Consider the following 72,089-nt stretch of genomic DNA (forward strand, 5'->3'; position numbering starts at 1 on the left):
TTCCTTTTTAAGTATCGACGCGCTACTTTCTTATTTTCATTTTTTCGACGCCTTTTACCTATGTATCAATTATCACTCCAATTAGTAATCTCAATTTGCAATTTTAATTTTAAGTTAGTGATAGTAATAAGGTTGGGTTAGTCGAGTGTTTTAAAGTTTTATAGTCACTCTTTTTCTTTCTTATTTTTCGACGCCTTTTATTTTTCAACCCTTTTTCGACGCGCTCTTTTTCTTTCTTATTTCTCGCCATTCTAGTTTTAGGACATAGATTTTTATTCTACTTCTTATCTAAATTTCTTAAAGTTACGAAAATTTATTTTAAGTGGTTAAATTGATAGACATCAAAATTTTCTGGTTTGTAGTAATAGTTGGATTTGTACGTGGACCGGGTTATTGGAGCCAAACAGTACTCAATTATATTGAGACCAAACGAATCCTGCCCCTCTGCTGCATCTTTTGGCTATTCGAAACGTGGGCAAAATCAGAAAAGTCTATTAATTGGATAACTTATATAATTTTTCTTTCCTTTTAAAAACTAATAGGATATTCAGTGAATGCACCGAGCAAGACGTTCACCACCTTTTGTACGTTCACCACCTGTAACTCGATCAAGACATCTAGCAAATATTGTCGCCGTTGATTTTCCTTTAGAATCGTCATCCAGTCGACCAAGTACTCCAATTCAAATTTCCGATAATCCATTTTTTGAACCCGACCTCACAATTGAGAATCCGAAGAATATTCAGGGACGATTCATAGATCCTGAACCATTAATTTTTCCTCCGGAACCACCAATCATTTAAACAGAGATTGTTGAGGAACGAACCATTAAATCAGAATCCTCTAGTGATTCAGATTCAACAAATTCAATTATGGAGAATCTGGAACCTCTAAGTATGGAAGACCGAATGCGAGCTAAACGCACTGGCCAAGGTCACGCAATTACTCATCCTGACATTAATGCGCCAGATTATGAAATCAAAGGACAAATTCTACATATGGTGACTAATCAATGCCAATTTAGTGGTGCACCGAAGGAAGATCCAAATGAACATCTTCGTACCTTTAATAGGATCTGCACACTATTTAAAATAAGAGAAGTTGAAGATGAACAGATATATCTCATGTTATTTCCCTGGACTTTAAAGGGAGAAGCCAAAGATTGGTTGGAATCGTTACCTGAAGGGGCGATTGATACATGGGACGTTTTAGTTGAAAATTTTCTTAAAAAATTCTTTCCGGCATCTAAAGCCGTAAGACTTCAAGGAGAAATTGTTATGTTCACACAAAAGCCAAATGAAACTCTATATGAGGCGTGGACAAGATTTGGAAATTTATTAAGAGGATGTCCGCAACATGGTTTAGACACCTGTCAAATAGTACAAATATTCTACCAAGGATGCGACATCACTACAAGGAAATACATCGATATAGCAGCTGGTGGTTCTATTATGAAGACAACCGAAACTGATGCTTACAAAATTATTGATAACACTACTTCCCACTCACATGAGTGGCACCAAGAAAAAGATATCGTTAGATCATCTAAAGCAGCTAGAGCTGATTCTAGCCATGACTTAGATTCCATTTCCGCAAAGATAGATGCTGTCGAGAGACGAATGGAAAAGATGACTAAGCATATACACTCAATACGAATTAGTTGTGAGCAGTGTGGAGGACCACATTTGACAAAAGATTGTCTCAGTATTGAACTAACAATGGAACAAAGAGAGAATGTTTCATATCTAAACCAAAGGCCTGGAAATAATTATCAGAATAATTATCAACCGCCAAGACCAATTTACAATCAAAACCAGAATTATAACCGAAATGTTCCATACAACAACCAACAAGGTCCAAGTAATTAACAAGTTGTGACAACCCGGAAATTTTCAACCAAATTTAAACTTTAATCTTTATATGTTTCCGACACGATAAGCAATATTTGTTAAGTTAAATTTCAAGAATTTTAAACTATGTTCATACATTCATTCAACCTCGACCAAGTTCCAACGATTCACGAACCATTAAACGAATATGATTATATATGTATATATATTATAACTTGAAATGTAAACAAAATATTAGATTAAATACTTTATATGATTGTATCTGTTTCAAAATGTTTATCAATGGAATTAGAAGATAAGATCAAATGATTGAATTATCAGATATATTGAATTATGATTACAAGTCTCTGTTGAAAGGCCCACGTTGATTTGAGAAATCTTTCCATTTTAACAATATTCGGAAAATGGTAAAGTGATTTATAAATAAGAACAAATTGTCAATCATTGAGAACTAGACAAAGGATAGTGGAAGATTGAATCTCATAAAGACTCGATTGATCTATTTAGTTTCAAACGTACAAAAACGTTTTCAATTTAAAAAGAACTTTATTATTAAAACGTATATAACTTTTATAAATATCTAGAACCACTTTTGATAACTCATTACTTAACTAGTATGATAAAGATAACGATATTTATATTTTATTTTATTAAATATATATAACGATTTAAATTAATATTATATATATTTATACGCGTATTATAAGTACAAAGTTTTATACTTTTACTATACTTAAACTTTACCTTTACTTTATTTTTACTTTACTTTAACTTTAATAATTCACTTTAATAATTCATACTTTAATAATTCACTTTAATAATTCATACTTTAATAATTCACTTTAATAATTCATACTTTAATAATTCACTTTAATAATTTAAAAATCTATTATAAATAGAATTCAATAGGTTTCATTATTTCATAGAAACTTGAAAATATTTTTCTCTAAACTCTCTCAATCGATTTACATATATATATATTTACTCCGTATTATTTCAAGATATTATTAGTATACATAAAATATTACGACGGAGTGCTATCCAAGTGATTTCGAAATTATTTTTCGAGTAGGATAGGATTAAGGAAATTATGGGTTATAGCTATGGAGGTGATTGAGTATGGTTCATGGGTATGCTCATGAGGTCAATATAGTGTTTATCATTTCCGTTGCGTCTACGTACCTTTCCTGCAATATTGAATCTCAATATTGATACGTGAGTACTCATAATCTAACTTTTACATACTAATAGTGTATCCCTGACTAGTGCTCGAGTATTTAGGATTATGCATGCTTGTACTTTTGATATTGCCCTTAGACAGGTTAGGTTGAATCTTGAATTAGTTACACTTATGGTTGAGATAAGGTATAAGATATGCATGTCCTTGGAAAGCTAGCGAAAAATTAAGAACTTTTCCTTTAGATATCGAATAGTTTCGATGAACGGATTAGAAGTTATAATCAATTGAATTTTCGATATTTTTATTAAAAATGATTATTATTATCGTCGTTTTTATCGTCGTTCTAGTTTTATCTTATTATTATCATTATTATTATCTTTATCAATAAAAGGGATTTATCATTAAAAATTATTTTTTTTATTATTATTATCGTTATTATCGTTAAAGTTATAATTAGTATTATTATTATTATTATCCAATTATTATTATTATTATTATTAGTATTATTATTATTATTATCATTATTAATATATATATCATTATTTAAAAATGGTTATTGTTATTGTTATTATTATTATTACTATATTATCATTAAGATAATTATTAGTATTATCGTTAATAATGTTATAGTAACTATCATTATTAATATTAGTGTAATTAAAACAAATATTTGTAACACCTAATTATTTTGTTTACTATTATTATCATTATTATGAACACGATATAAAAGACGATTAAAAGCTATTAAACGAAACGATTAGGAAATAATGAGTAAGAGTATCATGATGAAATTAAAATATTATAAGATATTGATTTAGATAAAATTATCATTCTTATTATTTTTATCATTACTATTATTATTAAAAGTATCGTTAGTATTAAAACTATTATTTTAACAAAAATTATCATTTTAATAGAAATGTCATTGTTACTATAAAATATCATTATTATTATTATTTTAAATAGAATTATTATTATTATTTTAAAGATAATATTAAAAATTATCGTAAATATTAAAGTTATCATAATTAGAATTATCGTTTTATCATAATGTCATCTTAGTAATTATAAATATTGATATTTTTATAATAATTATTATTATTACAAAATAATACAACTTTTACTTACTATCATTATAGATATTATTTTATCAAATAAATATGTGATACAAACATATTTTACTACGTGTAATAACTTACTTTAATAATACCTATCATATTATCTTTATGATATTAAAGGAACCCTATAAATTTTATTACTTAATATATATAAAAGTATATTTTATTATATAAATTTAATATAAAATTTTATTTATTAATAAATAAATTATATTATTTACTCTAATAAATCTTTTAAAAATATTTAAAAATATAAAACGACGATATTTAAACTATATATTAATCATGTATAGATTTTTGGAAATTATTTTGAGTCAAATTTACTTTTGTTGACTTTTGCATATTAGTCTCGAGCATTAGGATTGTGGTACACTATGCCTTGACCTAATTTGTTAGACAAATATTGACCAACACATAAATATATATAATTAATTTAGGTTCGTGAATTCGAGGCCAACCTTGCACTTGTTCAATGACGTTATATGTATTTTTACTACGAAATACAGTATGGTGAGTTTCATTTGCCTTTTTACCCTTTATATTTTTGGGACTGAGAATACATGCGCTTTTATAAATGTTTGACGAAATAGACACAAGTAATTGAAACTACATTCTATGGTTGAATTATCAAAATCGAATATGCCCCTTTTTATTAAAGTCTGGTAATCTAAGAATTAGGGAACAGACACCCTAATTGACGCGAATCCTAAAGATAGATCTATTGGGCCTAACAAACCCCATCCAAAGTACCGGATGCTTTAGTACTTCGAAATTTATATCATGTCCGAAGGAGGATCCCGGAATGATAAGGGATATTCTTATATGTATCTAGTTAATGTCAGTTACCAGGTGTTCACCATATGAATGATTATTTTTGTCTCTATGCATGGGACGTATATTTATGAGAACTGGAAATGAAATTCTTGTGGTCTATTAAAATGATGGAAATAAATGATTATGATAAACTAATGAACTCACCAACCTTTTGGTTGACACTTTAAAGCATGTTTATTCTCAGGTGTTAAAGAAATCTTTCGCTGTGCATTTGCTCATTTTAAAGATATTACTTGGAGTCTTTCATAGCATATTTCGAAGAACGTTGCATTCGAGTCATTGAGTTCATCAAAGATTATTATTAAATCAATTTATAGTTGGATAGTGGATATTATGAAATGGTATGCATGCCTATCAATTTTCGATGTAAAGAAAGTTTGTCTTTTAAAAACGAATGCAATGTTTGTAAAATGTATCATATAGAGGTCAAATACCTCGCAATGTAATCAACTATTGTGAATCGTTTATAATATATATGAACGGGTCCTTTCAGTTGGTATCAGAGCGGTGGTCTTAGTGAACCAGGTCTGCATTAGTGTGTCTAACTGATAAGTCGATAGGATGCATTAGTGAGTCTGGACTTCGACCGTGTCTGCATGTCAAAAGTTTTGCTTATCATTTTGTGTCAAAAATTAACTACTTATCATCCTCAGGAAATTACCTACTTATCATTTTTAGTCTAAGACACGTCTTGCTGCATTGATTGCATGAATAGTGTATAGACAAAAATTCATATCTTAGCATATCTGCTAAATCATATCTTATCGTATCTTTTACTTTAAACTTTGCCTGACATATCCCGCAAAGTCCTCCGTAATCTACGAAATCTTTTGATCTATATATATATATATATATATATATATATATATATATATATATATATATATATATATATATATATATATATATATATATATATATATTCTATGTAATTATAATACCATCCGTTAGCCAAAATCATTTCATATCGAAAAAAAAATCCTTTATCCAATCGTACGAAATGAAATTCGTCATCAGTTCAAGTCACTCAGATTCCGAAATGGAATCCCATTCAAGCTCCGAAAGCAGTGTGACCGGAATAGATCAACCAATCAGTCATCACCTATTCTGGATGAATTGGGGATGAGTTCGTAGCCTCCTCAATCATTGGAGACAAGAAGAAGGTGATCCCTTCCATCCACCACATTGCCCTCTTGACGAAGAACCTGAAGCACTTACCGGCGAACCTGTCCGAAACACCATTTTCTCGCTCATTTCCAGAGTATCTCGTCACGATTATATATTACATCAAATTTTAGATTTTATTTATCCGCTCATCCGAACCGACAATCACCCCGGTGTAATTGAAGAAGTCAACGAGCTTCGCGCTCGGGTAGTGGCTTTGGAGAATATGGTACAGAGATTACAAACACCAGCAGCAGCATCAGCAGCATAACCAGTACCACCATCATCAATGCCAACAGTACCATTACCATCTCCAACCACAACCGCGTCGTAAACCTCAGCTTCACAATCTGTCCCACGAGCATCAACGTCATACGCACCATAGATACCAAGGAGTACCAACAACAATAACTGACGAAGTATTAATTCATAACTTCATTGGAGAAACATTCCGCGGCAATTATGTAATCTCTAAAGTCTTAAAGATTATCTGATCTAGCCCTAACCATAAATCAGTTAAGCGAACCAAAATGATAGAAGGAAGAGTAGAAATCCTGACAAAAATGGTGTGTGATTAACAAGCTAAACTTGCTTTACCAACAGCATCCACAGTACCGTCAGCATTACCAGCATAGTCAGTACAGTCAACATCCGAATCAACAACACCGATAACATCACAAACTCCGTTAGTTCAAGAATCACTGTGGACATCATTACGAATCAATAACCTGTATATTGTATCAACGAGTTATGAAGAATTAACTCATTCCCTCTGAAGAAATTATATGTATATTATATATATATATATATATATATATATATATATATATATATATATATATATATATACATATATATATATATATATATATATATGTATGTATATATATATATATGTATATATATATATATGTATATATATATATATATATATATATTTTGAAATAAATCTTTTCGTGCTAAGCTATTGTGTGTGAATCTTAACTATTCGGTTAATTCATATTACAAATATGCAATAATGTACGTCCTTCGGCCGCAACTTAACCAGCGTTAACTACAATCTCTGTCGCAACTCAACAAATTCCAATTCATAATAAATCAAGTATATATTTAATTTTACACTTTCATCATCGATGTACCCGAAAATTTTCAGATAACATCATTCGTACTTTGTGAAATTCACAAGAATTCCACGAACCGAACATCATACATCAACAAATAACGAAGTATTGATTCATAATTTCAATGTCATTAAAGAAATACTGCGTAAAAGTTATGTATTTTTTAAAGCCTTTAGGGATTATTCAATTCTAGTTTCAACCGTAAATCAAATGAGTTTAATTTAACATTAACTCATTAAATCTATGTTACATGTGAAAAAAATATACATATATATATTTTCATAAAGACTGTAATAAAATTCTTTTGTACAAAATATTAATTGTGAAATTTTTTTAACGGGTAGGTAATACACGAGAGATATATAAATTCACAATTAATATGTTACATTCTTCGAATCTAATTCAGCAAATCATCCATTATACTCCCTACTTTCACAACAATATACATTCTTTTATAGAAATCAAAACAACCATACTCATTCAAAATTTAATTACATATTCTGATTTTGAAATCTCAAAATTCAACTTGAGATATGACCAAAATCATCACTCTTAGATCCTTACATCTTTCACAAGCTATATTTTGACTTCAAAACTGTGTTAGAATATCAAATGTATGTTAACGATTACAATCTGTGTTCAAACCCTTCGAAAATTTCTGAAGACACTTCAAATGATGAGCAATCGAGATGATAATCCAACCACATGTTACCCACAGTTACGTGCCCGAAAAACTCTTGAAACCAAAGTAAAAGTTTAAACAACATATCCGCGTCAGATTCTTTGGCATTTATTAGCAAAAATAACTTTGCGACTCCTATTCAAAGTAGCCAGTTTTGTCACAGCTCCAGCAAGTCAACTTCGACTTTTCAGTCAGACTAACCTTATTATAACCTTGAGATATACACCATCGTTACCAGAGAACCTTTTACATTCCACCACATTATTAGCAGATGTACCAACAACTTCACTACCCTTTGACTTTAGCCTCTCCAAAAAGTCATTATAATTATTCATTGAAACCCCATCATTTACTCATTCGCATCTTGTAATGAGAATTGCCATACGAATCATTGGGAATTAGCAATCAGTATTTTGAAATCTCGCAGCATGTCTACGCCAACAGTTATATGTGTATATATAACGTCTATCTTCTGGACTTAATTTGAATGTGAAGTTTTTGAAAAACACTCCGAACTACGAATTGGTTCTCTGAAAATGGAAAAAATACTGATGAAGCAGCAAAAACTATAAACGACTTTAAATGGTAAAAGCTGGATGATAATGATGAAGTGTGCTGGCAAAGCGCAGAAAAAGAGAAGTTTTGGAACTGGAAAACGGATTGAGCAAAGTAGGAAGGAGGCTGTGGACAAATTACAAAGACTGAACCTGACTTCAAAGGATAAATATTGATTCAGTACCTGCTGAAGTCATTAATGAATACCTTGCTCCTGACTCTAAACCCCCGCGGACAATATTCTTTATCATCCTCTGATATTAGAAATTCCAAAATATCATCATATCTTTCATTATAAATATCCTCCATATTTCTGAAGATATTTTCTTAATTTTTCTTATTTGAAATCATTTACCTCTTCGCGCTATCTGTATTACATCATAAAAGAAACTATTTTAGTTTCTAAATTCTGAAACATTCAAGTTTAAAATAGGAATATTTTGAAGTAGTGTTGGGAACTGAAGCATGAATTAGTATAATATAATGACACTTGATCAATGTGATTATATTACAGTAAGTCATGCTGATTTTCTAAATGGAACGTGATGATTCACAGATCATAACATCATCATGTGCCAAGTTATACGACTCTTGTATTCTATTTAACCTCTAAAATATCAAGAAAATATTTCTTGATGATTCGGCCTTTTCTAAGGTATTCTAGTAATTTGACAAGTCAAGATCGTGCCATCACAATTTTCTTCCTAGAATATTAACAATGTTCATTCCGAAATTCATATCTGTGAATTCTGGACCATTACAAGCGGTGCTTAATCGCAAGAAGAAGAAACGAAAGGATAAAACTCCGAAATAGAAATTGGGGTATAAATTGCAGTAAAGAAAACAGAGCATTAACTGTGAATGATAATGATTATAGAAGACAGAAGCAGAGACTTTGAAATATAAGGGAACATATAAAGCCCAATGACAAACCAGAAATTATAAACCATATATATCGATGCATATAGCAATATAAAGACTTGGGAGAACTAGAAACACTATAAACCCAAGAGTATAGTATAAGTAAATAGATTCTTCCGGCGGTAGATGAAAAAGAAGAATGACTTATATGAAAGTTAGAAGTATATCGAGAATCAGAACTGGATGGAGCATATTGATGAATACTTTAAAATATGAGTTGAGGGGGAAAGAATAGAAGGTGATGAAACATGACTAGGAACTTAGAGATCAATAGATTTAACTCACACAATGGCGGAATAAGTGAATCAAACCCTCTAGTGAATAGGTTAAGTTTTTTTTTGATTAATTTAGTCAAACCACAACTAAATCAAGTGTGATTAGATCAACACCTAGAGCTATTATTCACCACCTGGGTGATTTGGACTGAGAGAGAATCGGAGGAGCTCACTAGATCTAAGTGTGTGTAACAAATGAGAGGCTTAACCTAAAATGAAGAACATAAGACTTTATATACCCCTGCTGTTAACTCACCCATACGATTCATTCATCACACGTACGAGTTGGCTTCATCAGCCGTACGGGTGATCACTCACTCGTGTCTTCTCATTTAGGTTGTAATTGTGACTTAGCTCAGCATCAACCGTACGTATAAGCCTGTCAGCCGTACTAGTGAGGCTTCACTCGTACGTCTGACTAAGTCTAACATAGTCAAACATCTAAATCTCGTTCCTGCAGTTCCTGTAACCACATACAAACACGGATAGGATAATAACGAGCAATCATGGTGGCCTGTAAACTGTTGTACCTGTAATGGACGTGGGTAGATGTCTAGGGACTTGCATAAAATGCATCAACAGAAGGTGCGAGTTGTAAGGAAACGAAGGAGGTGAATTTATAAGAAAATCTCCGACAGAACAATTAAAATGGACGATCGCATTAAAAGCGGATCCTAATTCCCTTGATTACCGGAGAGTCAAGTCTTATTAAGAAGATTTTCTTCAAATCCCTTGAAATCTGGGAATCAATCATATCTACGTCAAATGATAAGATGAATCTACACTTACTCATTTCACTCTTCTATGTTAGCTTCATTCGTACTCTTCATATAAATGGATTGTTTATCCAAATTATTCACTGATGATAAAACTCTAATTTTCAGCCCGTATGCATCATGAAAACATACTTATTATCATTCACGACCTTTCCACTCAAATTTCGGGACGAAATTTCTTTAACGGGTAGGTACTGTGACAACCCGGAAATTTTTAACCAAATTTAAACTTTAATCTTTATATGTTTCCGACACGATAAGCAATATTTGTTAAGTTAAATTTCAAGAATTTTAAACTATGTTCATACATTCATTCAACCTCGACCAAGTTCCAACGATTCACGAACCATTAAACGAATATGATTATATATGTATATATATTATAACTTGAAATGTAAACAAAATATTAGATTAAATACTTTATATGATTGTATCTGTTTCAAAATGTTTATCAATGGAATTAGAAGATAAGATCAAATGATTGAATTATCAGATATATTGAATTATGATTACAAGTCTCTGTTGAAAGGCCCACGTTGATTTGAGAAATCTTTCCATTTAACAATATTCGGAAAATGGTAAAGTGATTTATAAATAAGAACAAATTGTCAATCACTGAGAACTAGACAAAGGATAGTGGAAGATTGAATCTCATAAAGACTCGATTGATCTATTTAGTTTCAAACGTACAAAAACGTTTTCAGTTTAAAAAGAATTTTATTATTAAAACGTATATAACTTTTATAAATATCTAGAACCACTTTTGACAACTCATTACTTAACTAGTATGATAAAGATAACGATATTTATATTTTATTTTATTAAATATATATAACGATTTAAATTAATATTATATATATTTATACGCGTATTATACGTACAAAGTTTTATACTTTTACTATACTTAAACCTTACCTTTACTTTATTTTTACTTTACTTTAACTTTAATAATTCACTTTAATAATTCATACTTTAATAATTCACTTTAATAATTCATACTTTAATAATTCACTTTAATAATTCATACTTTAATAATTCACTTTAATAATTTAAAAATCTATTATAAATAGAATTCAATAGGTTTCATTATTTCATAGAAACTTGAAAATATTTTTCTCTAAACTCTCTCAATCGATTTACATATATATATTTACTCCGTATTATTTCAAGATATTATTAGTATACATAAAATATTACGACGGAGTGCTATCCAAGTGATTTCGAAATTGTTTTTCGAGTAGGATAGGATTAAGGAAATTATGGGTTATAGCTATGGAGGTGATTGAGTATGGTTCATGGGTATGCTCGTGAGGTCAATATAGTGTTTATCATTTCCGTTGTGTCTACGTACCTTTCCTGCAATATTGAATCTCAATATTGATACGTGAGTACTCATAATCTAACTTTTACATACTAATAGTGTATCCCTGACTAGTGCTCGAGTATTTAGGATTATGCATGCTTGTACTTTTGATATTGCCCTTAGACAGGTTAGGTTGAAACTTGAATTAGTTACACTTGCGGTTGAGATAAGGTATAAGATATGCATGTCCTTGGAAAGCTAGCGAAAAATTAAGAACTTTTCCTTTAGATATCGAATAGTTTCGATGAACGAATTAGAAGTTATAATCAATTGAATTTTCTATATTTTTATTAAAAATGATTATTATTATTATCGTCGTTTTTATCGTCGTTCTAGTTTTATCTTATTATTATCATTATTATTATCTTTATCAATAAAAGGGATTTATCATTAAAAATTGTTATTTTTTTATTATTATTATCGTTATTATCGTTAAAGTTATAATTAGTATTATTATTATTATTATTATCCAATTATTATTATTATTATTAGTATTATTATTATTATCATTATCATTATTAATATATATATCATTATTTAAAAATGGTTATTGTTATTGTTATTATTATTATTACTATATTATCATTAAGATAATTATTAGTATTATCGTTAATAATATTATAGTAACTATCATTATTAATATTAGTGTAATTAAAACAAATATTTGTAACACCTAATTATTTTGTTTACTATTATTATCATTATTATGAACACGATATAAAAAGACGATTAAAAGCTATTAAACGAAATGATTAGGAAATAATGAGTAAGAGTATCATGATGAAATTAAAATATTATAAGATATTGATTTAGATAAAATTATCATTCTTATTATTTTTATCATTACTATTATTATTAAAAGTATCGTTAGTATTAAAACTATCATTTTAACAAAAATTATCATTTTAATAGAAATGTCATTGTTACTATAAAATATCATTATTATTATTATTTTAAATAGAATTATTATTATTATTTTAAAGATAATATTAAAAATTATCGTAAATATTAAAGTTATCATAATTAGAATTATCGTTTTATCATAATGTCATCTTAGTAATTATAAATATTGATATTTTTATAATAATAATTATTATTACAAAATAATACAACTTTTACTTACTATCATTATAGATATTATTTTATCAAATAAATATGTGATACAAACATATTTTACTACGTGTAATAACTTACTTTAATAATACCTATCATATTATCTTTATGATATTAAAGGAACCCTATAAATTTTATTACTTAATATATATAAAAGTATATTTTATTATATAAATTTAATATAAAATTTTATTTATTAATAAATAAATTATATTATTTACTCTAATAAATCTTTTAAAAATATTTAAAAATATAAAACAATGATATTTAAACTATATATTAATCATGTATAGATTTTTGGAAATTATTTTGAGTCAAATTTACTTTTGTTGACTTTTGCATATTAGTCTCGAGCATTAGGATTGTGGTACACTATGACTTGACCTAATTTGTTAGACAAATATTGACCAACACATAAATATATATAATTAATTTAGGTTTGTGAATCCGAGGCCAACCTTGCACTTGTTCAATGACGTTATATGTATTTTTACTACGAAATACAGTATGGTGAGTTTCATTTGCCTTTTTACCCTTTATATTTTTGGGACTGAGAATACATGCACTTTTATAAATGTTTGACGAAATAGACACAAGTAATTGAAACTACATTCTATGGCTGAATTATCGAAATCGAATATGCCCCTTTTTATTAAAGTCTGGTAATCTAAAAATTAGGGAACAGACACCCTAATTGACGCGAATCCTAAAGATAGATCTATTGGGCCTAACAAACCCCATCCAAAGTACCGGATGCTTTAGTACTTCGAAATTTATATCATGTCCGAAGGAGGATCCCGGAATGATAGGGGATATTCTTATATGTATCTAGTTAATGTCGGTTACCAGGTGTTCAACATATGAATGATTATTTTTGTCTCTATGCATGGAACGTATATTTATGAGAACTGGAAATGAAATTCTTGTGGTCTGTTAAAATGATGGAAATAAATGATTATGATAAACTAATGAACTCACCAACCTTTTGGTTGACACTTTAAAGCATGTTTATTCTCAGGTGTTAAAGAAATCTTCCGCTGTGCATTTGCTCATTTTAAAGATATTACTTGGAGTCTTTCATAGCATATTTCGGAGAACGTTGCATTCGAGTCATTTAGTTCATCAAAGATTATTATTAAATCAATTTATAGTTGGATAGTGGATATTATGAAATGGTATGCATGCCTATCAATTTTCGATGTAAAGAAAGTTTGTATTTTAAAAACGAATGCAATGTTTGTAAAATGTATCATATAGAGGTCAAATACCTCGCAATGTAATCAACTATTGTGAATCGTTTATAATGTATATGAACGGGTCCTTTCACAAGTATCCAATAATACTTACAATCAGCAAAGACCTAATTTTCAAAACAAACCACCACAAACTGATGATAAAAAGCCGAATTTAGAAGATATGATGACGAAGCTAGTTGAAACTCAAACGCAGTTTTTCACATCTCAGAAACAAACTAATGAACAAAATGCTCAAGCATTTAGAAATCAACAAGCTTCTATTCAAAATTTGGAACAAGAAGTAAGTAACCTAGCAAGGTTAATAGGTGAAAGAAAACCGGGAAGTCTACCTAGTGATACAAATGCTAACCCCCGGAATGAAACAGCTAAAGCCATTACCACAAGAAGTGGTATAACACTTAAACCACCTGAAATACCTGTAATTTTTGATGAAGCTATTCCTACTCCACAAGAACCACAACCTGAACAAGATAAGGAAAAAGAACCGGTAGTTGAAAAGGTTAATAAAGATAACACAGTTAAGGCTAAACCTTATGTTAAACCATACCAACCACCACTTCCTTACCCAAGTAAATTGAGAAAAGAAAGACTTGAAGCTGAGCAATCCAAATTTTTGGATATGTTTAACAGATAAATGTAAATCTTTCTTTCATTGATGTGATTTCAGGAATGCCTAGATATGCTAAATTTCTGAAAGATCTGATCACAAATAGAAAGAAAATGGAAGAACTCTCGGCCGTTACTATGAATGCTAATTGTTCAGCAGTGCTGTTGAATAAGATACCAGAAAAATTATCAGATCCAGGAAGTTTCACAATTCCATGTTTTCTGGGTAGTCTTAGTTCAATAGAAGCATTGGCAGACTTAGGTGCTAGTATAAATTTAATGCCATATTCACTATACACTAAACTAGACCTTGGAGAATTGAAATCAACAAGAATAAGCATACAACTAGCCGATCGATCAATAAAATATCCTAGAGGGATGATGGAGAACATGCTAGTTAAAGTTGGTACTTTAGTATTTCCAGTAGATTTTGTTGTTCTGGATATGGAAGAAGATTCTCAAGTTCCTCTCATATTAGGAAGACCATTCTTAAACACGGCTAAAGCAATGATAGACGTGTTTGGTAAAAAAAATTGACCCTAAGTATAGAGGACGAGAGTGTTACCTTTTCAGTTGATAGAGCTATGCAACAACCGCAATCTGCAGATGATACATGCTATTATATTCAAACTATAGATTCACATGCAGAATTGTTAAAAGAATTTCCAGAATTACAAGAAACAGGAGAATGTTCTTTAGGAGAAGGAACTGAACCAATTGATGAAACTGAAATGTTAGCTACACTAATAGCTAATGGATATGAACCAACAACAGAAGAAATTCAAATGCTAAAAGAAGAAGACAGATATCGATATAAATCATCGATAGAAGAACCTCCGACATTAGAGTTAAAGCCACTTCCAAACCATTTGGAATACGCTTATTTACATGGTGAATCTGAATTACCTGTAATAATATCGTCTTCTCTTACTGAAAATGAGAAATCACAACTCATTTCTGTGTTGAAAGCTCATAAACCAGCCATTGCATGGAAGATTCATGATATAAAAGGAATAAGTCCTTCATATTGCACATATAAAATCCTTATGGAAGAAGGTCATAAAACGTATGTGCAACGCCAACGAAGACTAAATCCTAATATGCAAGATGTTATTAAAAAAGAAATTATTAAACTGCTAGACGCAGGTTTAATTTATCCAATTTCTGATAGTCCATGGGTAAGCCCAGTTCAATGCGTGCCTAAGAAGGGTGGCATGACTGTCATTACAAATGAGAAAAATGAGCTTATTCCTACTAGGACTGTAACAGGATGACGTGTTTGTATTGATTATAGAAAATTAAATGACGCCACCAGAAAAGATCACTTTCCCTTACCTTTCATTGATCAAATGTTGGAAAGGTTAACCGGAAATAGTTACCATTGTTTTCTTGATGGTTTTTCCGGATATTTTCAAATTCCAATAGCACCCGAAGACCAAGAGAAAACCACATTCACGTGCCCTTATGGTACTTTTGCCTACAAACGCATGCCATTTGGACTTTGCAACGCCCCTGCAACCTTTCAAAGGTGCATGATGGTGATTTTTCACGACATGATAGAAGAATGCATGAAAGTTTTCATGGATGACTTTTCAGTCTTCGGTGATACATTTGAATCATGTCTAGTTAATCTAGAACGAATGCTTATTAGATGCGAACAATCAAATCTAGTACTTAATTGGGAGAAATGCCATTTCATGGTTAAAGAAGGCATCGTTCTTGGACATAAAATCTCAAAGAAAGGAATTGAAGTGGATAGAGCTAAAGTAGATGTAATTGCTAAACTTCCACATCCCACCAATGTTAGAGGAGTTAGGAGTTTTCTAGGGCATGCCGATTTTTACCGACGTTTCATAAAAGATTTTTCTAAAATTGCCACTCCTATGAATAAACTCCTAGAAAAGGATGCTCCATTCATCTTTTCAGATGAATGTATCAAATCTTTTAATATTCTTAAAGAGAAACTCACTAATGCGCCGATCATGATAACACCAAATTGGAATCTACCATTTGAACTAATGTGCGATGCAAGTGATTTTGCAATGGGAGCCGTTTTAGGACAAAGGATTGAAAAACGATTTCAACCTATATATTATGCTAGTAAGACGTTACAAGGAGCACAAACGAATTACACAACTACTGAAAAAGAACTCCTTGCTATTGTCTTTGCTTTTAACAAATTTCGTTCATATCTCGTTCTAGCTAAAACGGTGGTCTATACCGACCATTCTGCTCTTAGATACCTATTTTCGAAACAAGATGCTAAACCACGATTAATCCGTTGGATCTTACTCTTACAAGAGTTTGATATTGAAATCCGAGATAAAAGAGGAGTAGAAAATCTCGCCGCTGATCATCTTTCTCGTCTTCAAAATCCCGAATTAGAAGTTCTAAATGAATCTGCCATACAAGACAACTTTCCTGATGAATATCTATTGAAGATAGATTATAATGAAATTCCATGGTTTGCAGACTATGCAAACTACTTAGTATGTGGATTCCTTGAAAAAGGATTATCGTACCAAAAACGAAAGAAATTCTTTAGTGATATAAAACACTATTTATGGGAAGATCCACATTTGTTTAAAAGTTGTCCCGATGGAATAATACGCCGATGTGTATTCGAAGATGAAGCTAGTAAAATCTTAAACCATTGTCACACAGGACCAACAGGAGGGCATTATGGGCCTCAACTAACAGCAAGGAAAGTTTATGATGCTGGATTCTATTGGCCTACAATTTACAAAGACGCACACCTTCTTTGCAAATCCTGTGATGCTTGTCAAAAGGCCGAAAAAATAAGTCAACGTGATGAAATGCCACAAAATGTCATTCAAGTATGTGAAGTATTTGACATTTGGGGTATTGACTTTATGTGTCCTTTTCCAAAATCTCATAATAATTTATATATTCTCGTAGCCATTGATTATGTATCTAAATGGGCGGAAGCACAAGCTCTCCCAACTAACGATGCACGAGTTGTAGTCAACTTTTTAAAACGTCTTTTTGCAAGGTTTGGAACACCGAAAGCTTTAATAAGTGATCGGGGTACTCATTTCTGTAATAATCAACTTGAGAAAGTTCTTAAAAGATATAGAGTAACTCATAAAATCTCCACCGCTTATCATCCACAGACAAGTGGACAAGTTGAAAATACCAACCGAGCTTTAAAACGTATTCTAGAGAAAACCGTAGGATCAAATCTGAAGGAATGGTCCATAAAATTGGAGGATGCACTCTGGGCTTTTAGAAAAGCCTACAAAACTCCAATTGGAACCACACTTTTTAGACTCGTTTACGGAAAAGCATGTCATCTTCCAGTAGAAATTGAACACAAAGCATTTTGGGCTTTGAAGACATGTAATCTTGATTTAGATGAAGCCAGACATCTACGGTTAAGTCAATTAAACGAATTAGAAGAATTAAGACAAGAAGCATACGAAAATTCATTAATATATAAGGAAAGAACGAAGAAATGACATGATAAAAGAATCAGAAGTTCAAAAGAATTTAAAGAAGGAGACAGAGTTCTTCTTTTCAATTCACGATTCAAGCTATTTCCTGGAAAATTGAAATCAAGATGGTCTGGACCATTCATAGTCAAGAGAGTTTTCCCATACGGAACGATAGAATTAATAAATTCATATGGGATTGAATTTAAAGTTAATGGTCACAGAGTTAAACATTACATAGATAGTCCGATGGAAGTCGACAACGAAGTTAATCACAATTTCGATACCACAGCTAACTAAGTGTGGGGAGAATCAAGTGTTTTAAGGATAATATGTATTTCTGTTAGAGTTAGATTTTCTGTTTTCGTGTAGTTCTCGAAAATGGAACCCGAATGGTCTTTCTCTAGCAGACCCTAAAGAACTAGTCTTCTCCCCCCATTCTGAATTTTTATTTTTTTTAGGTTTTTACAAAATGAAGACTTCATGTGAACTAAACCATGGTCTAATGCTACACGCTTTGATTACTAAACGTAATAATGACACACTTCCGAGTGAACTGGTATCAGTAATCAGAGAAAATTTGGACGGAGTAAGAAAAGAATCCAGATGCGAAGATAATAAGTTACAATTTGGTAAAGGAAAATCAAAATCCGCAGCGAAAAGAAGAGCACGACACCTTGAAAGATGTCACAAATGTGAAAAATGGTCACATGGAGGTAAATGTTCAAATAATCAAACCTATTCAAACACCGAATTTGTTACTTTATGCAGAGATGGACCGTTCATATGTTTAGAAGAAAAAACATTAAATGCTCGAGGTTACGCCTATGTAGCCATGGAAAATCAATTAGTCCGACTATCTTATGAGTGGGCTAGAGCATATCACTAAGAATACTATCTCACAGGTAAGTTTGTACAGTTTTCATTTTTATTTTTATTTTTATTTTTAACCTTTTGATAATAAACGCTAATTTGTTCGCTATAAAGTATTAAATTGGTATTCAATAAAATTAGGTCTGGCGACCGAAATTATTGATATCATTCAAAAATTTATTACATCACTGCGAAATTTAACGTTTATTCTTAAGGTATAAATATATTTAATCAATCAACCCAAAATATTTCAAAAATTCGTCATGAGTTAAAATATGTCATGAAACCGAAATTACTTTATCGAAAAGCGGGGCATATATTTTTGATAATATTTGATTGATTAAAGTGGGATAAAAGCCAAAAAGATTTTTAATTTTATTTTTACCATGTTTTAAAATTAATATATAAAAATTAAAATAATATTGTAAACTTTTTAAATTAATATATTTAAAATTGTAAATATTTGAAAAATTGATATTTTTAATATAATTTTGTATGTATAAAAACAAAAATATAATATAAGTTTGGTGTGAATTTTTAATTTTATGCATTTTAAATTTAAGTTTGGTGTGAATTTAAAAACAAAAATTTACTTTACTTCGCTAAGTTAAAAATATGATTTTTAAAAATTCGTCGTAAGTTGAAGACTAGGTCGTTGAACCGAAATTGCTTTGCCCGAGGGAGTGACGAGAACTTTTATTATCATTATTTTTAATCTTATTGAATTAAAGTATGCCAAAAACATTAAAAAAAAACCCAAAAATCTAAGCTTTTAAAACAATCGCTTGAAAAAGACAAATTTTAAAATTTTGTCGAGGGACGGACTAGGACATCGTTCCAAAACGACCTCGTCCTAAATAATAAAGGAAACAAAATTTTAAAATTAATTAATTAATTATTTTATAAGTTAACCTTTAAAAAAAAAAAGCACCGCGACTCGCGGAGTTTGAAGGGGAAATCCTCCCCGACTCGCGGAGTTTGTAAATTCCAGAAAAAAAATAAAACGCAAAGATCATATCAGTTGCACACAAACATTTCAAAAACTGCGAAAACACAGTGAAAAACACACACAAAAATCGTATTTTTTTCACCATTTTTCATCAAATCTTTCACAAAATCATGTTGAGAAGGATGCTATCAAGGAATTACTCAAGAAAAACGGTAAATTTCTACATCAAAACACCCTTTAATCCGAAAATTAGTGTTCTTGAGCAAATTTATACCCAATTCAATTTTGATGCTTTTTAGTGTAGTTGTGCTTAAATTGCTTATGTATTATGCTTGTATAACCTAGATTGATGCTATTTAACATGATTAGAAGCCTTAAACTTCAAATTTTGAGTAATCTAGGGTTTGTGTTCTTGAGCAATTTGGGGCTTTTTGATATAAACAGGTTATGGCCGATTTTTGTCATGAATTATTGCTAAATTAAGTAGTGTAACAAGTTTAGGTAGTTAAATGATCCAAACTTTGAGCCTAAACATGATTTTTGAGAATTAAAGTGGACTTTTTCAAGTCTAAAATTCATGAACTTGATTTTTGAGAGATAATGGCATTTAAAACTTGTTTAATTGCTAATAATGATTATTTTGACATGTTATTTGAGTTGAATGCTTATGAACTTGGCGAACATTTTCGTATATGCTTATTTGAAAAAGTGTAGATTTGATAAAAATATGAAAATGAGCATAAGTTTGATATAAATTGAACATGTCATTGTAATTATTTTGATTGATGATTTTGCTGACACTAATGCATATTTGAATGCACAAAAATTGTGTTTGATGTGTTTTACAGACTGAAAGGGGTGAATCTTCATTCCAAGCTCGCATTGCTCCTCCTGAGAATGTGGAACAACAAGATGTTGATAACTATTACAAACAAGATATACCTCATCCAGTTATGACATTTTCAGATATGCACGTGGAAGATTTGCACCCGAACTTGCGATTAGACAGACGTTGGATAGATTATCCAAAATACCAAAGGGGCTTGCACACTCTTCATTCTAAAGCTGTTGAAGTACCTAGGGTAATAGAATGGGGACCATTAGAGGTAGTGGAATTGGCCGGACCAATTAGGGAATTACTTACTCAAAGGTATGGTAATTCTACTTTTAACAATTGGGTACGATTATTCAACATGCGTAGACCTGTATATAAAGTATGGTGTGAAGAATTATTGTGTAGTATAGAAATAAATGATCGGGTAGCTACTTTAATCGATCGAACTTTTATTAGATTTTTGTTAGGAGGTTCGATGCGCCACATGTCTCTACTAGACATGGCTCAGGCCTTACGTATATATACGCCTGAGGAGCTAGCATCTGCCGATTGTCGAGGGTTGATATTAAATGGTAGGAAGATTGATGAAAATTTTGATACGCATGGTGTATGGAGTCAAATGACTAGCCATCACTGATTTATGGGGGGGAAATTACTCTTATCTTGATATTGATAGAGCTGAATTAAGAGTAATCCATAGGTTTCTAGCGTACTCGATTACACAGAGAGGTAAAAATAAGGAAAAGGTAAATGAGCAAGATTTATTTTACCATATGTGTATTCGAGACCCACAAAGCGCTGTAAGTATACCTTATTATGTGGGTTATTATTTACCAACTATGGTTAGGGGATGAGACCGCACAGTATAATAGGAGGTGGTATATTTATTACATTAATTGCTGAGTATCTCGATGTGGATATAAGTCGGGGGATTATTAATCGAAGAACCAGAACCCTACGATACAATTGGTTTAAATGTATATCATGGTGCTAAAGTTTTGAAAAGGCGAAATAACGCCGCAATACGATATAATGGAAGACATCCACAGGTTGAAAGAAATCAACAGCCAGGTAATGTGGGAGGGGAAATGAAATGACAGAAATGCAAAGGTTTATAGCTTCACAAGAGTATGAAAATGCTAGACATCGAGCATTTGAAGATTGTCAAGTTCATCAAAACCACATCATAGCTCATTGCCAACATGTAGGTAGAAACTATATTCCTACTCCAAAGCCCGTATTTCCTCCCTGGTCTATAGAGATCCAACCACCGTATCCTACTTATAACCCAGCTGAAGCATTCTATAACACATACGGTTATGCATGGAACCCCTACTGGTATCAGTATCAACCCTAGTTTATTTAGTTTTATTTATTTTATTTTTGTAATGTTACTACATTTAACACTTATGTTGATATTGTAATAGTTTTTATAATTTTCTAACTTTTATTATTAGATTTTAATAATTTTTGAATGTGGGGTAATATACCAAACTTCAAAAATATGTATATATGTTTGCAGTTTATCTTATGTACACAACAGGGTAAAACAACGCATTTTCAAAGACTGGCATTAAGTTCAGCAAAAGCAACTAATTTTGACGACAAGATGCAAAATATATGTGAAATAACAACAAGACGGAATGAACAAATGATATGCACCATTTATCATTCAGCAAACAAACGCCAATATGTTTGGAAACTTTGGTAAAATTTAATCATTTTTCTACGCTAATCACCCTCAATAATTTAAATTGTTACTGATTTCTTGCAAATGAGGGCATTGCAAGATCTTAAGTGTGGGAAGGGGTTAAATTCTTTCGGATTTTAAAATTTTTACTTTATACACTGTGTTACCATTAGAAATACTAGTAAAGCAGTAGTTGTATTAGAATCTAGTGCTCTCTGATAATAAAGAACAGCCCTAGTCATATATACTGACTACCCAATTCTAGTAAATTTTTTCAAAATTTTCAATTAAATGAACTCAAAATCATGTTTATACATATTTATGAACGATAAAACTAGGTGTTAACACCGAAATTATTGTTACCTCGGAAAGGACATAAATTGAGAAACAAAACCAAAATGTTAGAATTCATTTAAAATGGAATAGAGGAGAACAGAAAGGAAAATAAAAGCCAAGTGTGGGAAAATTTTACCAAGTTTTTCAAAACATATATCACATATTTTTGTACAAATAATAGAAGATATTTTTGTTTTGGACTAAATTAACTGTTTTACCCGATGAAAGAAAAGAAACGATGGATCTACACGATGAATCAATTCCATCATTTAAAGGAAGTAAAGTCTTCCGAAAAAGACACGCGCTTCTTGATTTAGGTCAAGAAGTTATCGTCCAGACCAGCTGTAGGTTGACGAAAAATCTAGAAAAGTCATCACTAAAATCAGCAGGAAATCCACGGACCTCAGCATCAAACAGGGTCGCCAAGTGGTCAGACTTATCCTAACCATGAGAGGATCTGTCTTGTAAAATGGGGAGGGCACCATGCAAATTAGCTTGATAAGACTAATGAATCAGATCCCCATAAAGGATAATCTCCTTTAAAGATCAAAAATTAGCTTTTAAGACTGATATTACTCAATCCTTGAGATTGACTTTAAAGATTAAGAATTACAAACTCATGGAATTCAATGATATCTAAACTCGAGCTTGAACGAGAAAATATTTTGATCAAAATTACAAACCGATTTGTTTTCTGAAAACTCATTTTCAATGCGTTCATTACCTTTAAACGTAAAATCCTAGGAATTCACCTGGAATTCATTAGGTCACCTGAACCAAATCGGGTGTCAACCGTAAGAACGGTGGTTGCATAGCATGGTCAAAGACAGGACCTTGTGCCAGACCGAAAAATTATAAGGGTGAGCTTTACTATTGCTCCTACAAAGGATAGTAATTGTGTCCGACACGTTATAGACCATAATTAAAAGCATGTCAGGGGATATTGCCTTAACAGTTGTTTGTTCAACGCTTTCCTTTACAACCGTACGGTAGTTTATCGAAAGGTAATATATGGAGCAAGTATACTGGACGTGTTGCTTTTCCAATACAAGGTTAGCAAGTGGGTGACACAAAACCGCAAGTTTTGAGCCAAAATTTTCAAATCTAAAACCCACAAAACCCACAAAAATATTTTGCAACACCGGTAAAGGGTTATTCCGGAAAACTTATCTAGGGTAAAAGCTAGATTTAATTTTCAAAAGATCAAATGTTTGCATAAAGATCCAATTTCCTTAATGGATCTAAATATTCATAAGTCATGTGAGACTGTAAATCACATCGTTACTACCATTGTTTATACCGCCGTATAGAAATCACTGATGTACAAAGTGTGAAGAATAAAGAAGTGATTCTAGTATATTTCAAGACTATATTGCTTGAGGACAAGCAACGCTCAAGTGTGGGAATATTTGATAATGCTAAAAACGAACATATATTTCATAGCATTATTCCTCAAGAAAGACAAGCTTTTAGTTGCAATTGTCCTATTTACAAGTGATATTCATTTAAATAATAAAAGGTGAAGACAAAAGACAGATTCGACGAATTGAAGACGCAAACGACCAAAAAGCTCAAAAGTACAAAATACAATCAAAGAGGTTCCAATTATTGATAAGAAACGTCTCGAAATTACAAGAGTACAAGATTCAAAACGCAAAGTACAAAATATTAAATTGTACGCAAGGACGTTCGAAAATCCGGAACCGGGACATGAGTCAACTCTCAACGCTCGACGCAACGGACCGAAAGTTATAAATTAATTATGTATATAAATATAATATAATATAATATATAATTAATTATATAAATTATATATTTATATTATATTTATATATTAAATTCCGTCGGCAAATTAAAAGACAAAATGGTGTGAGCTGGATTTACAAACTCCGCGACTTGCGGAGTTTGTAGTGGAAAAATGTCGCGACTCGCGGAGAGTCCATGGACAAAAATGCCTATAAAAGCTAACGCATTTTGATCGCAAAAAATATAAAAAATTCTATCTATCTCTCTATATATGTAAACGTATATATATATATAATTTATATTTTAATTTTAATTTTAATTTTAATTCTAATAATAAGGGTATGTTAGCGAATGTTGTAAGGGTGTAAGTCGAAATTCTGTCCGTGTAACGCTACGCTATTTTTAATCATTGTAAGTTATGTTCAACCTTTTTAATTTAATGTCTCGTAGCTAAGTTATTATTATGCTTATTTAAAATGAAGTAATCATGATGTTGGGCTAAATATTAAAATTGGGTAATTGGGCTTTGTACCATAATTGGGGTTTGGACAAAAGAACGACACTTGTGGAAATTAGACTATGGGCTATTAATGGGCTTTATATTTGTTTAACTAAATGATAGTTTGTTAATTTTAATATAAAGATTTACAATTAGACGTCCCTATAAATAACCATATACACTCGATCGGACACGATGGGCGGGGTATTTATATGTACGAATAATCGTTCATTTAACCGGACACGGGAATGGATTAATAGTCACTAGAATTATTAAAACAGGGGTGGAATTATGTACAAGGACACTTGGCATAATTGATAACAAAGTATTAAAATCTTGTTACAGTTTAAGTCCCCAATTAGTTGGAATATTTAACTTCGGGTATAAGGATAATTTGACGAGGACACTCGCAGTTTATATTTATGACTGATGGACTGTTATGGACAAAAACCAGACGGACATATTAAATAATTCAGGACAAAGGACAATTAACCCATGGGCATAAAACTAAAATCAACACGTCAAACATCATGATTACAGAAGTTTAAATAAGCATAATTCTTTTATTTCATATTTAATTTCCTTTATTTTATATTTAATTGCACTTTTAATTATCGCACTTTTATTTATTGCCATTGTATTTAATTGCACTTTTAATTAACGTACTTTTTAATTATTGTATTTTATTTTACGCTTTAAATTAAGTTATATTTATTTTTAATATTTTACATTAGGTTTTAACTGCGACTAAAGTTTTAAAAATAGACAAACCGGTCATTAAACGGTAAAAACCCCCCTTTATAATAATAATATTACTTATATATATATTTGTATTTTTATAAATCAAAACTAATATAGCGTTAAGCTTTGTTTAAAAGATTCCCTGTGGAACGAACCGGACTTACTAAAAACTACACTACTGTACGATTAGGTACACTGCCTATAACTGTTGTAGCAAGGTTTAAGTATATCCATTCTATAAATAAATAAATATCTTGTGTAAAATTGTATCGTATTTAATAGTTTTTCCTTGTAAAATTAATACTATTTCATATACCCCTCGCATAACATCAAGAAGCCTCTGATTCAGTCTTTTCAGAAAGAGCAACTCCCAATTTAAGCTGAAAGTCATCCCTCTCAAAATCTAACTTTTCCAAAGCATCGTGAAGGCGCTGGTTCTCTTCTTGAAGCGCATGTGCTTCATCTACCGCCTGGTCGTCCACACGATCACCCGTAGCTTTACCATATTGAGGATCGTTGTTGTGAAGCTCATCTGTAAAACTAGCAGGAACAACAACATCATCATCATCATTATCTGCCAATAGCAATACATATTAAAAAGATAAGCAATAGCGAAGAAACAGATGACTTGAACAAAGTTATACCAGTTTACCGTGTTTTGAAGACACCGGTGGATTGTAAATAAAATGAGGAACAATAGGCGTGAACATGTCGTTATATTGTTTAGGCGTCAATTTTCTCTTACCAGCATAAAATGGATGATGAATAGATGACCCGCTACAGTAGGTTTACGCTTACGCGAAGAACTACAAGCTGCTATAGAGAAGCGAGCGCGATCAGAGGAATCACGCACTGGGACGTGAGAAGGAGCTGCGTGAGCCAACTTCTCAACTTTTAGGTATTCTGCAAATGATATCTCTAAAAAAAACACAAAACAAGACTTTATATCAAAACATCAAGCACATAAAGCAGACAAGCTTTGAGAAACTTACTAACCTTTAGGATGTTGCGTAAACCAAGGGAGAGAGCCAGGATAAGGCCAATGTTTAGAAATCCCACCAGCATACAGAGCAGTGTTCTAATACATGTCAATATACTAAGACTGCCCCACGTACTTGTCGAACATAGTGCGCTCCGCAGAGCTCATTGAGGGCACATTGTTCACATCAGAGTCAAAATCGCAATGCCCCCGACCTATGTTGGCACAAGAAGAAGGGATAAATGTGTTGTCAACAAAGAAGTAGTTCTCTTTCCAAGAAGCGGGAATCTTCCACCTAATTTCACGGGTAAAACCCTGATTATCCCTAAAACTATACCAACCCTGTTCAAGTCGCTCATAACTGAAGATGTTCTTAAAAAGATTTACTATCGGTATAAAATCATGCGCATTACACCACATCTAAAACAAAGAAACTCTACAAGCGCTATTTGGGTCCAACTGCCCAACACTAATGTTGAAATGAGATAGCACCAGCATATAAAAATTGGTAGGAGGAATATGGATGTTGCCCCTCTCTATCACTAAGTTGTAAACCGCAACCTTACCGGGAGGAGGGCGATTAGCGCAATCACGCCAACCAGGAACGGTGGGATTCAATTATTTGATAGGAGGATACCACGAGACGAGGTCTTTAATAAATTGCAGACTAACGTCAGACATAATGGACCCTACGTTCGAAAAATCAGTATCTGCGCTCTCAGTAGCCATTATAAAAATAGAGTGTGTGATGGATAAAGATAAGAACAATGACGAAAAAGAAAAGTTGAGGTATATATAGAAGGAGAAAAGGGAAGAAAGAGAATCTGGATTAAATCTGAACCGCACACATGTTAGACAAAGCCTGACAGATGGGCAGAGAATTCAATGAGCTGACCACGGAAGTGATAGTTATGAAATGCAATAATGATCGCGTCAGTAAAATGCACAAAGATGTCACATCACAGTTATGTTCCAGGCTATGTGCAAAGAACTGCGCATAACATAGAACTGGGGGGACTTGATGACACACATAAAACACGTTAACACTATGCGAGCGTTACTTGCTAAAATTATGCGTTTAAAAGCATTAAATTACCAAGTAAGCCAACGCCGCAGAACATATATGACGATATAACCGTCACTGCGCACATTGGTACTGCGCAACTAGAAAGGTGAGTAACATAAAAACAAAGCATGGGCTGGATAAGACGAAGAACATTACACGAATGAAGGACAGAATCTCCATAATGTACGAATAACAGAAGATGGCAAGATAATACGATATGGCGGGGTCCATGTTCGTATACAGCTTTATGCGACATGATAGTACGACGTGGTACTGACGTGTCCTTTTTTGTCTCTTGACATGACAATTAAAGGACAACTACTCCCATCTATAAATAGTTATAGTGCAATCCAAATTAAAGAGAACCATTCTAAAAAAAGAACTATCCTCCCAACATATAACTTAGATTCGTCATCTTACCCGCGCAACCGGAATACACACTTCTCACCCATCACAGTTTCAGGTAACGTTCTTAGAACATAAACCCAAACACCGTCCCTGAGCCATCATATTCGGCTAACCCGAATGATGGTGGAACATGTTTAACCACCCCTTCAGAGATCATTATCTCGTATTGGGGTTAATCACGGTACTCCAGACAGGAGAGTTAAACTCAAAAGACCCTTAAATCACCTTTGTTTATTGATCAAGCATAGACCGAACCCCTTATACTATTTTATGCTTGATCAAACCTAAGAGTATTTTGGAATACATGCATTATGATAAAAGCATAGCAGAATTATTCAAAATACATCAAAGCATTGAAGGTTGTTAAAATTGTAGCAGTTACAAATGTGCACATGGCACCAAAATTCCATTGGCACGTAGGCCAGTACGAGAAAATAAAACCTAAACCAAAAATATTAAAGTAAAGGGGATAGCTTATCAGTAACGGTGCCCTACACTAGTGGTAGTAATTCTTCGAACCCTCGTCCGCAGAGATCAGGCGAATTTCCCCATGTAAACAAGTAGAATAAAAAGTGACCTACGATGGTCCTATACAAAAGTTGGGGGGTACACCCTACATGCTAAATGTGCCTCTCCAAGCACGCATCCAACAGGTGCACCCCCCGAGAGTAGTGAGCATAAGGGGCCAAAAGCATCCAATGAAGTATGCAAGTAGCGCACCCAAGACCCCCACTCTCTAAACAAAAAAGGTTTAAGGGTGCCTGACAAAGCACACCCAAAAACCTACCAGGGCACTTAGCCCTACAGCAACTTACAATTTCATTTTCAAAAGATCATGCACAGGAATAACAGGATCCTTGCTTGCATCCATCAGGGTTTGAGTTGTGATGTCCTCAAGAGCTTTGCTTGTTTCTTTTGCCTTGGTAAAGGCATCATCCTCGAGTTGGCTATCAATGGCTTCAGGCATAGGAGCAATAATTTCAAGATGTTTCGAGATGAGTGACCAAAACATAACCCTTTCAAGTGAACGTGCAGCTTTGAGGGCATGACCGTAGAGCTCACTAACAACTTTAGCACTGAGAACATTATTGGCTATAGTGGGAAGACCGGGTTTAAGATCAAAAAGATCTTTCTTCGCAGCATCACAGGCTGCAGCAATCTCTTTGATATGCATTGTAAGGTCCTTGTTCTCGTAGCAGAGCTGGTTAATTTTAGAATTAGCAGTAGCTAACTCATCTCGAAGGGACCCATTCTCCTCTTGGTAATCGATATTTTGATCGAGGGAATCATCTTTCTCCTTGGTTACCGATTTAATAGTGGCCTCAGCTGTCTTCAATGCTTCATTGGCCACCATGAGCTGGTTCTCTAACACATGCACCCTGTTTTTCAACTTTCCCACCAAATGCAGATCAGCATGATAATTAGACTCGTTATTCAGTCTATCAAGATCCCTTGCCCATGTCAGGAAGGATAGTTGAGTATCGAAACACAATTTTTCCTTAGAATTCATTTTTTCCAACTCCCTTCGTATCCCAACAGGAGCACAACTTTGCATGTAAGAGTTCTGCTCTTGATCAGCTCGTTTGGACACTTTCGGAATAGCATCAAGGTTGTCTATCTTTATGTTTGCACAAGGTGTTGTGTTTAGCTTGGGGCCACATGGGATATGTGTGGAACCACTAGTTGCAGCTTTGCTAAATATATGTGTTGAAGGAAAAGGGGCAACAACAGCAAGGGGCACAGGGTCTGGCTGAATGTTGGGGAAAGTAACTGTAGTAACATCGGGGGGAGCATTTAACAAGGGCACAACCTCTTTATCAAGATTCACAACTGGCAAACGAAATATGCGGCAAGTTTAAGTCAATAAACAAGTAACGCGTGCACAATAAATGTATGAAAGGTAAAGATGGTGAAATTATACCTTCGGATGTGGTGCCAGGAGTGGTGGTGCTCTTGCTCTTCTTTGACATAGGGTTAAGACGCACAGACGCTCTACGCTCCACCAGGGGCATATCATCCTTTTCAACCATCGTATTGTCAGCAACATTAACAGGCTCAAATTCGTTAACATGCACCTTCTTCACAGAATAACCCTTGAAATCTTCTTCGATCATGCAATCCTCAACCTTCATGACTGTGATGCAAACAAAATGCTGGTTAGCATGCATGGCAGAAATACTTATCAATAATAATATCTTTAAACAGACAAAGAATTTATACTAGTGTGCTATTGCATAATGTTTTGAAATTAGGGGGACAAATTTTTTATCGACATAATAAAAAGAATCCTTATAAGAATTCTGCAAACCTTTTTTCATACCAGCTGAAAAGACACTCGATCGGAAAAGGAATACCAATCGTGTTCACTTACTTAATAACGAAAGATATTTTGAAAAACATTGATTGAAGGCTCCTGATTATTCGCCCTACACCACATATCGAATAAAGAAATGCGAGCGGCAGAATAAGGATGTAATTGCCCTAACCCTATGTTGTAGGTGGATAACACTTGCATAAAAAACCGGGTCGGTGGTATGCGAGTGTTACCTACTTCGAGAGTTTGATCGTAAATACTTATCATGTTAGGGGTGGTTTATGGGCTCGTTGGCTTGGTGAGGGTAGGGTTGGTGAATAATCGGTCATTGGAGGATACCAATCAATGAAGCACTTGATGGATTCTTCATAAAGTGTAGATACAGTACATGAAAAACGGTAGAGGACGACGAAGAAGAAGCCATGATTAACAGAAATGAACAAGAAAAGAATTTACACTTACCTGAAAGATATAACGTTGCCGGAAATCATGATCGGGAAAATTGGAGAGCAAAGGAGTTGGAGATTTTGATTTTTTTTTACCTTTTTTGGTAAAATAAATTTTCAATTTATATGCAGAAGATTTTGGGCTCCAAACGCGTGAAAATGCATCGTTGTCGTACACGTGTCAAGATCCTGAAGAGATTAATGAAAAGACGTGGTGTAAGATAGAAAACTCTAGCGGTTATTTAAAAAATTGGCGCACGATAGTAATCCCTTGCAGTTGTGATTTGACAGGCTGTCATCATTACCGACTCTAACCGTATTTACGTCATCATTAGTAGACGTCTGATTGACATAGCCTGTTTAGCTTTTAATACAAACAAGGCAAGTAAATCTTAATTATTTGTTCTTAGCAAATCTTATGGGATATTTTGTGAACAAAACATTTTGTCAATTTATTATTTTCTAGAGTTATTTTGTGAACAAAACATTTTGTCAATTTATTATTTTCTAGAGTTTAATGTCATGCGCCCATTTGGTAGTGCATATCACATTAAACTGGATGACTTAATGATACGCATACCCTCGCACATATCGTTCGTGCGTATCACGTGTTGGGCGCACGTCAGTCCGAAATAAATTATGTCAAAGATAGGTAAAGTATCGTTTAATTAATTAAGTAAACGCGTATGAGATTCTATCCGTAATTAAACGCGATCTCTTTCCAACCGCCAATCCTTTATTTATGGAGAATATTCGGGAAGGATCTAGAATATATAACGGAGTATTTAGGTTTAGGGTTTCGCTATAAATATAACCCTAAACCTCATGCAAACACACAACATGTTTTTTGTATTACTCGTATTACGATTGCATACAGAAAACATCTTTACGGTAACATGTATGTTCTCACGAACGATAACCCTACGAAACCACCAAAGTGGCCATTATTGCGACAATGGCCATTAATGGTGGGCTAGGTTTTTAATCACCCTTTCGAATATCATTATCTCAACGAGGGTTATTCACGGTAAATCGGACCGGAGATTAAAACCATGAAGTCCTTAAACACTCTCATTTGGCACTCAACATAAATTCGGTCTTGGCTGCAGATTTATATTCGATCAGTTCACATATCTCACATAGAGATTGTTGCTTGTGAACTCGAAGGTGCGAGAAGCCGGAAAAGTCCAAGGAAATCTATAGTTAATATTAAAATGCTATAATGATGATGTCATTATTAAACTATTTCATTTGTTAAGAAAAAATCAAAAAGAAAAAGAAAAAAATCTAAGCATGGTGGATGATGTCATTAATCTAAATAATTTTGAATTAAATTTAATTCTTATTAATTAATTATTATTATTAAATCTTATTAATAAGTATAAGTATTTTAATTATTAAAATTAAATAATTTTTAATTATTTTAATTAATTATTTTGAATTGAGTACGAGAAGGTATAAAAACTCAAGGAAACCAATTCCAAATTTATATTTTAATTTACACTTTTAAAATAAAATGACAACTAATATTATCTCTTATGATTGGATGTGGATTGTTTAATATGCATTTTAGGTGTTTGATGAAATATTCAGTTGACGAGTTTCTTAGTCGGACTCTGTGGTTCCACGGGTCATTAAACTATAATTTTAGCATTTACGTTCACTTAATACCTAAAAATATCATTAAAATGTTTCGTTTAAACAAACCCGTGATTTCACGGGTCATTTCACATGTTCTAATTCTTAAAAAAACTATGAACTGAAAAATTCTAGAATAAAATATTAGAATTAGAAATTAGAAAATTATAATTATAATTATAACTAGTTCGGTTCAACCCTCGCGATGCGGCGGGGTATTTCGGTCAGCGTATTCGTATTTAACGCAGTTCTATTGACGGAAGGAAAAACGGCCCGTGTGTTATGCATTATTGTAGGTGTCAACATCTTTAGTGTTTTTTAAAATATGTTCGGTTCAAACATAGTTAGTTTATTTTTGTTGATAAAATTAATTCGAGCCTGACGGTGCTGGCGAAAAAATTTAACGCGCGGCGAGCAAGAAAATACGGGCTGTCGTTGCTTTTAGCGTTTTTAAAAAAGTGTCCGTTTCGAACGTAGGTAGTATCGTTTTGTTCATAAAATTATTTCGAGTATGACGCTGCTGTCGGAAAATTTTAAGTCGCGGCGAGCGGGAAAATACGGGCTGTCGTTGTATTTAGCGTTTTTGAAAAAGTGTCTGTTTTGAACGTAGTTAGTCTCGTTTTGTTCGCGAGAATATTTCGAGTTTAACGGAGTGGTCGGTGAAATTTGTATCGGAGCGAGGAGGAAGATACGGGCTCTCGAAGGCGTTGGGGGAAGTTTTTATTTTAAGTTTCAGAATTGACAGTTTATTCCCCTGAAGTACATGGGTTTTTTTGTAAGGGGGTAGAAGTTGAGGGGTGGTTGTTGGTTTTTTGGGATTGGGTTTTTTACTGTTGTCGTTTCATTAGGTGGGGTGGCTAAAACGACCACATACCCAACTCATATATATATATATATATATATAGATTATACTACCTCCGTCTCATCTTAAGTGTTCACATTTCTATTTTGGAATGTTCCATTTCAAGTGTTCACTTGATGTTTCAACCAATCAGAAGAGGTTATTCTGGAGAGAGAAGATTTTTGATGGGTGGAAAATAAAGTTAGTGGGATTTTCTAAAACTGTGTGCAAAAAGTAAGTGGACACTTATAGTGAGACGGAGGGAGTATATATATAATGTAATAATAATAATTATAATTATAAATAATAATGCTCGTTTATGCGCGACCCCCTAACATTCACACAACACACCATCCATTCTAGGGTTTGCAATTTTTCATATCTTTATCGATGGCTGAAGTGATGGATCTGCCGGTCGATGCAGTGGAACGCAGTAGTAGCCGTGACCGCAAAGACGATGACCGTGACCTCGAAGTCGCCGGAGACGGCGACGGTGAAGACATTAACAAATCCATAGCAAACGAAAACCCCGACGCATCTCCACCACTACCACCACCACCTCCGTCACGGCGCCATGACCGTGATTCAAGAGAGCGCAGAAACGATGATAGAGACATAGATCGTCCACCTAATCGACGTTCCGATTACTATGACCACCGTAATCGATCTCCACCTGGACCGCCTCAGAGAAATTATAAGCGGCGTGCTGCTAGTCCCATGTCACCTCCGCCGCCTTATCGTGATCGCCGTGGCGGAGGTTACTCTCCCCCTCCCCGGCGCTCACCTCCATTTCATCCGCCCAAGCGTTTTCGCAGAGATGAAGGTGGTTACGACGGTCGCCGTGGAAGTCCGCGCGGTGGTTTTGGACCTGGTGACAGAAGGTTTGTACTGTTTTCTCTTTTTAATTACGGAGTACTTATTAAGCTATGTGTGCTCTATAGAAATCATTTATTATAATGATATGACTAAGCTTTCTATATGTGATAATTGATTGTTGTTTGTGCTAGTAGTGATTTTTCCAGGGTGTTGAACTTAAATTTGGGGATATTGTGGCATTGTTGTATATGTATCGGCTGTTATGCTGTTGTTTAGTTTGTAGAGTCTGCCAACATTTATGAAGAGATGCAGCAGTTTGATGTATGGAGATTGTGGGTGAGTGAATATTGAGTGAGAGTATGACTTCACCAGTTATAAATATTGATTGTGAGCGAGAGTATTTTTTTTCTTATGCTCAAAATACTTGATTATGAGTTAAATTATTACTTCACCAGTTATAAATATTTTTTTCTGAGTGAGAGTAACTTCACAAGTTATACTCATAAATACTTGATTGTGAGAGGGAATGTTTTCTGTCATTTTTGGCTGCTCTAAAATCTGTTTGAGAAAGGAAGAGTATTACTTCGTCTGTTCTAAATTACAGGAGCACTTTCCTGGTTCTTGACACTTTAGTTCATAGGAAAGTGTTCCTATAATTTGGAAGGGATGGAGTATCAGTTGAAGGGGATACTAGAAGTTGAACACGAAAGTACTGATGATGTTTAAAGACTGGGAGACAGTTCTTCATTTCAGAGTTGACACAGAGTGGATTGTTCTTTGTTGAGTTTTTGGTTACATTGAATCTGGCCTCATTTTGAAGTATTGGAATCGCACTTGATATTCTGCCTTACAAAATTTCAAAATCTTCATGATGATTGGATATTTAAATTTTAGTAGCCTCAAGATATCTTACATTTTGAAAATGTTAAATAAGGATTCCTAACAGGCATTTGCCTCGCTGAAGTGAGAATATGTTATGTTTTTTCTAGAGACCACCTAAGCTTGTCGAATCATGCAGTATTCGGGTCATGTAATTTCAACCCTATTCGATGATCCTACACGTCGGTTTCCTGCAAGTGTTTAATTTTGGGAGGACAAAATATGCAGCTTTGCATCATGTGGTAACCAATCATTTGGGGCGTTAAGTCCAACAGGCAAGCTATTTATTTAATTACACCCAAAAGATTGAATAGCTAAGTATATAATGCTGGAAGATTAAGAATATATGAAGCTAACATGCTGGCCTAAGATATTATTTCCATGTCAAGCTGGTTAGGCTGATATTAAATGGGTACACATGTACTTATATTAACGGTGTAGCACATTCAGTATTTTCTTTTAGCTTTAACATTAAATAGACCAGCATGACAAGCTAAACTGAGGAGAATTATAAGCGAAATGTGCACATTCAAGTCGGTGTTGATCCATGAAAAATGTATTACAAGGGCTTGAGGCTTCCTTTATTCCGCTACTAACCTAAGCTGCAACCTATGTTAGTTTCTAGTGTTCACACCGGATATGTGTTATATATTTGCTTGTGGTAGATATAGAAGTGATAAATCTAGGGCTTGAATGAATATTCAATTGTTATGACGCATGCTTATCTTTTTTCTTCTACACGTCACCATCACTACATTTTTATCTCATACATTTTTATTTTTGCTTTTAAACTGCATTGCGTGCTTGTTCTGCGTTTTTTATCCCTGGCCTTTGGCTATTGGTCATTTAAAAGGTTCTGGTATTTCGAAGTCATAGTTAACAGCCGCTGCTACTGGTACTGTTCGAATAGATGTGACTGTTGTGATGTTATCCTTGATTCTTGTTGTTCACTGTGCTGTTGTTCGTTGTAATAATTTTACGTATCTTGCTGGTCATAGGAGCATAAATTATCCTTCATAATTTCGTTATCTTAATTTTCTGCTACCATCCGCACGATAAAGGTTTTCTTTGCTGTCTGTGAATGTATGTTGGTTATGTTTATGATTACTATAACGCTACCTATACTGTAGCCTGTTTAGGGATTAATTGGTAAGAAATCTGTTATGAATTCATATGCGAAGTTAAGGTTGTACTGCTCTCTCATGCTACACCTATTCAGAATAAATTGTAGCAAAGTCATGATGAATCCATAACAGGGGTGCTTGGCTTCGCACGCTAAATGCATGGTCTCAACTTTGGTTTATCTGGGATAAACAACTTGATTAATTGAACTAACTCCACTGAGCTATGCTTGTGTAGCTTGTGCTGTTTGCTGTCAGTTTAGCATCTAATCGGATCCTTTTGGTTATCTAGGTTATTGGAAAAACCATGTGCAGCAAATAAATACTGTGTTTCTAGTAGATCACATATATATGATGATAAAACAGTGTCTATTGTACATTGTACATCACTCTTATATGATGCAAAAAAAGATTAGGTCAATATCAGTCAACCTTGATAGAAACGTTTGTTGCTTTCTAATGGAGTATATGTTGCTTTCAACCATTAACTAGCTTGTTTGGTTTGTAAATGCTTAATCATTTTGTGCATTATTTTATCAGCAATCGTTATTTTTATTAGTGGTGTTAGTAACTGGGAGATATAAATGGTCTTGATATGAGTGGAGGGAGTTCTACTAGTTTTTTGCGAGTTCTCATGCAATGTTGTTAAAAAATCTTATAAACCATCATATACGGACATGACTTGCTGCAAGATTTCAATTACATTGCATTAAATTCTACACCTGCTTTATTTAAAATCTATAATTGGGCCAGATTGAATCCCATTTCTAGTTTGCAAACATGTCTATCAGAACCTTCATAAGCACTTCATTGTCTACCTGTTACTTCTTAGTTTTTACAAGATCTTTATAAGGTTTTTCATAATCATGTTTGTTTTCGATACAGGTTTGGATATGATCACCCTGGTGGTTATGATCGTGGTATGGGTGGCAGGATGGGCTATCATGATGATAGGCCTCGTGGTAGGTTTGGTGGCCGTTCATCTGGTGGGTACCAAGGTGGTCCATCTGGTAAGCACCAGTTTCTTCAATTGTTCAAATATTTTAAGGTTCATCATTCAATTATTCAAATATTTCAAGGTTAACCAAGTTTGACTTTGATCGATTAATCTCTACGTTGACCGATTAATTCCCAATTTGACTCTTTGACCAAAGTTGATTAATGTTTTTCTAGTATAAAATTAAATTAATATCATTCCTCCTAAAACACTATGCTGGAGCTTCAACGATTATTGGCTATAAACTGTCAAATCTATTACTTCATGACAGACTTGCAAGTTAAATGCATGAATCATGCGACAGTTATTGGCACTATCCCATGTTTGTCAAGTTTTATCATTATCAATTGCTTTTGCAGATTGGGAATCAAATCGTGGAGGTTACGTTGATCATGTGAATACAAACAGGTGAACATCTTATCTAGATATTGACACGACATTTTGTTTAATAATGTTATTTGTTAACAAAGATACCTGAGTATTGTAGAGTCACAACATTTTTACGATTTGCATGTTAACTTGACCTGTCATTCAACATTACAGAGAGGGGTTAATGTCATATAAGCAGTTCATTCAGGAGCTTGAAGATGATGTTCTGCCATCTGAGGCTGAACGCAGGTATTTAGTGGGTACTTGTATTAACAGTTTTGCTTAGGTTTTCTTGTGCTTTAGGCCATTGATTATTGAATACTGATCCACAGGTATCAAGAGTACAAGTCAGAATATATCTCAACTCAGAAACAGGCTTATTTCGATGCTCACAAAGGCGAAGATTGGTATCTTTTTAATCTTTTCCCTCTTCCTCTCGACTTCCCCTAACTATATAGCCTTTTTCATTCTGATTCTTGCTTTTTATATCTAGGTTGAAAGATAAATATCACCCCACAAATCTGCTTGCTGTTATTGAAAGGTGCATCCTCTTAAATCACATACAAGCTCCTTTTAAGTATTAGGATGGATATAAACTTTGTTTAAGTTGGTGGTTCGTTAGCTTCTTAATATTTACATGAGATATTTAAGTTGTTCTATTGTTCAACTTCTCTTTGCAGAAGGAACGAATCTGCTCGAAAGCTGGCCAAGGAATTTTTGCTTGACTTGCAAAATGGTTCATTAGATTTGTAAGAGTGTTACTAAGATAGTTTCTTCACGAAACCTATTTTACCTGTTAACTAATAATAGACCACTAACATATATATCTTTAAACATAAAACAGAGGACCTGGTGTTACAGCTTCGTCTCCAAACAAGTCTAATCCCGATTCTGAAGATGAGTCCGATTTGGGTGGCACAAGAAAACGTCACGGCCGGAATTCAAAAGAAACTGATCTTTTCTCAGCGGCTCCAAAGGCTCACCCAATCAGTTCTGATCACAGGCGGATTCAAGCCGACATCGAACAATCACAAGCACTTGTTAAGAAACTTGACCTTGAAAAAGGAATAGAGGGTAATATACTCTCCAGGTCTGACAATGATAGATCACACAGAGACAAGTCTCATGGTGGGTCCAGTGGTCCAGTTGTGATTATACGTGGGCCCAACTCAGTCAAAGGCTTAGAAGGTGTTGAGTTACTTGATACACTCCTTACTTATCTCTGGCGCATTCATAGTGTTGACTATTATGGAATGACTGAGAAAACTGAAGCTAAAGGTCTACGCCATGTGAGGGCAGAATCTAAAAGTTCTGATGTTAAAACGAGTGGGACCGAGTGGGAAAAGAAACTAGATACACGTTGGCATGATAGATTGAAGGGTCAGGATCCGTTAGAGATAATGACTGCTAAGGAAAAGATAGATGCTGCTGCAGCTGAGTCGTTGGATCCGTATGTACGGAAAATTCGAGATGAAAAATATGGTTGGAAGTATGGTTGTGGAGCAAAAGGTTGTACGAAACTTTTTCATGCTGCTGAGTTTGTTCTTAAACATCTAAAACTGAAACACCCTGAACTTACGGTCGAAGTAACCTCTAAAGTTCGTGAAGATCTTTATTTCCAAAACTATATGAAGTAAGTTATCTCCTGTTAACCGTTTCTTCTGTATATGGTTTTTTTGAAAGTGATGTTTATTAATGTTAATTTTTTGAATTTGCAGTGATGAAGATGCACCAGGCGGGACACCTATTATGCAGCAGTCATTACCGGTAAACTTCCGTTAATGTTATTTTGTTATGTTGGTTGGTCACCATGATTGTTAGGTTTTATATTCTGTTAAAGCTATGCTAAAGTTATTACAATTGATAGTGTGCTAATGCCTGCTATGTTTTACATTGTTGATAAGATATTTGTGTCTCTTTACAGAAGGACAGACCTCAGAGAAATAGGCCTAGTATTGCTAATCGTTTGAAAGACGATCGAGGTAACCGTAGGGAACATGATGGCAGAAACAATGGTGGTGAGAGATATGATAGGGGTGAAAATCCCGAATCCATGGACTTTCAGTCGAACAATGATGGTGGTGGGGGCCGCCCTAATGATCAGATGTTTGATTCTTTTGGTGGACAAGGCATTCATGCTTCATTTCCTACTGATGTTCCTCCGCCTCCAGTATTGATGCCTGTGCCTGGTGCTGGGTGAGCTTGCCTGACTGTTTGGTTGTGTGATAGGTGCTGTAATGGACTGTTAAGGGGTTGGGTAAAATATTGCAACTAGTTCTGGTCAAAATGGGTACTTTTATATGGTCCAGTACGGGTCGGATTGACCCAAAAAACTTTCTGCCCTATGATTTAGACCTTCTTGAGAAAGTAGTATGATCACAAATGTACAATCATAAGCTCAATGTTTTGAATTGAATCGTAGTAGACACTTGCGTTTGATAAAAGTTAGTGCTGAATGATTCAAAATTTGAATGATTCAAAATTTGAATGATTCAAGGGTGCTGAATGGTTAAAGAGTTCTTCAACTCTGAATGGTTAGTTTGTCATTCAGATGTCACAAACAAAACACCGAATGCTAAATGATTCAGCATTCAGTGCTGAATCATTTACTTTTTAACGCTATACACTTTGGGTGATTTCTCACCTCTTCGAGTCTTACTTTTTTATTATATTTGATATATTGCATATAAAACAAAATCTGAATTGATTCATTTATAAGTAGATGGGCCGAAATGGCCATCATTACTATATTCCAAATCCATTTATGTTGGTCATGTGTCATAACATTATTTGTCCAACTCTGATCTGCAGTCCACTGGGTCCCTTTGTACCTGCTCCTCCAGAAGTTGCAATGCGGATGCTTCGAGATCAAGGTGGACCGTCTCCTTTTGAAGGTGCGGGTAGAAATGGAAGAGGTGGGCCCCAGATAGGCGGTCCTGCTCCAATAATTGCTCTACCTCCATCATTTAGACAGGATCCTCGTCGCCTACGAAAGTAAGTTCTTTACATATATTTTAGATTGGGTTTTCCACTTCCAATGTATATAACTTTAAATAATTGACGCTTTGAATTATCAAAAATTCAGATTATTGTTTTTAAACAGTTGTCTTGTGATGTTTTGGGTTTAAGTTTGGTCTGATTTGTTATATGCAGCTACCAAGATCTTGATGCTCCAGAGGATGAGGTCACCGTCATAGACTACAGGAGCCTGTAAACGGATTGTGCAAATCCTGTGCTCGAGTCAGTTGATCTACTATTATTTTCTGAAGATGGTTAAAATACATTTATGGGACATGGAAAAACCAGCAATCTAGAACAATGTTTGTATTTCTTTGCTAGTTGGTCAAGAAGATGAATTTGATATTTAAATGGATATGATGAAGCGGATATTTTGATATTTTAGATTTTAGACCGTTTTGTTCCATTTAGGAAAGATATAATGCATTTGTTTTCTTACTGCTGCTGGTTGTATTTTATTTTCCTTTGGGATGTGAGGGAGGTTATTCTATTTTCTTTGGGTTGTTTATGGTGTGCATGATAAATTGATAATGATGTGAATTTCTCGAAGAAATAGCATATTTTCAACAAGAAGCTTTCTCAGTAGAACAAATTACCACATCTATCCAAACCCATAATAGGAAAAACATAGTGTTTAGACCTATTATAACGTGGCTGAGACCAAAATCAACTCAACACGTCACTACCCAAACCGAAATGCCTTATTGGGGCGTGTTTATAGATGGGCAAAAAAACCGGATCCAGATCCAATCCGGTGACCCGATCCGGAACCGGACAGAAGCAAAACCGGACACAGCAAAAACCGGATCCGGATCCGGATCCGATCCGGTTCGACCCGGATCTAGATTTTCAAGAAAACCGGATTTTTTTCGGATATAAATCGGATTTTATCCGATCCGGTTTGTATCCGGATCCGATCCGGTTTTTCAAAAAGCTAGCCGTTTTTTTTTTTTTTTTGCAGTTTCAGTCTTTTTTTTTGCAGTTTTTTGAGTTTTTTTTGACCATTTTAACCTCACAAAGTCCATTATAAATACATGGTAATGCTTTGGTTGAAAATGCACCAACAAACATTCTCATAGTTATTTCTAAATCACTAAATATTTTCTAATCTCTAGTCTACTTATCCCATAATGGATAATTCACAAGCTTCCGTTTTCGGTTCCGCTTCCGTTGGAACATCTTCACAAGGCTACACTACGGCCGATATTGATTACAAAAAAGAAACAAAGCGAAAAGGGGACGTTTGGTCCAAATTCGAGTTGTGTGTAATGAAGGATGGTGCTGAAAAAGCTCGTTGTACACAATGTATGAAGTTCATGGGTGTTTCGGGTAATACAACGTTAAGAAAACATCTTGACAAAAGTTGTAGTGCAAGGCAAGACCCGAGACAACAAACAATGCAGGCCGATGGTTCGATTTTTGAATACGATGCCGAAGCTCTTCGGCAAGATTTGTCAAGGTTTGTCATTCAACAAGCGCTTCCTTTCAACCACTTCGACAATCCAAGGCTTACGGAGCTAATTCGGAATCGACTACAACCGCGATATAGCAATGTAAGTCGTTCTACCTTAAGACGGTGACGCCTTTAAATTATGGAAAAAAGCTAAAACTGAAATAATTGAAGGTTTTCGAACATATAAACATAGGGTTTCTATAACTTGTGATGTTTGGAGCGCACCACATGGAACGGCAAATTCTTATTTAGCCGTTACCGCTCATTGGTTTAATCCCGATTCGTGGCTTTTAATGAAACGTGTTATCGATTTTAAAATATTTGGTTATCCACATAACGGTAATAATATAAAAAAAGCGTTACAAGACACTTTAGAAGAATATAATTTAATCGATAAAGTTTTTACAATTTCGCTAGATAATGCATCTAATAATGATGCGGCCATGAGTGAGTTAAAAATTGCACTTAGACCGATTTTAAATGGTGCATTTATTCATACACGTTGTGTTGCTCATATTATAAACTTGGGAGTTCAAGATTGTTTAACTTTTTGTTCTTCATTAAAAGAAAAATTTAGAAGATTATTAGTAACGATTTATCGTACGAGCAACGCACGACATCATAACTATGAGGCTTTTGTTAAAGATTGTCATGACACTTGGTTAGGTCCTTATTTTGATAATAATACAAGATGAAATTCTACTTGTTTAATGTTCGAAAATATTTTACGTCAAAAAGAAACGTTAATCGCTTTTAATAGAAAACTACTTAGAAAGGGATTTTCCGAACCAATTAGTGACGACGAATGGGATGACTTGGAATCATTAACAAGTTTTTTACAAGTTTTTAAAGAGGCATCAACAATATTATCGGGTGTTTATTACCCAACTAGCGTACTAGTTTTAGAATAATTTTATATAATGACGGAAAAAATATGCGAATTTGCGAACTCAAATAATGTTATTTTTAGACAAGCGATTTTTCATATAAGAAAAAAACTAAAAAAATATTTTGGAGAGATACCGAAGGTATTTTTATGTGCGGCCGCACTTGACCCACGATTAAATTTTAATGGGGTTGAACGATTGATGACAACAATATATACCAACTTTGATTGTGTGCATGGTGTTTTTGATGACGAACCCAACTATCTTTTGAACCAAGTACACGCTTTTAATGATGTTTTTGAGAATATGTTTGGTATTTATGCAACAAAATATGGTCGACAATCAAACCCAATTGTTGACCAACCCGGATCATCTTCTCGAAGGAGCCGAGACCTCAAAATAAGTCTTTTAAACTTGGTACGTGAAGACACTTCCAAACGCGCACGAACATCGGCACCCACAAGCGAGTTGGGAAATTATAAGATGGCAAACTTTGCACTAAACATGAGTGAAGAACAATTTAACAACCTTGACATTTTAAAATGGTGGGAAACAAAACAAGACACATATCCAATATTAAGCATTATGGCTCGTGACTTATTTACCGTTCAAGCTTCAACCGTAGCTTCCGAATCGGCCTTTTCTTTGAGTGGTCGAATTATATCGGAAAGAAGGTCAAGACTTATCCCCCAAGTTGTGAAAGTATGTGTATGTTTGAAAGATTATTTGGATGGGGTAGATAGGATACAAGATCAAACTTTATTAGAAGGTCCGTTATATAACGACATTGAAGAATGTATAGAGTTTGAAGAAAATTTAGCGGGATTATCACCTACAACAACCGAAGAGAATTCCGACAATGAACTAAACGAAGTGGATGAAGGTGACTATGAACCGTTTGATATGGACCAAACCGAAATGAATGTATCGGGTTACCAACAAGCTTACCTTTCTCTATTTGATGACCCTGCTTTTGAAGACTACGATCGAAGGCACCATCCTCAACGCGCTCAACAAGATAACACATTTGGGTCATTTGACGACTAAAGTATAACGGGTGATGGCCATGCCGAAGCTCGATATACTTTAGTCTTAATACATTATTGGGTGATGGCCATGCCGAAACTCGAAATGTATTAATTATAATTGTATTGTTCGAATAAAAGTGTTTTTATTTTTATTATTGTATCGTTCGAATAAAAGTGTTATTTATATAATTGTATTGTTCGAATATGAAACAACCCAACCCGTACTCCGTACGATAATTTTTTTTATTTATTTAAATATACACATTTATGCGCCAATTAAATATGTAGACCAAATCACAAGTTCCATTAAAACGTACAACCATTTCCAATGTTTACAAAAGGCACAAAGGCCATTAATTAAGTTAATACAAGTTTGACCGAATACAATGATAGTTTATAAACCAAACGACCCAACGAGCATGGTTTGGGACTAAACTACCCAAAAGGTGGTCAACTTCCAAAAGCTCCTACAAGCACATCGTCAAAGACATCTAGTGTCCAACAATCCCCTTCCCTTTATCCTCACCTGCAACTAAAAAGATAAACAACGCGAGGGGTAAGCTAACGCTTAGTGAATGCAATAATTATACATGATCATATATAATCTACTTACTTGCATACAATTACACAATACCACATACAAGCTAGCAATTCAACAACATGCAATCGATCATGCATAAACTACTACCCACGTTCCACATTAAGCTAGCAACACTAATAGCATATAGTTCACAATATAATATGCTAAGCACAATTCGCACAACCATGGTTAACCAAGTTTACAAGAGAACGGTACATGTAAGTCCGTTGGAGTTCATAACATCCACTAGTGTTACTTATACACCGCGTAATCACTAGTCCCCCGGGTGATGTCTTAAACACCGCGACTAACTCACCCTTACAACAATGTGGCGTCTTAAACACCGCGACGAATCCACACTTCGTTCAATACAATGAGTGGTGTCTTGAACACCGCGACACTTCCACTCTCATGACCTTGTGGTGTCTTAAACACCGCGACAATACCACAAGTCAATCACACAATGAGTAGTGTCTTAAACACCGCGACAATACTACTCGTTACCTAGAATGTGGTGTCTTGAACACCGCGACACTTCCACATTCACACCACACAAATAAATACATTATATACGTTCACGCATAATTATTCCACTCACCTTGACGCAAGGATGATGAATAATCGCTTCCAAACTTCAAAGCCAAGTACCTAATACATTAAGTACCAATTCAATACATAAACTAGTGGAATTAACCACATTACATTTACTTGGGCATTTAATGAGTCAATTTCGCATTAAATGACCCAACCACACCACAACCGCCCTCTTAATGGCCAAGACTCGACTTTAATTACCAACATTAGTGCATTGAAGTCTACTAGCCTCAATTGACATCCACCTAGGGTAATTTACACCCATTTTACCCAAACTAGGTCAACTAGCACATTCTTGACCCAAATGACATCTCTTTCAATTCTAACAAGTGTTTAATGCTTACAATATCATTAACACTTTCAAACTCACAATTACAAGACCAAAACCCTAGGTTATGGCCATTAGGGTTTCATTACTACAACCTAACCCAAATTCACCCATTTTACTCCCAAATGGGTCATACAAGCTTCTATTAACCAAAACCCTAGCCATAATCAATTAAAACTCGAAACTTAGAGTTAGAACTTACCGAGACTATCACCACGTAGCTAGAGTCACAAGGAACAACTTTAACACTTGCTCCAAAGATCAACCCTCAATCCTTCCTCTCCCAATCTCACCTTGAATCCAAATGGGTGTTAGAGTTTTGGGAGAGAAATTGAAAGAAAATGAAAAAGGAAAATGAATAAATGAACTAGTGGACCAGATTTAATGCACCCATCTGATCTATACGTCCATTTACTATTTTTCCCCTCAAAATCCTTTAATTTAAATAAAATCCGGGACCTGACCTGCAGGTCTGCCGCGGCGCGGCACTACTCGTCGCGGCGCGACGATGCACTAGGAAAATCATCCTGTTTAAGTTGATTTCTGATCTGGAGTTGCTTTGTGGGCCGCGGCGCGGACCCACTTGTCGCGGCGCGACATTGGGCTGCAACAGGCCCCTTCGACTAGTTAACAAAATTCCGAGGTTTCCACAACTATACAACCCAAACGCTCACTCTAATACACGCCTAAACTCCAACCTTAAGTCTCGCACGACCCTTTAAGCGTGTACGGAAAAGCGGGGTGTTACAACTCTCCCCCACTTAGATCGGAGCGCGTCCTCGCGATCCAAGCCGCATGACAAGCCGGAAGATAAGCCAAAACAAACTCTTCGGATTCCCATGTAAACTCGGAACCCTTTCGATGTCGCCATTGCACTTTGAAGGTTCTAACTTCCTTGTTCCGCAACATCTTAACCTTTTCATCAAGGATTGCAACCGGTTCTTCCGCATACTCTAACTTGTTATTCAAAGTAATCTCATCCAATGGCACCCAAGTCGAGTCATCCACAAGACACTTGCGAAGATGGGAAACATGGAACGTATTATGAATTCCCGCAAGTTCTTCGGGTAACCCTAATCGATAAGCAACCTCCCCAACACGTGCCAATACCTTGAAAGGACCAATAAACCGAGGAGCTAACTTTCCTCGCTTCCTAAACCGAATCACACCCTTCCATGGAGAAACCTTAAGCATCACCATATCACCTTCTTGAAACTCAATCGTTCTTCTACCTTTATCGGCATAAGACTTTTGTCTATCTTGCGCCGCTTTAAGTCGAGCCCGAATCATTTCAATTTTACTATTCGTCTCCAAAACCAAATCGGAACTTCCGATTTCTCGTTGACCCACTTCTCCCCAACAAATGGGAGTTCGACACCTTCGGCCATAAAGCATCTCGTAAGGTGGCATCCCGATACTAGTATGAAAACTATTATTGTATGAGAATTCCACCAAAGGTAAATGCTCATCCCAACTACCACCAAAATCAATGATGCACGCCCGTAGCATATCTTCCAAAGTTTGATTCGTACGCTCGGTTTGACCGTCCGTTTGAGGATGATACGCCGTGCTCAACTTTAATTGTGTACCCATATCTTCATGAAACTTTTCCCAAAATCGAGATGTAAAACGGGTATCTCGATCCGAAATAATAGATATAGGAACGCCATGCCGCGAGACCACTTCCTTGATAAACAACTTAGCCAAGGCCTCCGACGATATTGCTTCTTTAATGGGAAGAAACAAGTCACTTTTCGTCAACCTATCAACAATCACCCAAATCGTATCGTATTGGGTTCGCGCCGTCTTCGGTAACTTGGTAATAAAGTCCATGGTAATGTGCTCCCATTTCCATTTCGGGACTTCCAATGGTTGTAACTTACCGTAAGGCTTTTGGTGCTCGGCTTTGACTTGCAAGCACGTGACGCATTGTTCAACATACTTAACCACATCACGTTTCATGCCGGGCCACCAATAATCTTTCTTCAAATCATAGTACATTTTCGTTGCACCCGGATGAATGGAATATTTGGACTTATGTGCTTCATCAAGTAGCACTCGCCGGTAATCACCCGTCTTAGGCACCCACACCCTTCCTTGAAAGGACAACAAACCCCGCGGACCCATAGTAATAAACTCCGATTGGCCCACAATTCGTTCTGTGTGCTTATCGTGAACATAAGCCTCTATTTGGTCTTCACCCATCTTTTCAAGAAAGTCGTTAGTGATAATCAAACGTAACGATGTTATACGTATCGCCGGATGTTGAGTCTTTCGACTTAACGCATCCGCGACCACATTCGCCTTACCCGGATGGTAAAGTATCTCACAATCATAATCTTTCACCACATCCATCCATCTACGTTGACGATAATTCAAATCCCTTTGAGTAAAAAGGTGTTTCAAATTCTTATGATCCGAATATATCGTACACTTGACACCATACAAGTAGTGGCGCCAAATTTTCAATGCATGCACAACCGCCGCCATTTCAAGATCATGAGTCGGGTACCTCGTTTCGTGATCCTTTAATTGCCGAGAGGCATAAGCAATGACTTTACCCCTTTGCATAAGAACGCACCCGAGCCCATTTAAGGAAGCATCACAATAAACCACCATGTCTTCGACGCCTTCCGGTAACACTAACACCGGAGCTTGACACAACTTCTCTTTCAATAATTGAAAAGCAATTTCTTGCTCGTTTTCCCAATTGAATTTAGCACTCTTCCTCGTCAACTTTGTTAATGGAGAAGCAATCTTAGAAAAGTCTTGGATAAACCGACGATAATAACCGGCCAATCCGAGAAAACTTCGGATCTCCGTGGGCGTAGTCGGTCGTCCCCAACTCTTCACCGTCTCAATCTTCCCCGGATCCACTTGGATACCGCTTTCGTTCACAATGTGACCAAGGAATTGAACCTCCCTTAGCCAAAATTCACATTTAGAGAACTTTGCATACAACTTCTCTTTTCTTAGCGTCTTCAAAACTTCACGCAAGTGACATTCATGTTCGTGCATACTTTTCGAGTAGACTAGTATGTCGTCAATGAACACAATAACCGACTTGTCCAACATAGGTTGGCACACCCGGTTCATAAGATCCATGAATGCCTCCGGTGCATTCGTAAGACCGAAGGGCATAACTACAAATTCATAATGCCCGTAACGCGTTCGGAAAGCCGTTTTCTCAATATCTTCCTCACGGACCCGCATTTGGTGATAGCCGGACCGTAGGTCGATCTTAGAGAAATACGTTGCGCCTTGAAGTTGATCAAACAAATCGTCGATCCTAGGTAGTGGATAACGATTCTTGATCGTCACTTTATTCAACTCACGGTAATCAATGCACATACGCATACTACCGTCTTTCTTCTTCACAAATAAGACCGGAGCGCCCCATGGCGAAGCACTCGGTCGGATAAAACCCTTCTCGAGCAATTCTTGAATTTGATTCAATAACTCTTGCATCTCCGTTGGTGCTAAACGATAAGGAGTTTTAGCAATGGGGGTAGCCCCCGGAACCAACTCGATGCGAAATTCTACTTGTCTTTCCGCCGGAACACCCGGTAACTCATCCGGAAAGACATCTTCAAACTCATTAACTACCGGAATTTCACGAATAGGTGGTGGCTCATTACGAGTGTCGACAACATGAGCAAGGAAAGCCATACCACCGGTAATAACGTGACGTCGTGCCCGAGCAAAAGTGCATATCGGCACCGATCTCCTTCGTTTGTCACCATGAATAATCATCTCTCCCCCACTTGGGGTCTTTACACGAATAAACTTGTCGTGGCATGCAATATCGGCTCTATAACGATCGAGCCAATCCATACCAACGACTACATCAAAATCACCCAAAGTCATCGGAATAAGATCAATTTCGAAACTTTCGGCGCCAAACACAACATTGCAATTTTTACACACATCAACCACTAGCGCCGTCTTGCCATCCGCTATTTCAACTTCTACCGGACGACTCAACTTTACTAGCGGTTTATTTAACTTAGGCACAAATCTTGGAGATACGAAAGACAAATTAGCACCACTATCAAAAAGTATCCGAGCCGGATTAGAATTAACCATGAAAGTACCTGAAACGACTTCATTGGATTGTTTAGCTTCTTCATTAGACATCAAGTAGTTACGACCCCTAGCCGTACCCGCTGCCTTCTCTATCCGCTTAGCATTATCATTACGCAACTCGGGACACTCGGTCTTCTTGTGTCCTTCCTTCCCACAATTGTAACAAGTGAACTTTGTAGTAGAAGATGGTTTGGTGCAATCTCGGGCCATATGCCCCCTTCGCCCACAATTATGACAAGAATAGGGGAAGTCCCCCGAAGCACCTTTCTTCACGCTCCCCACACTCTCGGAGCCCTTCTTAAACTTCTTGCTAGAAAAATTCGATTGGCTAGTAGCTTCAAACTTCTTCTTACCCAAGGTAAGGCTACTTTTCCTCATCACAAGTGCCTCGAACCCTTTCGCCATATTAAACAACTCATCGAAGCTCTTCACCACGTTTACGCTAATCTTTTCTTGATAACTATCATTCAAGGTTCGATAGAAATCTTCTTTCAACATTTTATCATTCCCGACATACTCCGGGCAAAATTGCGTCTTGGACAAGAACACGGATTTGAGAGTGTTCAAGTCCATCGACCCTTGCCTCAAGGTACGTAGCTCGTCCTTAAGTCTTGTAAGATCGGCCGAAGTTCGGTACTCATCGAAGAACTCCGCTCTAAATTCCTCCCAAGTGAAGTCCATACATTGTTCTTCACCATAGAGTTGGATCTTAGCATCCCACCACAATTTCGCGTCACCCCTTAACATGCTACAACCATACCTAGTCTTCTTGTCGGGTGGACACTCACAAGTACGGAAGGCCCCCTCCATATCGGAGATGAATCGGGCACTCTTGAGTGGGTCCCGATCGCCCTCAAAAGTAGGAGGTTGAGCATCCCTAAAGTTCTTGAAGAAAAAGTCACGCCTTCCCCCATTTTCTTCTTGAAGAGCAATCTTAATTTGCTCCTTAACCAAAGCGACGACTTGTTCGTCAATCGTCTCGATAAACATCTTCTTAACATCTTCGCGAAACTCCGCCTTTTGGCGTTGAAAGATGGCCTCAACCTTGGCCGTGAACTCGGGGTCCTCGCTCGTGCCCCCAATATCGGTGTCATGTCCGTTTCTCATCTTCATTCTATAAAACGGAAAAGATTAAACAACGAAACTAAAGACATGACACATATATACCTATACACCATACCACTCCATCTCGCTCGACAATCGTCGTACATCGCTTGTTTGACACGATTTGCACCCGTAGTAAGGGTAGCTAATCATTACTACGCGAGCACGTCGCGTTAACTCGCTAGTACAACGTTCATTTCGCTCGATGCTTGCTACACAACATGAACAAATAACACATGATTAGTTCACATGAACCTATGTACTAACCAAGTCCCGGTCCGACCCAAAGTCCTACAAGTCCCGCACAATGCACACACAAAAGTCTAAGTCTAGGCGCCTATCTCAAGTCACCTAAATCCCTTAGACCACGCTCTGATACCACTTGAAACAACCCATCCCGTACTCCGTACGATAAATTTTTTTTTTTATTTAAATATACACATTTATGCGCCAATTAAATATGTAGACCAAATCACAAGTTCCATTAAAACGTACAACCATTTCCAATGTTTACAAAAGGCACAAAGGCCATTAATTAAGTTAATACAAGTTTGACCGAATACAATGATAGTTTATAAACCAAACGACCCAACGAGCATGGTTTGGGACTAAACTACCCAAAAGGTGGTCAACTTCCAAAAGCTCCTACAAGCACATCGTCAAAGACATCTAGTGTCCAACAATCCCCTTCCCTTTATCCTCACCTGCAACTAAAAAGATAAACAACGCGAGGGGTAAGCTAACGCTTAGTGAATGCAATAATTATACATGATCATATATAATCTACTTACTTGCATACAATTACACAATACCACATACAAGCTAGCAATTCAACAACATGCAATCGATCATGCATAAACTACTACCCACGTTCCACATTAAGCTAGCAACACTAATAGCATATAGTTCACAATATAATATGCTAAGCACAATTCGCACAACCATGGTTAACCAAGTTTACAAGAGAACGGTACATGTAAGTCCGTTGGAGTTCATAACATCCACTAGTGTTACTTATACACCGCGTAATCACTAGTCCCCCGGGTGATGTCTTAAACACCGCGACTAACTCACCCTTACAACAATGTGGCGTCTTAAACACCGCGACGAATCCACACTTCGTTCAATACAATGAGTGGTGTCTTGAACACCGCGACACTTCCACTCTCATGACCTTGTGGTGTCTTAAACACCGCGACAATACCACAAGTCAATCACACAATGAGTAGTGTCTTAAACACCGCGACAATACTACTCGTTACCTAGAATGTGGTGTCTTGAACACCGCGACACTTCCACATTCACACCACACAAATAAATACATTATATACGTTCACGCATAATTATTCCACTCACCTTGACGCAAGGATGATGAATAATCGCTTCCAAACTTCAAAGCCAAGTACCTAATACATTAAGTACCAATTCAATACATAAACTAGTGGAATTAACCACATTACATTTACTTGGGCATTTAATGAGTCAATTTCGCATTAAATGACCCAACCACACCACAACCGCCCTCTTAATGGCCAAGACTCGACTTTAATTACCAACATTAGTGCATTGAAGTCTACTAGCCTCAATTGACATCCACCTAGGGTAATTTACACCCATTTTACCCAAACTAGGTCAACTAGCACATTCTTGACCCAAATGACATCTCTTTCAATTCTAACAAGTGTTTAATGCTTACAATATCATTAACACTTTCAAACTCACAATTACAAGACCAAAACCCTAGGTTATGGCCATTAGGGTTTCATTACTACAACCTAACCCAAATTCACCCATTTTACTCCCAAATGGGTCATACAAGCTTCTATTAACCAAAACCCTAGCCATAATCAATTAAAACTCGAAACTTAGAGTTAGAACTTACCGAGACTATCACCACGTAGCTAGAGTCACAAGGAACAACTTTAACACTTGCTCCAAAGATCAACCCTCAATCCTTCCTCTCCCAATCTCACCTTGAATCCAAATGGGTGTTAGAGTTTTGGGAGAGAAATTGAAAGAAAATGAAAAAGGAAAATGAATAAATGAACTAGTGGACCAGATTTAATGCACCCATCTGATCTATACGTCCATTTACTATTTTGCCCCTCAAAATCCTTTAATTTAAATAAAATCCGGGACCTGACCTGCAGGTCTGCCGCGGCGCGGCACTACTCGTCGCGGCGCGACGATGCACTAGGAAAATCATCCTGTTTAAGTTGATTTCTGATCTGGAGTTGCTTTGTGGGCCGCGGCGCGGACCCACTTGTCGCGGCGCGACATTGGGCTGCAACAGGCCCCTTCGACTAGTTAACAAAATTCCGAGGTTTCCACAACTATACAACCCAAACGCTCACTCTAATACACGCCTAAACTCCAACCTTAAGTCTCGCACGACCCTTTAAGCGTGTACGGAAAAGCGGGGTGTTACAGAATATTGTTATTTATATTATCTATTGTGTTGAGCACTTGAGCATTATAACTTTTCTTTATACCGATTATATTATTGTTGTCAAACGTTAAAAAAATAGAACCGGTAAAAATATAAATCGCAAAATCGAATCCTAGTCCAAGAAAAATCCGAAAAAATCCGATCGAGATCCGAAAAAGAACCGGTTCCGGAAAAAAATCCGAAAAAAATCCGATGCCGAGAACCGGAACCGGAACCGGAACCGGATCCGGAACCGGTTCCGAAAAATCCGGACAAAAAAATCCGGTTTTTTTTTGTCCGAATCCGGTTTTTTATCCGGTTTGTGCATCTATAGGCGTGTTGGTGGCACATGGACCTTGTGTGTTGCTTGTTGGCACGAGAGTTATTTTTGGCGTGTAGATTACGTGGCCAATTTTTTATTGGTCTATTTTTGTGTTTTTATAATACTTTTTATATCAACACCTAACTTTCGATCATATTTAAACTTCCCATCATGTCATTCCGCTACTCCCTATATATTTTCTGACACATTTGTCACGTCATCGCCAACTACCTCGCTCCACTCACCAACACACCAAAAAATACCTTTTTACTATTACAATTGGTCTTACAAGGAATAACATTAGAACTGATTAACCTCAAAAAACATAGTTTAAATCTAACCTTTCCAGATAGCAAAAACGTAGTGTTTACACGAAATAACATTAGAACCGACTAACCTCACACAGTTTAAATCTAAGCTTTCATCTTGGAAAGCTAGTTTACTCTAGATTGGTAAGATTGACCCTAATTAAATACGTGCTCAGTAGTACTGACATCTACTACATGTCCCTGTTTATATAGCTCCGGCAATCCAAAAGTTGGAGAGTATCAGTACGGCTTTCATATGGGGTGGGAACAATAACCAATAAGAAACTTTCGTGGGTTAATTGGGACGTTTATGAACTTTGAATAACCATGGCGTCTCTAGATAAAGGTGGTTTAAGAGTGGGCAGTTTATGAACTTTCAATAACGCTTTACTCTTCAAATGAATGTGGAGATTCGTAAAGAATCTCGATTCTTTATGGTCTCCCTTCTCAAAGACATTGATGGGAAACAAGTTGGGTTTGATCTTACCGAATGTAGATCAAGAGGTACATGATATTCTATAGTCAATGTCACAAAGTCCATGCATTCCAAAGGCAGTATCCCTCTTCATTCCAAATCGTCTAGTTAATGGTCAATGTCAATGGAGTTGGCGTCGCAACATTACGGGCTCAAATGCTACCTCGTTCCATATCTTCATGACATACAATTAGGCAATGGCTCAGACTGTAGGCGTTGGGACCTTGACAGTGACGGTTGTTTCTCACTTTCTCTGTAAGATCAGCACGTCAGTATACCTACGATTCTCTCCTTCCCACGATCAGCCCGAGCTCTCGTTGTAATAAAATCCCACCCATCAAGGTGAAAGTCTTTTTATGGCATCAATTTCCATACAAAATAAGTAGGAAATGACTAAAACAATGATGATTTTGTAGGGCAGCAGGTAATTGGAACCACTATTGCAACCAGAAATAAACCAGACTCGAAAATCTCTCTCGAATGGTGATTTCGTAGGGCATCAGGTAATTGGAACCACTATTGCGACCAGAAATAAACCAGACTTGAAAATCTCTCTCGAATGGTGATTTCGTAGGGCAGCAGGTAATTGGAGCCACTATTGCGACTAAAAATTTATAGAAATTGAGCGATATCATTTAAGTGGCAATACTTTGCGTATTTTGAGAACCCGTGGTTAGGATCATAAACACAAAGCAAGATTGGTAGTGAAAATGTATTTTCAAATTGCCGGTGTGGATTTTGGATAGTCTTTCGCTCCTATTGCTCCTCGTGACGTGATCAAGTTGTTGTTAGCTGTAGTTACTCAACACAATTGGAATATTCACAATCTTGATGTGATATCCGCTTTTTTGAATGCTGAACTTAAGGAGGAGATCTATGTATTACAACCTTAAGGTTTCAAAGTAGACAGTCAAGAAGAAAAAGAGTAAAGATTTTACAAGGGACTTTCTCTTCCGGTGGGTGGAGAATCTTTCTCAACTCGTGGTTAGAGAGACGACTTTTCTTCTATTCTAGGGTAGAAGAATGATTGTTTACAGTTTATCTTGCGCATATCTCGCATGAGCGGGATTGAGTATTGTTGTAAAACACTTTATGGTCTAAACTCTAAAGCAAGTACCGCGAGCTTTTGATGTTCATTTGATGAATCATAATTTCAGGATGAGGTCAAGTGAGTCAACTCTATACGTAAAGTAATTCAATTCCCAAGAGAGATTGATTATTTCTCTTTACGTTGATGATTTACCAGTGATTGAGAGCAATGATAAAACTTGTTGACGTGTAATAAGTTGTGTTATTATGTAATCACTCGTCACTGCAACTACATATCAAAGAATTAAGGGCCTTCTACTTCATATGATCATCTTTGTTACATTACAATCACTCGATATAAATTAATTTAGTAACCAATGTAGAAGATATAAATTAAGACGTAAATTTTGAAGCAAGGAGATCCACAGAAGTCATGATCTCGTAGTGAACGTAGATTAGATATCCATCGTGTGACATTAATAAGTGATTTTCTTTCTATAAGACTATAACATGTTCATACAACAATAAAATGACTATTGAATCTCCATAAATAAATGTCTCTTGTAGACAAACATGCTTTAGAAAAGACAATCTAAAACAATCTGTTGGAAGAATGTTTTTGTCGATAGGAGAAGAATAGCTTTTTCCCCGCTTAAATAATACTAGTAGAATAATGAATCTGAAGGCAGTGTGCGTTCGCACTACTTGTATACCGTTGGCTCTGCATCAAGCTCTGGTTACATATATCGAAATGGTTAGAACGATTTCTTTTCATAAGACACCAGGCCATGAACTCCTCCTTCAACCTGTGCTGCTCCAGTTCTCACCTGAAATGCTCAAAACAGAAAAACAATTATCAACATAACGTTTGCGATTACTCTTTCAAGATCTATGTTTCATGCAACAAAGATTTCAGACATACCTCGAGCCTCAGAATCCCAGACCTCAACATTTCGTGAGCTGAGTGCAAAGAAGAAGCACCAAGATTTTGGAAACCTTGCTTAACGGCATGCATTGTGTATGGAATGAAGTTCATAACAGAACCTTTATCTGCAACGGCTCCAACAACTCCCTGAGCAATCTTCAATTTAGCTGTATCACCTAGGTAACGAGCGTCACTTCCTTTTCTCATCGCTTCAAGAGATCCCATCCCACGATATTTTTTAACCCGCTTATCACCCTACACAAATAATGTGAAACAATACAAGGAAAACAGAACTTCAATTTTTCATAGACATTCGTATGCACAGGAAATGCTAATACAGAGGGACTTGGGAAGAAGAATAAAATTATCAGTATTTAAGGCTGATTTATTAATTGTTGGATGTGCGTTTTAACCAAAGTCACAATAATCCATAAAGCTTTCAGAAAAAACATAATGAATACATTCTATTCTATTGATTATCAATTGCCAATCAGAGTTGGTAAAGCAAGTATTAAGTTTATGTACCAAATTAATGTAAAATTATCTAAAGCATGCTTTTGATTCTTTAAGTCAGAACAATCACTTCGAAAGCATAAATCATTGATCGGTTTATTAAAGTTCTGATTGTAAGTAAATTGCTTAGCCTCGTCCTTGTATAGCCAGTGGTGCAGAACTCGGAATTACTCGGCGAGTAATCGGTCAAAACTCGGGATTACTTGGAAAATTGGTCAAAACTTGGAAAATCGGTCAAAATTGGTCAAAACTCAGATAAAACCGGTCACAGTCAAACTCGATCAACATCTGAATAAGTCCCGACTGAGTACTCCCCGAGTAGCGATTTTTGCAGCCTTGGGTATAGCCTTTTGTTCAATTTATCTTTTGACAGATTTAAGAATCAATTGATGTGGAAAATAGAAAGTTTAAACGGATTAGTAGTTTTTACAGCTTTACAGTTAACATATGTAACAATATCCTAAGAAAGTTTGCTAATTTGAAAGACACGTCCATAGTACACAAACAAAATCCTAAACCAGATGAACTAACTCAGGTGAACACTTCACTAAATTCAGCATACACAAACATTCTCAATAAAGATCGAAATGGGTCAAGTTACCTGATACACATATGATCCAGGGGCTTCATTACTTCCTGCTAAGAAACTTCCCATCATTACAGTTGAAGCCCCTAAGGTCAAAGCTTTGACAATGTGTCCAGAATTCGAAATACCACCATCAGCGATAACCGGAATACCACTTTGTGCAGCAACAGATGATACCTTGTACACTGCAGTCGCCTACAAAACAATTAACAAAGACCATGAAATAACACATTTCAATTTTCAACAGTTTGTGTTTAATTCTTATTCTGATTAAAAATTAAACAATACCTGTCCACGGCCCACAGCACAAACTTCCTGTGTAGTACAGATCGATCCCGACCCCATCCCAACTCTCAATCCATCAACACCAGACTGAATCAAGTTCTGAGCTTGATACATCGTAACCACATTACCACCAATCACATCCAAATCAGGATACATCTTTTTCGCATACTTAATCATCTCAATCTGATAACTCGAATTCCCTTGAGAACTATCAATTACAATCACATTAACACCAGCTTTAACCAAATGCTCCAACCTTTCCTTATCACTCTCCCTCGTCCCAATCGACGCTCCAACCAAAAACGACCCGTCCTCTGCAATCGACGGCATCCCGCCTTTCGGGAACCCCTTAATTCTCTCGATATCCGATTTACTCACTACATTAACTACCTCTCCTTCTCCACTCACTAATGGCACAAAATCTAAATCCTTAGCAGATAAATAACCAGCAACATCTTCAAATTTATAACTACTCGGTAACGATACAACATTTTTCACCATATAACTGGAAACCCTAGTTTCTTTATCAGTTAAACCCTCCCAATTCCCCTTATCAACATAACCTAACAACTTTTTATCGGTTTTCAATCCATTTTCAGTTACAAATACATACCGTGATGTATTAAACACATCACCGGACGATATTGAATCATCCGGTGACACAAAAATGATATCCGTATCCACGAAAGGGATACGATGCGATTTTGCAGAGCGAATTAAGGACGATTGTTCTGAAATGGTGGTGTTAGAGTGAATGATACCAATACCACCTAACGCGGCCATAGAAACAGCCATAGAAGATTCAGTTACGGTGTCCATGGGAGAAGCAACACATGGTATGGATAAGTTTATGTTACGAGATAGCTTTGTGTGTAATTGTACGGAATCCGTGGGAAAATCGATGTAATGAGGGAGGAATATGACGTCATCGTAGGTGTAAGAGTAGCCTTGATTGAAGAGTTTAGTTGCTGGAAAACCGTCTTCGAAATCTACGACAGCGGTGGTCATGGTGGTGGCGTACGTCAGTGGTGTACGGTAGTGGCGTATGGGTTTTAGGGTTTAGTGATAGGGTTTTAGCAGGTTTGATTGTTTGAAAGATCAAAGATAGTCGGCTGGGCTGAAATTGATAAAATGTGTTTTTATTTTTTTTTCTTTATGTTATGTTATGTTACTTGTATGACTTTTGTTATACTGATTAGTGATGCTATGATTTTGGAAGATAAAATTATAGTAGTACTAGTTCTATAAATATCTTGATTGATAATTAACGAGTAACGACAAAAAGGACTATACAAACCCACACGTAAATCGCATATAAATAATCAGACCTTATTGATGATTGATATACAAGATTTAGGGTGCGTTTGTTTGCGTCTTAATGAAATGATTCAGCACTGAATGATGAATCATTCGGCATTCAGCGTGTTTGTTTTTGACCTCTGAATGATATATTGTGCTGAATGGTTCAGAATTCAGTGCTGAACCATTCAGAGTTGAAAAACTCTCTTAACCGTTAAGAGCCTAATTTTTCTGTAATATTCTTTTCAAATCATATCCAGAAGGTTTAGCCAACAATTATATTGTATTTTTTATTCATGTAACACGTTAATAACTAATTTTACTAAATTTATATAGTTCATTTAAAACGATTATCAAGCAGCTTATTTTCGTTCAGAACAAATTTTATTCAAAGGATCTGAACCATTCAGCGCTAAATTATTCAGTTTTATCAAACGCACCATTAGAAACAGTCTGAGTTTACACCTCTCCTGGCTACAAATCGTTTGTCTTCGTTTTTGTTTTTTTGTCGTTGTTTTTCGGCCGCCATTGTGTACCAGGTTAGGGTGGCGATGGATACTACTCGTATTAGGTTGTGGACCCTTTAATAATCGGGAAAACAAAAACTAAAACAATAATATTATTTGACAAATTATTAACTTTTACAGTGTAATTGTAAAAAATAAGTTTTTTTTTTTTTTTTTGTTAAAAATAAGTTTTAGAATTTATTTTTAGATTGACGATTGTGTTGTATTGATATAAGTATATAACTACTGAAATGACCCGTGAAATCACGAGTTTGTTTAAACGAAACAATTTAATGATATGTTTTAGGTATTAAGTGAATTTAAATGCTAAACTCATTTATTTTAGAAATAATTGTGCCGTTGGTCCCTCCATTTTACCCCAAAAAGCTAACAGCGTCCCTCAAATTTTTTTTTGGCTTTCAGCGTCCCTCTATTATCACTTTTTTGATTAGGCGTCCCTCCGTCAACTTTATGTTAAAAAAGTCCGTTAAGTCATGCCATGTGCCTTGCATGTGAGGGTAAATTCGTCTTTTTACTCTTTTCTTCACTAAAATCGAGGGACCACCGGTGCAAAAATTCTTATAATTTATAATAATAACAATTATTTCTAATAATAATAATAACAATTAACGAATCATCAGCTAGTAATTATTTCTAATAATAATAACAATTAACGAATAATAATAACAATTAACGAATAATAATAATAATAATAATAATAATAATAATAATAATAATAATAATAATAATAATAATAATAATAATAATAACATCGCAACCTTCAATCCTAATAGTTCGAAAACAAATCATCAGCTAGCAAATTAGCAATCTTTCCTTAAACCCAGTAAAATTCATCAACCATTTCAAAAACGAATTCTTTTCAAGCCACAAAAACCTCTTAAGCGCCTCTTTCTCAATTTTATTCCCACTACAACCGTCACTATCACCATCTCCACAGCCGGAACTGTTAACGTTTCCGTCAAATCCATCCATCGCCAGAAAATGCGGAAGTATCGAAAAATGGTTGGAATATAATAAAGATAGCCGATTTAGATTTCAATTATACAGAAATCGAATTGATATTTACAGGTTTCCGAATCAAGTCCTGGTGGTGGTAGCGGTTTGTTTACGTCATCAATTGGGGTCACAACAGGTGGCGGTTTGAGAAATCAATTGTGCATACACCGGTGGGGTTGAAATGTCATACCCCGTCCAAAATCTTCCTGAACGAACACAATAACATATGGCACCATGAACTGACGTCTATATGCCTTGAACGACTCCAAGTAATATCTTTAAAATGAGCAAATGCACAGGGGAAGGTTTCTTTCATACCTGAGAATAAACATGCTTTAAAGTGTCAACCAAAAGGTTGGTGAGTTCATAGGTTTATCGTAAACAATAAAATTCAGTACTTTTGATAGACCACAAGATTTAAATGCTGCATGGTACAAATGGGCCCGAATCCTATACCCACCTGTAATGTACATGCGATATCTTTAAAATACAGTACACATATCTCGTGTACGAAACCATTTGTCAAAAATTCTTTGTAACCGTACACATATCTTGTGTACAAAATATCATACACATAACCTGTGTATAAAATCATGTAACATCCCAATTATTTAAGGTAATATTTTACGTAATTTAATAGGTATATATATATATTGTTGGTGCTACTTTGTTTTATAAGTGGATAATATTTAAAGTTTGTTAGTTAAGTTGAAAGGGGACTAGTGATGCAAAGTTAATTTAAGGACCTCCCTTAATATGGTTTTGGTGGGGAGGGTAGAAAGTGCAAATGAGGCAAAGTTAAATCAATTAAAAGAGTAAAATGCTGGAAAATCATTATCAGTTGCAAAAAAAAAAAAAAATACAGAAACTTAGTGTGTGCTTGTGTGTGTGTCGACCCAAACAAGAAGAGAAGAAGAAATCTTCAATTGAAAGGATTTTGTACATGCAAGTGGAAATTAATGAAATCTAGTGTGCTCTAATCATCATACCAAGTTTTAATTCTTCAATTTATTCTCCATTTGTGCACATTAGGGTTCTTAAATCCCTAAAGACAAGGTATGAACTTTTATATCTAAGTATCACTAGAATTGGGTGTTTTAGATGAATCTAAAGCTTAAGAGTTGTTGTATGATGTGTCTATGCATATTTGTTTGGTTAAAAACGAATTTGTAATTGATAATGGAAGTAAGTTCATGTATGAACTTGCATTTTGAGTGTATGTTGTGAATGTGATGAAATGGATGTTATTTATAGCTTTGAATTAAGTCATGCATACTAGGAGTTTGATGAAATGCCTCAATGAAAATGTTTATGAGACTTAGTCAAATTGTAAAGGAGAAAGTTTATATGTGAATTGTTGTTATTGTTGTAAGTAATGATATTTGGATAAATGATGATTTTAGGGTTGCTAGTAGTAGAGATGGGTTTATGCGCATTTGATGTTTGATGAAAGTGTTGAAAGCTCTTGAAAGTTGTGATTTCGTTGAGTTATGTTATTGATGAAATTAGCTCATGTATAGGTGCTAATCAAGGCGTAGGAGCTTCAAGTGATCAAGGAACCTCATTTAATCAAGGTGAGTTTATAGGGGGTAAATTGGGCGGGTCAAGAGTGGCTTAGTGTTCTCGGATTGCATCCGTGCAAGAGAGCAACGACTAAGTGCACGAGATGAGTAGCTTAGATAGAATTATTAGGTTCACCTAATAATTGTATCTATGGTTAATGATTAGCTTAGGCAAGGTTAATAAGCTTGCTTAGTAACCCTTGTCTATGGTATGACTTAGCTTAGACACTTTGGGTGTCTATGTACATATGTATGAATGCAATGTGATTAAGGTAGCGTAGGCATATGTGTATGTCTATGGTTGTGTTTAGCTTAGACATGATTACTAGGGTTGGCCTTAGTAAGTTATGTCTATGGTAAGTAATGGGTCGGATTCGAAAGTAAGTGAGCAACCATTTGGTTGGAAAGACAAAGTGATATAATGATTATGTCCAATATTGTATGCTTTATTATTCGCCTATAACTCACTAAGCGTAAAAGCTTACCCCCATGTTGTTTTATGTTTTTATAGGAACGAAAGGACACGGGGAAGGTAAGGAGCCTATGTAAAGATAGCGGAGCTTTGGGTTTTAGTAAGTGGTAATGCAAGTCTCTATTTTGAATCAAGCCCTAATGGTACCGCTTATCAACGCCAAGTCTTTTGAATTTATAAACTATGTTTCTTTTGAAGGAGTGGGACCAAATGTTATGTTCAAGTTGTGTAAAAGTGTTGCTTATGATTAAAAGATTTTTGAAGTGTTTAATGATGTATGAAACTGTTTTAATTAAGCTTGCTTATGTATTATGTTGTCAAGATATGTTGGGTGATGATGAAATGGTAAAAATGTGGTTTTTGTAACATGTTGCAGCTCAGTACCAGTGATGTGTAATTTCGTACTCTAAATTATTAGCTAAATACCTATCGATTATCACACAATACAGGCAACTATAACCAGTTCGTGTAGTAATTAAACAAGTATTTGACCAATTCGTTCCACAGAGAGCAGGTAATTGAAAACTTGAACTATTAATTATTCTAAGATTTAAAAGGGGGTTTTGTTGTAAAACTGATTAAACGCGAAAGTAAATTAAACTTAACTCAATAAGATGCAAAGGTATCCACTTATATTCAATTCCCTAGGCTAGGATTGCTCGTTTAAACCCGTTAATTTAACAATTACAATGATGTGACACTGTATTTATCTGTCGATTCCTACAGTTTAAGACTAATAACTAAGTATAACTGTCGTTAACCTAGAATTATTAACCAATTCACAATGATATTACTCAAGATTATAATCTAACTTAGGTTGGTTTGGTGTCCCTTACAACCTCACAATTATTGCAACTAATTTCAAGTTCATCCACTATACGATTAATTTTATTATCGGTGTCCCTCATAAAATCTCACGTATTCCTAAATTATTCACGTTCAATAATCTAGTAAAAGCTATTAATCAATTTAACTGTCGTTAGTTAATCAATAACTTCCGTGATCTAACAATCAATAAGCTTTAATAACGGTGGATCTTAGCTAGACATAAACTTGTGTAATTTTAATTAATTGTTACTAACCAAAAGATCGCAATCCATGACCTAGGTTCATGCATATAAGTGAATACTAAATATTTAGCTACTCATGGTAAAACAAAGAACAAATAAATAAGGAGAACAATTAAACATAATCATTGAATTGAATGAAGAACAAATTAATAAAAGTAATAAAAGTTAATACAAAGATTAAACTAACCAAGAATGATATTGTAGCTTAAACCCTTGTAAAATAATGAAGAAAGACAAAGAAATTCGTAACTAATGTTGCTGTGGGAGAAAATTCGTAAATAATACTGCATCCCCTAAATTGGGGTAAAATTCGTCTATTTATAGAATATGGAAAAAACAGCTGAAACCGACTCATGTCGCGTTCCGCGACACACCATCGCGATCCGCGACAACCTCATCGCGTAACGCGATGACCAGGACGCGACAAAGCTGATTCAAACGCGATAGAATGGTCAGAACGGCCCCTTTCCCATATCGCGTTCTGATGCACTTCATCATGTATCACGATGACCAAAACGCGATAAAACTCATCCTGAAGCTATGGAAACTGACTTTTTCACCCGGGGCACGTTTATCTTCAACTCTAACTCCTTTTTGGCTATATCTTCAATAAAAAACATCATTAACGAGCTAACGAACCATATCTTGACACTTTCTTCATTTTAAACTCAAATAACTCGATTTCTCCATCAAAGTCTTTAAAATATCAACAAATGGAACAAGATAACGCCCAAAATAAATGTATAAAAATGGCGTTATCAAAATCCCCCACACTTGAACCTTGCTTGTCCTCAAGCAATTCAATCTCGAACCAATAAATGTACGAATAATCTTCAACAAAATTCCGCAAGATTCAAGCCTTCAAGTCAATCCTCCACAAGCTCTCGTACTCTTCATCTTTTCACGAATAAGCTTATTCTCTCACAAAACCACTCCTCACATTCTTGTCACTTACAAAACAACATACAAACCATCAAAAGCACCCCCTTTCTCCCCCCCCCCCCCCATTTTCATTCAAACATTTTTTCAAAAACAATATCCTAAGTGGCCCTTATCGCAAACAAATTTTCATAAAACATTCTTTCTAAGTCATGAATTGAGATGTAAAGACAATTTGGGTTGAGAACTCAAACTTCAAAAGTTTCCACAACTTTACTTCTTAACACAAACCTTTCATCTCAAAGCCTAAACTCTTTTCACTTAACTTTCCCTAAAAATCACATTACTAGGCTTTCGATATCCTTCTTTTCTTTGCATCAATCAACCCTTAAGACCTACTTTCCAACCTCAATAACTAATCACCAATAAACATTCAAATACAATTGGTGTAAAATGATTACAAATGATAAAAACAATCTTACGTTATAAGGTTTAGTATTTGTAACATGACCCTTATTCGCATCAAGATAGCCTACTAACAATATTTAAGGCGCTATTGCAAATACCAATACTTCACAATTTAATCAAAGATCCAGTTATAAATAGATTCATACCTGTGTTTATGTAGGGAAAGCCGTTTAACTTTTTAACTCTCTTGATTCCATTTCATGCTGATAATTTCTAAATATGCAAGCTATCCACATACTGGTCACATTTCTCTTATCCAAAGTACCCCGCAAAGGTAACTCTTCCCAAGGTCTAGTCTTACTAGGTATTTCCCACATCATGAGCCAAAAATGATCACTGCTGCATAAGTATGAGACGAGTACCTAAAGATGATCACCTTGCCTTGAGATAGTAACGTCCTTGACCCGTGTAGCAAACCTTTAACCAACCGATCCCAAACCGGAAAAAGGTCTTAGGTGGTTAGGTGATCTAGCACCCCAAAGGATCTATCGGCTCGAGTCTTAGAAATTACTACTTAAGCTTGGATCTCATAAGCATTTTTTTTTTTTTTTTACAATATTACTCTCTTTGAATGTCTTCCTCGTCTTCAATTTGTGACTTTGTAGAACCCGCAATATATGATGTAGCGGATGGATAATGATGTGATCGATGATGATGAATGATTTGTTGTAGGAAGTCTTTAACTCATGACATAAAGCAATACCATTCACACCATAGTCGGTAATAGCCACCCCTTAAAGGGTCCATTGGAGTCAGAGATTTGTGATTGTTCCTTTTCAAGCTTACATACCTAGCACTTATGAGTATAACACTTCTTTAAGAGAGTCAAAAAGCCATAAACACAAAATATGAAGCCATTTATATCCTAATCTCTAATTTAACCATTTTTCTCGCATTTTGCCCTAAAGCCCTAAATACCGTTATTCTTCATTTCTTGACACAAATAAGTTGCATTGTCATCTTTGAAACAAATACCAAACTAGATAAAATAAGATTAAATTTTTAACATTTTTAACCAAATTTATCCAACATTTATCCCTTTTCAACTTTCACCTTTCATCAATTGTCTTTCCTCAAGCATTTATATACTCAAAATTCCTAAGTCATGGTCAAAAAGGTCTATTCATAATTAACATATCACTAACGATTTGCTTAAAACTAATAAACCTCACCGGCCAAAACCAAGAATTCCAAGTCAATCCCTAATCACTACGGGTGCTCTCATGGGTAAACATCTCAATTATAACCTTAAAAAGTTTAAAAACTCCACAAATTTTGACCACTAGGCAATTAAAACATACAAAAATTTCAAAAATCCGCGAGAATTTATCTCTCCCCCCACACTTAAGATCATGTAATGCCCTCATTTACATGAAATCAGAAAATCAAAAATAAATTCGAGAGGACAAAATAGTGAAAAAGGGAAAAGAAAAGAAAAGAAAAACCCGGATTTTTAGATCCGTAGATCGCGGAAAGACGGTGCACGATGGCGCTGAACTTACTGCCAGCATAAGAACATCGGCATCCACTCGATCACCAAAACATCATAATCAAGTAAGGTGCTGAACTTACTGCCAGACTTTGAAAAATAATAAAGCACAACCACCGTGGAACCTGAAACGAAAACATACATACCATAACTAATGGGGTGGTACCACCACGGTACCGAAACGCCCCATTTAAAATCCAAAGTATTAAGTTTAAACACTAACAACTACCATCATCCTAATTAAGATTACAGTCATCCAAAATAAAAACAAATAAATGAAATTAAAAAGTGTTTGTTTTGCTTGCCACCACCGCATCCAATCACCAAGGGTTATACCCTCCATAAGAGCCATCATACTGCCCACCATAAGGACCTCCACCACCTGACTGACCTCCCTGGTTTCCTTCATCATACTGAGAACTGGAACCTGCTCCTCTTCGTCTGACCATATCCTCCCAAACTTCCTGAGCTGCTGTGCGATCATAAACCCGATAAGGACCTATCGACTCCGGAGTCCATGGAACACGAGTGCCATAAGGTGTAAAGATGGTATTAGGAGAAACAGGCTCCATGTTGTGTCGATACCAATCGTGATGATACGTAACCTCACTAATGTCATATGCAATCTGACTTTCCGAGCGTGCTCAGGTTTCCTCATTATAAAGCTGCATATTACGCATCTGTTCCATTAAATCCCGGTTGGTAAAATGTTGACCCCCGACACCTTGACCTGCATCTGGACCACCCTCGGCCATCTCTTCATCCTCCTCCTGTGCCCCCTACGCATCCCGAGGATGACGACGACGAACCCTATACGGAATAACCTGACCGTGCTCAATAGATATTACTCTTGCTCCTCGAAAAACATTTTCTCCTAACACAACCGCCTCAGTAATAATTCGCTCCATATCCGATCTATCAATCTCAAAAACCGACGCAATTCTCGTGATAAAATGACCACCTCTAATCGGGCTTCCCCCAGAACGAAGTCCACTACCCTGATGTTTTAGAAAATAAGCCACTCCATAAGCAACCGAAGTAGGTGTCCTGGTTCGGAATTGGTCACATACCAAAGATCCGGTAAAGAGACCTTCTCGTTCGCACTTCTTCTATGTGTAATAGTATGCGCAACCATTCGTTGAATTGCACGAAGAGCGAGATCCATGATGTTAACACAAGGGCAGTTACTCGGGCTCCATTCAGAATCAGAAGCAATATCCCCCCAAACTCTAGCTGCATCAAATTCACGAGGATCAATCATATCAATTACCCTCTCAGCACTCCAAAGATAATCTCGAAAACTAACTCGTGTGCGTTCTTCATCTGTATAAATTCCCAAACAAATAGCCAATTGAAATAATGACATAGAGCGGTTAACCTCACCCAATCAAAAAGTCATAAACGTTGGATCATCAACGTTTTCAGGGTGAAGGTTCATCACATATGTAGCATAAAATTCAATAACCAACTCCCGGTAAACTATTTCATGGATACCAAAGAAAGCAACCCAATCATTATACACATTACCGCGCCATTCCAACTGCAAATACTCTATAACCATAGCATGTAAACCTCCCCTTTGCAAAACATTCCAATCAACCACCCGGTGTGGTTCAAATTCTTTCCGAATCAATTCTTGCACATCCGCCTTTCGTTGCTTAATAACCTCCGATCGACCATTAAACCTTAAATTCACATGTAATTCTGACTGAGGAATTTGAGGTTGCGTTTCAACCTCCTGAGCTGCACCGGCCACAGTAGCGGAACTTGAAGCACCCCTAGCACTACCATGTCCTCCTGTCTGAAAAACAAACACAATAACAAACCAAAAAGATATATCCCAAAGGACATGTTAGCGTTAGCTATAACCTGCATTCTTTCAAAAATACACTTAAGGCACACAATGTCAATGGTCACTCAAAAACATGCCAAAAGCATAAATCATATAAAACTCAAACAACGATTATGCGTTTAGAACCAACTTCCAACTTTCATAAGTATAAAACCATGTAACCTCATTAATCGTCATGTTAATCCTCATAGCAATTATGCAATTTCAACCAAATAAATCAAGTAAACATGACTCAATTCAAAAACATTATCTTCTCAACACTGTATGTAACTTTAACCAATTAATTCAACAATCAAAACATTTAATTAAAGCATACATATCAGTTACACATGCAAAACATAAACCCAAAAATTCAAACTGAGTCAAACCCAGTCAACCAAGTCAAAATCCCTAATTACACATGAACCCTAGAATTCAAAATCAAAATCTAGACAATTTAAACATACATTCATGGTGATCATACTCAACTAACAATCTTACAACATTCAAAACATATCAATTTAACTCACAAATTCAAAAACCCTAATTAATCATACCGAAGAACCCTAGAAATCAAATAATGAAATTATAGAACAATAGGCATGAAAATCGAAGTAATAACATGTTAAGCATACATAATCTTCAATATAAATCGAACAATAACACATAAACACACCCCCACACTTGTTTTTCACTTAAACCCTAATGAAATTCGAAATTAATCATGAGAAAAAGATGAAAAAAGCAAAAAGATGTTAAATCATACCCTAGCCATGATGTTAGCGTTGATTAAATGAAGATTCGTAAGCAAATTGAAGATTTAATTGATGGGTTATGGCCAATTGAGAGCAGAAAATACGAGATAGATAAAAAATATAAGAGAGGTGGTGATGAATCAGGCTGTAAACCCTTAAAATACCCCGACCTGCTGAACGTGTCGCGTTTCGCGACAAGCTGTCTCGTTACGCGACAAACCGAATTCAAACGCGACAACTTAGACCCAAACGCGACAACCTATGGGGTCCGTTCTGATCATTCTGTTGCGTTTTGATGGGGTTGGTCGCGTTTTGGTGACTTTTTTTTTATATTGTTTTTGGATTTTTCATGGTTTAAAGCAAAAATATACACAATTTTCCTAACAAAGAAAAACAACAATACAAAACTCTACACGATTTGATTTTTTAACGAGTCATTTTCTCGACTCATGGCCATGCTCATGTGTCTTTCGGGTAGAGGGTGAGGTCCTCCCTCTCAGTGTTATCGAATGCCTCGTGATATAATTTTAACCTATGACCGTTTACCTTAAAGTTTCTACCCTCATTATCTAACAATTCCACGTGCCCGGCCGGAAAAACTTTCTTCACCACGAATGGACCGGACCATCGTGACCTAAGCTTTCCGGCGGAGAATTTGAACTTAGATTGGAATAACAAAACTTTATCGCCCGGTTCAAATTCTTTTCTCATCTTCAAACACGCATCATGCCATAACTTCGTTTTCTCCTTATAAATGCGCGAATTCTCATAAGCATGGTTTCGTAATTCCTCAAGTTCATGAATTTGCAAAAACCGATGTTCTCCCGCTTCCTTAAGGTCCGTATTACACTGCTTAAGTGCCCAATACGCCTTATGCTCCACTTCAACCGGCAAATGACACGCTTTTCCATAAATGAGATGGAATGGTGTAGTACCAATGGGCGTTTTATTCGCAGTTCAAAATGCCCATAGCGCGTCATTCAACTTCCGGTTCCAAATCTTAGGATTGTTTTTCACCGTTCTTTCAAGAATGCGTTTTAGCACGCGGTTAGTATTCTCAACTTGGCCACTCGTTTGAGGGTGGTAAGCCGTGGAGAAACGGTGGGTTACTCCATACTTCTTAAGCACCTTCTCGAGTAGTTGATTTGCAAAGTGCGTACCGCGATCACTAATCAAGGCTTTTGAAAGCCCGAAACGCGAAAAGAGATTTTTAAGGAAGTCAACAACGACTCTTGCGTCATTAGTAGGCAAAGCTTTGGCCTCCGCCCACTTTGACACGTAGTCAACCGCCACAAGGATGTATTTGCATTTGTTGGATGCGGGAAAGGGTCCCATGAAGTCTATCCCCCAAATGTCAAATATCTCACAAACTTGAATACTCGTTTGGGGCATCTCATCTCTTTTGGAGATGTTTCCCGCCCTTTGGCAAGCATCACAAGTTTTGATAAAGGCACTAGCATCTTTGAAAATGGTAGGCCAATAGAATCCCGAATCGAAGATTTTCTTAGCCGTATAATTAGCTCCAAGATGCCCACCTGTGGGTCCTTGGTGACAATGCTCTAGAATATGTCGAGCTTCCTTCCCATAAACACAACGACGAATCACTTGATCCGCCCCAATTCGAAAAAGATGTGGGGCATCCCAAAAGTAGAACTTAATATCCGCAAATAATTTCTTCTTTTGTTGGTAAGTTAAGCCTTTGGAAAGAATGCCCGAGGCTAGATAATTAGCAATTTCGGCGAACCAAGGAGTTTCGGATTCAATTTCGATACCCATAAGGGACTCATCGGGGAATGTATCATGAATGTCCGATTCATTGAGTTCCTCTAGGTTTGGGTTTTCAAGACGAGATAAATGATCCGCGGCTAAATTTTCGGCACCCTTTTTATCCTTGATCTCAATGTCAAATTCTTGGAGAAGAAGAATCCAACGAATGAGTCTAGGCTTAGCATCTTGTTTAGAGAACAAGTACTTAAGGGCCGAATGATTGGTGTAAACGACCGTTTTAGACAACACCAAATATGACCTAAATTTATCAAATGCAAAGACGACCGCAAGGAGATCCTTTTCCGTGGTGGTATAATTTAATTGAGCCCCCGTAAGTGTCTTACTAGCGTAATAAATAGGTTTAAAGTGATTAACCTGGCGTTGACCTAAAACCGCGCCTAACGCGAAATCACTAGCATCACACATAAGCTCGAAAGGTTGAGACCAATCGGGAGATACCATGATAGGAGCGTGCGTGAGCTTCTCTTTTAAGAAGTTGAAAGCGTTCTCACATTCGATATTAAAGTCGAAAGGAACGTCCTTCTCAAGGAGTTTAGCCAATGGTCGGGCAATCTTAGAAAAGTCCTTAATGAATCTCCTATAGAATCCCGCATGACCAAGAAAACTAATGGCTTTTACGTTTGTAGGTTTTAGAAGGCCCGAAATAACATCAATTTTGGCCTTATCAACCTCAATACCTGCACGAGAGATTTTGTGCCCTAAGACAATGCCTTCCTTCACCATGAAGTGGCATTTTTCCCAGTTAAGAACAAGGTTTGATTCCTCGCACCTTTTGAGCACTTTTTCAAGATTAACAAGACACGAATCGAAAGAGTCTCCAAAGACAGAAAAATCGTCCATGAAAACTCCCATGAAGTCCTCGATCATGTCATGAAAGATGGCGACCATACACCTTTGGAAGGTGCTCGGGGCATTGCATAGCCCGAATGGCATTCGCCGATAAGCAAAGGTACCAAAAGGACAAGTAAATGTGGTTTTATCTTGGTCCTTCTGATCAATGGGGATTTGGAAGTAGCCTAAAAATCCATCTAGGAAACAATAGAACTCCCTTCCTGCTAAACGCTCAAGCATTTGATCAATAAATGGAAGCGGGAAGTGGTCCTTCCTAGTGGCGTCGTTCAAACGACGATAATCTATACAAACTCTCCATCCCGTGACGGTACGAGTAGGAACAAGTTCGTCCTTCTCGTTGAGA

At 35.7% G+C, this 72,089-nt stretch overlaps 2 protein-coding genes across 2 annotated transcripts; one reads left to right on the forward strand and one right to left on the reverse strand.

Annotated features, from left to right (window-relative positions):
* Positions 1-33,962: 33,962 nt before the first annotated feature.
* On the forward strand, positions 33,963-41,265 carry LOC139893212 (serrate RNA effector molecule-like). Its single transcript, XM_071876362.1, has 12 exons — positions 33,963-34,508; positions 37,329-37,453; positions 37,800-37,848; positions 37,984-38,058; positions 38,142-38,216; positions 38,303-38,350; positions 38,490-38,558; positions 38,654-39,442; positions 39,528-39,576; positions 39,734-40,005; positions 40,621-40,803; positions 40,963-41,265. Exons 1-12 carry the CDS (start codon positions 34,018-34,020, stop codon positions 41,021-41,023), a joined length of 2,286 nt encoding a protein of 761 aa, XP_071732463.1. The 5' UTR covers positions 33,963-34,017; the 3' UTR covers positions 41,024-41,265.
* A 14,687-nt stretch (positions 41,266-55,952) lies between these two features.
* On the reverse strand, positions 55,953-58,953 carry LOC139893213 (inosine-5'-monophosphate dehydrogenase 2-like). Its single transcript, XM_071876363.1, has 4 exons — positions 57,762-58,953; positions 57,489-57,668; positions 56,372-56,629; positions 55,953-56,276 (listed from the first exon to the last, which is right to left on the reverse strand). Exons 1-4 carry the CDS (start codon positions 58,764-58,766, stop codon positions 56,205-56,207), a joined length of 1,515 nt encoding a protein of 504 aa, XP_071732464.1. The 5' UTR covers positions 58,767-58,953; the 3' UTR covers positions 55,953-56,204.
* Between the last annotated feature and the right edge of the window lie 13,136 nt (positions 58,954-72,089).

This window comes from Rutidosis leptorrhynchoides, chromosome 2, assembly GCF_046630445.1.
Source record: "Rutidosis leptorrhynchoides isolate AG116_Rl617_1_P2 chromosome 2, CSIRO_AGI_Rlap_v1, whole genome shotgun sequence".
NCBI lineage: Eukaryota > Viridiplantae > Streptophyta > Magnoliopsida > Asterales > Asteraceae > Rutidosis > Rutidosis leptorrhynchoides.

Bases quoted from the DNA above. Each gene is read 5' to 3' on its own strand.
- LOC139893212 (XM_071876362.1), top strand. From the start codon at position 34,018: ATGGCTGAAGTGATGGATCTGCCGGTCGATGCAGTGGAACGCAGTAGT. The intron at 38,217-38,302 runs GTATCTTTTTAA...TTTTATATCTAG, and splicing joins GCTCACAAAGGCGAAGATTG to GTTGAAAGATAAATATCACC. The intron at 38,351-38,489 runs GTGCATCCTCTT...TTCTCTTTGCAG, and splicing joins CTGCTTGCTGTTATTGAAAG to AAGGAACGAATCTGCTCGAA.
- LOC139893213 (XM_071876363.1), bottom strand. From the start codon at position 58,766: ATGACCACCGCTGTCGTAGATTTCGAAGACGGTTTTCCAGCAACTAAA. The intron at 57,669-57,761 runs GTATTGTTTAAT...ATTGTTTTGTAG, and splicing joins GTGCTGTGGGCCGTGGACAG to GCGACTGCAGTGTACAAGGT. The intron at 56,277-56,371 runs GTATGTCTGAAA...TGAGCATTTCAG, and splicing joins CTGGGATTCTGAGGCTCGAG to GTGAGAACTGGAGCAGCACA.